This window comes from Mus musculus, chromosome 9 (genome assembly GCF_000001635.26).
Source record: "Mus musculus strain C57BL/6J chromosome 9, GRCm38.p6 C57BL/6J".
NCBI classification, from domain to species: Eukaryota; Metazoa; Chordata; class Mammalia; order Rodentia; family Muridae; genus Mus; species Mus musculus.
This window is the reverse complement of record NC_000075.6, coordinates 100,166,925-100,239,013: the sequence shown is the minus strand read 5'-3', so window position 1 is coordinate 100,239,013 and position 72,089 is coordinate 100,166,925. Positions and strand designations below refer to the sequence as shown.

The 72,089-nt window shown below is 41.9% G+C and overlaps 1 long non-coding RNA gene across 4 annotated transcripts; it reads left to right on the top strand.

Moving 5' to 3' along the window:
- The first annotated feature begins 42,148 nt into the window (after positions 1 to 42,148).
- On the top strand, positions 42,149 to 65,866 carry 4930540E01Rik. Of its 4 annotated transcripts, none has more exons than XR_003948098.1 (4): positions 42,149 to 42,270; positions 42,515 to 42,862; positions 65,351 to 65,414; positions 65,493 to 65,866. It is a non-coding gene; the product is annotated as an RIKEN cDNA 4930540E01 gene (long non-coding RNA). The 4 variants fall into 4 exon arrangements; XR_871063.2 differs by having other exon boundaries at positions 42,481 to 42,561; XR_379747.3 differs by having other exon boundaries at positions 42,481 to 42,862.
- Positions 65,867 to 72,089: the final 6,223 nt, after the last annotated feature.

Genomic DNA, 72,089 nt, shown 5'->3' with positions numbered 1-72,089 from the left:
AGAAAGGAAGAAATGCATCTAAAGATATGTATAGTGGAGATGATAAAATAACTGAAAGTTGATATTTATGTTTTCAACCAGTTGTTCAGTGATTTGTGTTGGGCATACATGGGTAATTGTTTTTGCCTTCAGGAGTTTAGATAGTACAGATAGAAAGAGTGAAGAAAGTGCTTGTCATAACTTGTCTATTCTATGAATTCTTACTCAACTTCAAGTCCATGTAGAATCTCATCTTCAGGAACATATTATTCAAGCTCCTTTATCCCCCATGCTCTCTTATCTGCCAGCCCCCAGCCAGTCTGTGCTCTGCACCTCAGCAGTTTGTGCCAGCGAGCATAAATTCAGTGGTCTTCTTCTGTTAATGACTACAGCAGGTGTCCATGCTGATTGGGTGTGGAGTGAATGGGCTGGCGAATCTGGGAAAAAGTCTCTCTCCTTTCTTTCTTCTCTCTTTTGTACCCCTCCTTTCATTGACAGGCTTGTTAAGTAGCCCAGTAGCTCAGGCTAGCCCCAAACTCTTGCTTCTCCTGACTCAGTCTTCTGAGGGCTGAGAGATTAAAATGTGTGCCATCATACTTGGCTTGAAGTAATGAGTTAGGTTGGTTTGTCTGTCTATCTATCTATCTATCTATCTATCTATCTATCTATCTATCTATCTATCTATCTATCTATCCATCCATTTCTCTCTCTCTCTCTCTCTCTCTCTCTCTCTCTCTCTCTCTCTCTCTCTCTCTCTCCATTTATTTTGGGCCAGGGTCTCATTCTGTAGCCTAGGCTGGTCTATAACACTCTTTGTAGGAAGTCCCCAAGCTCAATCCTATTGCTTTGTTCTCGGGTGCTGAGGTTACAGGTATGTGCCACCTCACCTGGGCTGGGGAAGACATTTGTTTAGATAGTGTTATTTCAGCAAATATGTAGTAACATCAGGGGAAGATTGGGACTAGAGAACATGAACTGCTGACTCTGTGTAAGTGAAGGTACTCTAGGCTCGGAACTGTCTAGATTGGGAGTTCACTACAGGGCTATATCCTCTACTGCTTTGAGGTATTGGATACATCAGTCAACTGATCTGTAAGATGGGAGCAATGCTATCTATCTTTTATTATGAAGATTGAGGGGTGTGCTGAGTACATCCAGAGGACTTCATACACTTCCTGGTACATCATGGCTACCCAGCTAATAGATCTGAATGATGATAATCATCATAAATTATGTCACAACTGAAAATAATTGTGTGAAGTCCTCATTCATCTGCTTTGATGGCTGTCCTTGCTGTGTAGCCCTGGTTGGCCTGGAACTTGCTATGTAGACCAGGCTAGCCTACTGTTCATCCTCCTGTCCCCTTAGTGCTGAGAGCACAGGTGTGTGTGTGTGTGTGTGTGTGTGTGTGCCACCTTTCTGGCCAGCTTCTCTTTCTGAACTCTCCTCATTGCTTTAGACATACTGTATCCAATCCGAGAGATATCGAAGACCAAAGGACTCTTGTCTTAACCATGTTTCTTCTCGGTATTACATAAAACCCAGGTTGCTATGATTTCTGAACCTCAAGATCTGATTCAGGTGACTGACTTGACCTCCTCCTCTCTCTCATACCTGTGTTATGGTGATTTTGGCTTCAAACTGGCTTCCAGGAGAGGTTGTACATGAAACCCACACTGCCCAAAGTTCCTACTCCTTGTTCTAGCCGGACACTGGTGGGTGGCACCTTGGCCCTTGCATGGCTTTGTGTTCGACACATTTGGGGAAGTGGCAGAGCCGGGGTTAGTAAGGTAACCCTGGATTTCCTCTCGCTTGCCAGGGGGTATGTCTGTTTAGAGATTTCGCCCTGGATTTTGGCCTCTGAGAAGACTGTGTTCTGAGTCCTGCAGGGCCCACTGCAGCCTTTCTTTGAGGCATTTCTTTTCTTTGTTTGAATTTCAAGGTTAAACGAGTCAGGATTCAAGGATGACTATGAAAGAGCAACTGGTAAATGTGTTCACAGTGAAAGAAAAAGAAAGCCAAATGAATGTTAAAACCTTTTTTGAAGCAGAGCAGAAACAGAGCTTTTGAGCCTTTATCAAAGAACAATAAAAACATTCTCATGATCTACACGGGCCTTCGTGTCCCCACAGCCCGCTTGGTGCACACATATGCCTGCACCTACACAGACACACGTGCTCAGAGTCACACAGACTTCCCTTTTTCTAAAAGACATGCCCCTTGTACGTTTCTTTCTTTTTTATTTCTGTCTTTTCTTTCTTCTTCTCCCCCCCCCCTTTTTTTAATATTTCAAAGCTGGCAGTTTAGGAAATAGCTGGAACTGCCACATCTCTGTTCTTGCTAAAGAAATCAATGCTAATCCTATTACTGGCAGTTATCATCTATCCCAGAACTCATAGCTGAAAGACACACACACACACACACACACACACACACACACACACACACACACACGGAGATGTCAGAGTAAGAAAAAAAGAGTAGGGAGGAGCAGGTGTCCTTCATTCACTTTCAGATGGTGATTGTCTTTTCTGTGTCTCTCTGTCTCTCTGACTCTGTCTGTCTGTCTGTCTGCCTACCTGCCTGCCTGCCTGTCTCCTGACCATCCTTTTTTCTCATATTAACAGAGATGAAGCTACAGAACACCTGTACTCAGCCAGGGCCCCTGGTCCGATTTGAAAATCTGAAGACGGGCTCTAATTTAGATTTATCTGTCTCCAGCATGAGCTGACAAAGCCCTGATAAATGCATGCTTATCACGGCTTCCAGCTTTGTTACTGACAATGATAACGACAGTCAGGTCCGTGGTCACTGTGGGCTCTGTGGTAGGTGCTCTCTACAAACCATCACACGTAATTCAGCACTGCTTTGAGGCAGGCATGATAAGCAGGCCCATTTTAGGGATTTGGAGACCAAACTATAACGGTATCTTGTTTGTTTCTTTGTCCTTTGTGTTGAGAAAAATTATTTTATTTTATAGCTATGAAAGTTTCCCTGCATATTTGTCTATGTGCCACGTGTATGTAGTGCTGGAGAGGCCAGAAGAGGGCTCAGATCCCTTGGGACTGGAGCTAAAGACAGTTTTAAGGGGCCATGTAGGTGGTGGGAATCAAACCTGGATTCTCTGGAGGAGCAACCAATACTCTTAATTGCCATTATTCCAACCCCAAGCTTTCTAATTAGTGGTGGATTCTGGCTTTGCATCCAGACTCTTGAGTGTACCACGGCTTGCAAATTCTCCTTCTCCTCTCCACTTATAGCCTTTGGCGCAGCATGCCTGGGACATTAAACACTGGGAGCTTCCTGTTTTTGAGAGTTCCAGAAGTGTACCAGAAGGATTTTTATTTTTAGTTTTATTCTCACCCTGCCTCTTAGATCTAGCTGCACCATGAACACAGCACACTTGGAAATCACTACTCAGAGTGAACAAGAGTGAACTCTGTACTGAACCCAGGAGAACTTGCAGGCTATTATTATTATTATTATTATTATTATTTTATTAAATTGTATTTATATAATTAATACATAATTAACTCTCCTCAGACACACCAGAAGTGGGCATTGCAACCCATTATGGATAGTTGTGAGCCACCATGTGGTTGCTGGGAATTGAACTCAGGACCTCTGGAAGAGCAGTCAGTGTTCTTAACTGCAGAGCCATCTCTCCAGGAGGCTCTTTGTTAGTCCATTTGCATCTGGCATCCTTGTGATACTTGCTGCTCAATAGTCATTAATCCCTCCACATATGTGTACTGAGTTATGACATGCATATATGACCACAGCAAAGACAGGGGTACTTTACAACCTGGGGGAGGCCTTCACTTCTACCTCTGCAGGGGAGCGGACGCGTCTCTCGCTTGCTTTCTGGAATGTCTGGTACCAACAGACTTGTTCTGGGCTGAATTCCTATTCCCAAGGGATTGTCCTCCTCTAAGATGAGAGTGGGATGATTATAATTTGCCAGGAATGACATGAAATACTCTACTTAAATGACCCAGCTCAGTCCTCATCTGTCCTATAGCCATTTTGTGTATGTTGATAGTCAGTCCTACAGTGTAGTAGAATCTGAGCCCCAAAGCACAGTTTATTGACCCTGAAGCACGTGTTCCCAAGAATGGCTCAGTTCCAAGGCCAACCTTTAGAAACTGCATTTTGTGTTATTATTCTCAGCTTCTCTTGGAACTGGGATAAAAGTATTAATGTATAACCAGGCCAAACCTAGAGGCTATCAGTTCAGGCGATCTCTTTTCTGCCGTTCGCCTCGGAGAAGAGAGGGTTTTCCTCTTTGCTGTGTGGAACCCAAGTTAAAGAAATAAAGCAAAAGATTTCTTTAAAGAATTCGGAAACTGGAGGAAGAGCTTAATAAGGAGTTCAAAGAGATGGTAGTTTGAGAGAGACATGAATCACAGATGTGGACACATGGTATCAGGTGGCGTATTGAACTTGCTGCAGTAGGTGGGAAGGACAGCAGACTGAGGAAGGCTTAGGGTTGCAGACTTAGAGAGAAGCCTAAAATTTTCTCAATTAAATTGCATACCCTCCTTGGCTATTTTTTTTTAGTGCCCCATAAAATTTAAAATAGCGTATTACTCTAAAGAGTGAGCCATATGGGGTTAGCATTCCTATTTATGTATATGAATGTACTATCCCTAATTTAGATTGTCTACAATATAGTAGGGATTTTCTATTTATGAGGCTTGGACTCTGTTGGTATTACCAAGATATTTCAGTCTTTCAGTGTTCTGTAATGGCTTTGAGGTGAAACTTTAATGATTGATCAAATTTATTTTATATTATAAACATAAGTGCGAGGAGACTAAAGGTTGCCACAAAGGACCTTTCCCTTCAGCATCTTCTGTCCAACTGTTCTGATGTAGAGGGCTCTCACTTTAATGTGACAAAGCAGGACACTAATGTGACTTTGCGCTAAGACTCAGGGCAAGAGAACATGAGGCACAGCGCACGAGGCCAGTCGTTATCGCGTCTCCTCACACAATCTAGAATTCCTACTTTACTCAGTTCCCTTAATTTAAAAAAAAAAAAAACCAAATAAGAAGGAATTTATCATGCCAGTGTCAAATGCATATGATTGCCTCCATGGGGAAGATCTAATTCTCGGGACAGAGAGGTAGGAAATGCTGTTAAGTGTGACAAGCCCAAGGGCCATGCTGATGACTGCGATGCATTTGATTTAATCCTGGATGTTAGGGACTTAGGCAGCTCAGCTTCAGCGCATGGCCCAAGCTCTGCCAACAGCTTATGAATTGCTAACAAAGTCAGCAACATTAACTGATCTCATCTCAGGAAAGAGAACGGGGAGAATCTGAGCTGTTGTGTCTTCAGCGGCCCAGCGGTGGTACCAGTGGTGGCTTGCAGGCTTTCAGCATCGCTGGTCACCAGACATCAGCATGACCACCACAAAACTGAAACAGGAAGGTCTGGCACTAGTTTCTTCCTCTCCTTTTCTTTAACAATAAAAATGCAACATCTGGCTGACTATGCAGTCTTCACTGGCTTGCCTTGATTCCCAAAGTCTACTTTTATACCAATATCATAGCAGCATGAGATAGAAAATAACAACTCATCCCATGGACTGTTCCTTTGATGCCTTCCACAGCTCCCCATTACCCACATGGTTAAAGTTAGAGCTTCTTTGAATGGGATAAATGGACTTCTGTGCTCTGGCTCCAGTTTCTTTGTCAATCAACAACAAATGGTTGGCTGAGCTTTCTTGTAAACAATGATTAGGTTTCTTAATACATTCTATGATGGAAGAGGAATATGGTCAACTGTGAGGCCATCCTGGTTTTAGATAGTGTCCTCTCAGAGCCACAACCCCAGAGTGGCAAAGAACAGAAAATAAGAGTTAACAAACTACTGGGAAATCTGTCTCTCTCCCTTTCCTAAAGCTTGGGAGAGTTACAGCTAAAACTAAGCTTACATAAATATTATGGTCAACATTGTATCTATCACTATCACTAACTTCCAGCAAAGGAAGTTCTTTATGTACAAAAGCAAGCATTCCCTAGCCTTTGCTCAATGCTGTCTTAACTCTTGCAGTATGGTGAAAGGTGGAGTATTATTACAATCAATTGAATAGTGTTTGCCTGCTTGATCTTTACCTTAAAGCATAGAAGAACCCAGGAACCATAGGCTTAGTTGGCATCCACCACCATTTGCCAGACATGTGAGTAAAGTCATCTTAAACCACCCAACCAGAGTAAATTTCCTCATGATACCAACCACCTGAGGCTTTCAGATGAGGCCAGAGTAACTGGCCAGCTGAGCCAAAACCATGACCATGGAAGTATGAGCAAACTGGTATTGCATTACCTTTGTCTTTGTGGCAAAAACCCCTGAGAGCAACTTGAAGGAATATTTGCTTATTATTGGCTCACAGTTTCAGAGGGCTCAGTCTATGTTTGTCCCAATGTTCTTAGGCAAGATATCACAGCGGCAGGAGTCAGTGGCCAAGATGCAAAGGCAGAAACTGTCTTCTATTCTTTTAGACACCTGCCCCTACGTCCTCCAGCTACAGTCTACACCAAAAGTTTCTAGGACCTCTCAGAACAGTAAAGTAGCCACCAATAAGATGGGTACTGTTTGCACAATATGTACTCACTGATAAGTGGATAATAGCCCAGAAACTTAGGATACCCAAGATATAAGATACAACTTGCCAAACGCATGAAATTCAAGAAGAACAAAGACCAAAGTGTGGACACTTTACCCTTTCTTAGAAATGGGAACAAAACACCCATAGAAGGAGTTACAGAGACAAAATTTGGAGCTGTGATGAAAGGATGGACCATCTAGTGACTGCCATATGCAGGGATCCATCCCATAATCAGCTTCCAAATGCTGACACCATTGCATACACTAGCAAGATTTCGCTGAAAGGACCCAGTTATAGCTCTCTCTTGTGAGACTATGCCGAGGCCTAGCAAACACAGAAGTGGATGATCACAGTCAGCTATTGGATGGGTCACACGCCCCCTAATGGAGGAGCTAGAGAAATTACCCAAGGAGCTATAGGGAACTGCAACCCTATAGGTGGAACAACAATATGACCTAACCAGTACCCGGGAGCTCTTGTCTTTAGCTGCATATGTATCAGAAGATGGCTTAGTCGGCCATCACTGCAAAGAGAGGCCCATTGGACTTGCAAACTTTATATGCCCCAGTACAGGGAAACGCCAGGGCCAAAAAGGGGGAGTGGGTGGGTAGGGGATTTGGGGGGTGGGTATGGGGGACCTTTGGGATAGCATTGAAAATGTAAATGAGGAAAATACCTAATTAAAAAAAAAGATGGGTACTGTTTCTTGGGTTCCCTCTCAGAAGAAAACGAATTGACGTGTGGCTCTCAAAGTTAGCGAATCACATATTCTCAAGGTGTGGTGTAGCCATTTCTTGCTGGTGTGACATGACCATCACTGTGTAGAACAGCGCACTTGTGTTTGTCTCAGGATAGCTCAGCCTGCAGTCATGGCAGTGAAATAAACCGAGCAACATATGTAGCTGGTGGTTAGATCACTGGCAATAAGGCTGTTAACATTCCCTCATGGGAGGAGGGGAGGTGGTATGGAGTCTATCATCTGGGACTCTAGTCTTTTCTGCCCCAGATGCAATTGTTCTTGCAGGCTATAGAAAGTGGGATGGATACTCACTGTGGGGTGAGACCACTGATGTAGCTTTTTGTGATTCGACTATGTTGGGAGCAGGATTTTCTGATGGTGTAGCTGTCTGTTAGTCATCCACGCTTTAGATAACCCCAAGAAACTCACAGCTTCACCAAGCTGGGCTTGGAGAATCAACTCTTGGGTAAGTTAGTGTTCTCTCTGTCTAGGTTGAATGGGTATTTCTTCTTCATGTCCAGCCAGAAAAATTTACACGACACACAGTTCTTCAAAATTCCTCAAGATCCCTACTCATCTTCCTAAGCTTTTCTGAAAAACTAGAGAAGCCCTGGAAATTCAGTCATGATGCTTTTGTATCTACCGTTCCTCACGAAGCAAAGACCCACTCAATTATGATATTTGCCAGAAGATTGTGGTTATAATTACTGTGTTCATATATGGAGAGAGAAAAATAAATATAGTCTGTGGCCTGGCTTGGAATTCTGATAAGTCCTTCCAATGCAAAATTCTTAAACTTTAAAAATTAAGTGTAACAAATAGCCTTCCCAAATGAACACTTGAGACTGAAATAGGTAAAAGAAAAAATTGCACAGGCCAGAAATTAAAGGGACAATAGAAACCAGGGACGAGTTGGACTCCATATGAGAGCAACTATTTAAGTCTTTCCAATGTGGTAAGTCAATACCAGCCAAAGAGACAGCAGAGAGGTGGGGCCTCCAGAGTCCTGCCTGCCTGATAAAGATGAGAGAAAGACACCTTTCCATATTAAAGGAGAATGGCGGGAAATGAGTTAATTTGGATAACCGGGGGGTTCATCTCCCTTAACTTTCATAACTAGCAGCAGAATCTGGGCACGCAGGGAGGAGGAGCATCCCTGTAGGCCCATCTCTCGGGAGGTGGAGATGGGATGGTCAGGAGCTCAGACTTCACTTGGTTACAGAGTGAGCTTGAGGCTTGTCTTATCTCAGTTCCATACGACCCTTGACTCAAAACGACAGCAACAGAACCCAACAGAACAAACCAACCGACCTATTAGCAAGCCAGTACTTATTTTATGCCATCAAATCATGGGACGAGTTTGGGGTTCAAATTAATGTCTGTGAAACTCCAAGGTAGTAGTGGTTTTGGATCTGTGCATTGCCCTTCCAAGATTGTAAGGATGTGTATATATATATATATATATATATATATATATATATATATATTATGAAAACATGATGTACATATACCGACCAATCACAAATACTTTTACCTATCCCTGAAGCTTTGAAATATATCATTTAGATTAACTGTTTATTTTCTGAAGTCTCAACTTGCAATGTGATCTGAGGATCGCTCTCTTCCTCCCTGGGGCTTCATCTCTTTATCTAGCAAGGGAAGTGATTTTTAGCTGTAGCTTTTCATGGTCCTATTATTCTACGAAGTTATTAGTTCATGAATAAATGATGTAGTACTCTAAGGTCCAGGGAATAGAAAATTAAGATTTTATCTTGGTCACTGTTTCTGATTAGCCAAACCATTAGTGCTGGCTCTTTTTTTTTTTCCTAGCCTGAGGCTCCACCAACCTGAACTAGTTGGTGGAAAGGGGCTCTTCTGCTTGAAGTCGCTCTGTGTCTCTCTGTACAGATCCATTTGAGATATTCCCTGCAGATGGCTATGCAGGCTTCCTGGGCTTTGGGGACCAGAAACACCTGAGAAACCACATCCCTGCCCAGCTTTCTCCAAATGAGCTCCATATGGTTGTTAGCAGAAACATTCAGTCAGCAAAGTTGCCTCTTCTAGTTGTTGATGGCAGAGGCTAGGATGGTGTTGTAGGAGGGATTTTGTTCTTCATAAAGAGCTGGAAAGAACCAGAAAGTTTTAAACTGTGGATAACATTGTAGGTAGTGTCCTATAGCTCTGAGGGTTTGTTTGTTTGTTTGTAATTTTTGGGGGGGCACAATCCCTACCTCACATGTCTTCCTCTACAGAGCAAGAGGAAGGCTACAGTCCCAAGATAATCAACACACTAAGTCCACTTGATTCAGTAATTGGAGGGGATAAAAATGAGATCTGAGCCCAGTAAATGGGTGCATTCCACTTCCTTGGCCAGAGTTTTGGCTTAAGGTTAGACAAATGATCCGACCACAGTCTTAAATTAATGAATATGAGGTATGTTATTACATAATGAGACAACTGAGGACATAAGGGGCAAGACTACCCTTCTGCTGCCAATGAACTTAAAGGCACAGATAAAAGAGCGGTGGCCATTTTGTAGCAGTGGGAAAGGACCTAGTTTTGATCTGTGTCAGTAGAGAGCTGACCCAACAATACCCCTTGAGCTCCCATCACACGTAGGGATTCAGTTAGTGAGTGAACTCACCACTGTTTTAAGCACATGTTTTCTAGATGCCTTGGGTTTTCTTTGCGATCTAGGTAGTCGTGAGTAGTAAAGTAAGCTTCATTCTCTGATGAGTGCACTTCCAAATCCCCACCCACACCCTCATTCCTGTGCTGGGGGTTTTGTGTACTATGAGTGACCCTCAGGCCTAGAGCATCTTCAGGGACTGATTTTTGGCTGCAAGTTTCTGCACCTTCCGGGCCATCAAAGGAATCCAAGAAGAAAGGACTTCTCACAATGGGAGAAAATGGTCTCTCTCCAAGTGGTTAACCAACACCCTCTTCTTACTGAGCCTAAATTCATAGTAGGGCAAGCTGATTGGGGTCTATGACCAGAAGATTCTGTAGTATCCAGGGAACCACAAAGGAAATACAGAAATGCAGGAAAGCTGGAACCCATCTTGAAAATGGGTTGTAGCCCTCACATGTGCCGTCTACTCTCCTGCATCATTTAGCTTTATTAATACCAGGCAAATGAGGCTCTGAGACAACAGAGCGCAGACCAATGACAACATGCTGGGGTTTCATGTTCCTGGATTTCTACTAGCACCACATTTAGGAGTAGGATTCGAGGGAATTAGACTCTGCTGACCATGGCTTCACAAGTTCTGACGATCAGTGTAACAGAAACAATACTTCCAAGAAATGAAAGCCCCCTCCCAAAATTAGTCTCATGCTCCTCCGTGTTTATATAGCATGGGATGCCAGCACGCCAGGCTTTGGAATGGGACATGGTTGAAGTTCTCGTCACCTTGTATGGAAGAGATGCTCTGGGGGTGATTTTCTAACTCCAAGTCTTAGCTCTGTTTATCAATCACACAGCTCTTCTTATCACAAGAATTCAAAGGAAATTTAAGAAAACCCCCAATACTGGGATCCACAATATAGCCATTTATTATGCTTTTATTATATATTTGACACCTAACCAGGAAAATGATGCGCACTCCATTATGACTATTTTGTGCATAGTTCAAATGTTTCTGTGTTTTGCTCTGGACTGCCTCACTTCGCCAGCCCTGTCTTTGAGGTGCTACGTATCGCCTCAGAATCAGGGAAAGTGCCTTCAAAATGTTGACATGCGAGAGGTCAGAGATAACAAGAGAGGAATTTCAAAGATAAGCCTGTCTGTCCCTTCCCTCTGCCAGACTGTTTCCTCGGGCACAGAATAATTTATACCTCTTGTTCAGCTAAAGTATGTGGCATCGCTGAGACACTGTAAATGCAGCGCCGATTTTATTACAACCTAATTGTAGACCGACAAGGGATAAATCTTGAAGATACATATAGCAGGAAATGGCCAGGCATGCCTCACTTCCACCAGAAGCTTGCATAGAGATGCGCTATGCTGCAGGAGGCAGCAGCTGGAGTGGAATGTAATTCCTACAGCTTCATTTGTGGGTAGTACTGAGGACTTCTAGGATAACCGCAAATTAATCAGTCTCCCATCCACTTACTGAAGAGCAAGGGCAACTTGAAATAATTGTAAGGGGACAAAGCCAACCTTGGTTTGCATTTAAAATCCTATTTAAACATTCTGTGGTGTGTCTCTGGCTTCTTGGCCAGCTCTTCCATCATCTTGATCTTTGAATCTACCTACCTACCTACCTACCTACCTACCTACCTACCTACCTACCTACCTACCGATTAACCTATCAATCTATCTTCCTCCCTCATTATCTACCTAAATGTTGATCTTTCATCTATATATCTAAACCAAGTAAGTTTAATATTGTGAAAGAACTAATGGAGTTAGAAATAAAACATATCATATAACTTCAGCTTAAAATCAAGAGACTGTGGTTCATTAAATATCATATAAAGAAGCAAATCAAAACGAGACCAAAAAAAAAAAAAAAAGATTCCAGCTCTTTAAATGGTTTACTTTTAAATAGCTCTAAATTTCAAACCTGAAACAGGAAATTATGATTGTCACCCAACATTTATTGAGTACTATAGTAGTTATGTTGAACTTCAAATAATTGAATTGCACATTTAAAAAATAATCTGTCTTTTATGACAGAAATCAGGCAGTTCCTGGCATAATTTGACAGCAATGTACTACCTCTGCCTTTCCCTGTCAGCATGGCAGGAGGCAACACAATTAACATCTCACAGTGATTGGTTTTGACTGGTGAGATGTTCTGTCTTAGGAAAAATGAATATTTATTCATATGCTAAGCTTCATTATATAGGAACTATAATTTGCACTACAAGTAACTATATATTATTAGAGCCAGTGAAGACGCCCTTTGAGGACTGGACTCGGATTTAAGAAGTTCCGCTCTTCCAGTTCCTCGTTCTTGGTCGGTCTTTAGAACTGCCTTAATTTGCTCCTCCTTGGGACACGCCCCTACTCCAGCTAATGGTGTCTGATGCAGCAGGCCCCCTCATCCTGTGTTTGCTCTAAGGCCAGCTGTGCTCACGGCTGAGCATTCAACCCAGGAACGCTTGTGTCCTGGCACTGAGATGTTCTCTGTGAGTGTGACATCCTCCTATATCCCAGCCCTGGCTGGGCAGGCATGTCTCCCCTCTTTTCAATTGCTTTAAGGGAACGTAAATATTAAGACCTCTTGGCCTAGTTGGTTCCAAATCACCGGGAGCGTGGGTCCTGTCTCATTCCTGTCTCATTCCAGATAGCAAAGCAAAATTAGATATAAAAGCAACATTTTATAGATATACTAATATTTTAACCTTTCAACATGAATCCACATATATTATTAGATTTTCACTAATTTACTTTTATATTTTCCTTTAATAAATTGTCTTTTCCTCTATGTCATGATCCGAAGAGATGAATTCTTAATTATACTACAATTTGGCTGTATTTTCTAGGCCAATAACACATCTCTGTACATGACTAGAATTACAAAAAATATCTCTACATAGACTTTACTATATGTCTGCTTATAGGGTAAATAGTAGGAAAAATTTTCACTTTGTGTAGAAATATATTATACCAGGAACACACTTCCATTGTGTGTTCATTGTGGTTTGTTAAAAAGCATTCATTTCAAATAAATTTTAAATAGTTTTTCATCTTAAAGCGATCCCTGCCCCTTTTCACTATCTAGCTCATTCTAAAAATTACCAGTTTCAATGGGTAATGCATGTATATGTTGGACACACTCCCACACCCCATTTACCTATGTCCTCACTTCACACTAGACAGGGCACTTTTCTTAGTTTCTTTCACAAGTTTTTTTTTTTTTTTTTTTTTTTTTTTTTTAAGACAGGGTTTCTCTGTATAGCCCTGTCTGTCCTGGAACTCACTCTGTAGACCAGGCTGGCCTTGAACTCAGAAATCCGCCTGCCTCTGCCTCCCAAGTGCTGGGATTAAAGGCATGCGCCACCACTGCCTGGTTCTTTCACAGGTTTTATAAGAAAAAGATAATATATAGCCTCAGCTCTCCAATGTTCTAAAAAAAAATTGTTTGGTGGTGCACACCTTTAATCTCAGCACTTGGGAGGAAGAGGCAGGTGGATCTCTGTGAGTTCAAGGCTAGCTGGACTACAGAGCAAGTTCCATGACAACCAGGGCTGATATACAAAGAAACCCTGTCTCGAAAAACCAAAACCAAACCATCCCCTAGCCACTGTGTGTGTGTGTGTGTGTGTGTGTATGTGTGTGCATGTGTATATCTATGTTGTGTGTGTGCATGTGTATATGTATGTGTGTGCATGTGTATGTATGCATGTATGTGTGTGTGCATGTGTGTTTGGTGTATGTATGGGTGTACACATGTTCACATGGGTGTGTGGGTATGCTTGTTGGTGCACGCACATGTGGAGACTTGATGTTGACACCAGAATGTCTTCCTTAATCTGTCTTGCAACCTAGTTTTGAGACAGGGTCTCTCTAAAGCTCAGTGGTTGGGTAGACTGGCTTCCTGTGAACCTAAGGAGATTCCCATCTCTGTCTCTCAGTTGTGAAGCTACAGATCTGTGGCTGTTTTACATAGGCCCTGGGGATCTGAAATCAACTCCCCAAGCTTGTTGCAGCAAGCACTTTATCCACTGAGCCATCTCGTCAACCCTATTCAGTGATCTGTTAAACAACAACCTTTTAAATTCCTTACATAATGTACGTACGATATGTTGTTACTATAAAAGATTCTTCATGGTACAATCTGGTAAATATTGTTATGATGAACAAATATTTCCACAGGGCAAGGGAAGACTCCAGATGTACAACTGGTGGGTGGAGGAATTGCTGCGTGTGTGAACTAGACAGCCATTGCTCCAACGTATACTTTCATGGATCCATATACAAGTGTGCTCAGACTTTCACAGTAGATTATAGTACAAACCTTTCAGATTTTGCTGACATGATAATTAAAGATGGTGTCTCTGTGTACTTTTCCTGTGCGTATTATTGTTATGAGGAACGCTTTTCTCATGCGACGGAGTCATTTGAATTATTTTTTTGAGAATTTATATTTTGAGCTCTCATATTTTTCTCGTATCTATCTTCATGGCCTTTTATCACTGATTTTTAGGAGTTATTTTTGTATTAATATTTGAGTGTTTTGTGTATTGTAAATATCTTATAACATTTTTCTAATTTGTCCTTAAATTTTGCAAATTAATTGTCACACCAACGTAATAAATTCTGTATATCTAACATCTTTTAATTTTTATTGTTATCCTTATATTATTGATACATTTGGAATTTATCTGGACATATAATGTAAAATTTAATTTTTCTTTAGGGAGCTACCCAATTTGCCAAATAACAGTTATTTATGAGTGTATCTTTTGCCAGGGAGGAATCACACCTACCATGCATTAAATTTCTGTGTGCATTTGTGTCTTATTGAAGTCACCATTATGTTCTGTTGTTTGATATAACAACACTACACACTTTTAATTATTGAGTTATTACATATTTTGGCATTTCTTAAGGGCAGCCCACCTGCCAATGATATTTTTATTTAGAATTTTCCTGTCAATATTTTCTTATTTTTGGGGGTATAAATTGTAGGATCAACTAGCCTCATTTTAAAAAGCTGTCTTTTTTATTGGATGTCTTTATAACTGTAAATGCAATTAACGAGAATATCTCCATGATGCCAAAAATTCTAATCCAAGAGTATATTTGTCTTTATTTGTTCAAGTTTTTTTTTCTTACATTATGGCGTTTGTAGGGTTTCTGTATATAGATCTTACATGCTTCCATTTTATTTTTACTGCAAGATTTTAATGTTTTTATTGCTACTATGAAGATGCCTTTTGTTATTCTTTGTTATTGCAGTATCCTGTGAATGCTATTGACTACTGCCGATGTCTATCAATACCATTTCACTGTCTTAAAGAATTCCACTGTTACTTCCTGTTGTTTTTTAATCCAAACACAAAGAGTCAAAAATATCAATGTGTGTAACTTCTCCCTCCAAAGTTTTATAATTCTTTCCTACAGTATTGCATTGGTCACCAATGCAACATTAATTGCACAACTGTGGCCCTGGTGTCATGGTAACTAATGGCCAAACAGAGATATTGTTGCTTTGTTTTTTAATATAAAAGGGTTTCAGTACAGTGGCCCTCAACTTTAGCTGCACTTACCTAGAAGCTTAAAGAAGTCCTCTTGTCTGGGCATTGCCCTGTACTGATAATTAGGAGACCTGGTAGCAGGACCCAGGAATCAGCATAGTTAAAAGCTTGGGTGTGATTTTCTACACAGCTAAGGCTATAGGCTTCAGCATTTCTCTTGACTGGTGCTTGTTTTTAAGATGAGAAGAAAAATAATTTATTAGATGAAATTTTTATATTTTATCATTTTTAATACAATAGTTTTTAAATTTTATTGATGTGATTGTATGCTTTTCTTCAGAGAACTCTTAAGATACTGAGTTGCAGTAAAGCAATTACCTCTACTAATGTAATGAAGAATACTAATGGGCTTCATAATATTAAGTTATATCTACATTTTGCAAATAAAACTCACTTGGTTTTTAATATCCCATTTATTGTTTGTGCTGTTGATTTTTTTTGATATTCATAAATGAACATCTGTTTTATATGTGGGAAGCTATTTAGAAGTTTGGTTTCGATGCTGCGTTGAGAGTGCAAATACACCCTGGGCCTTTTGAAGTTGATTTCTTTCTTACAGTTTGGCTGGATCCCCTTGCAAAGCTCATGTCCCACTGCTGTCTTGTGAGTGAAGGCTGAGAGTTGGCGTTCGTGCACCTCAACATCTTTTTCTTCTTTCTCAGTAGAGACCACTTAGTTCAGAGTCCTCTTCCTTAGTGGGCACATTTTGGTGAGTCATATTTTCTCAAAAGTCAGCTACGCAATCCAGGTTCTGTTTCTAATTGATCTGCAGAGATCAATATTTTAAAGCTGAAAGATTCCTTTGCTCTTCCTTTTTGGCTGCTTGTTTCTACTTTGTGATTTCTTATCTTTTCATTTTGGTTAAATCAGCGAGCAATTCATCCAATTTTAAAACCATTTTCTTTTAAAATTAAACTTTCATATTTGCTAGCATTACTTTTTGCTTATTGCTTTTAAACTTACCAATTTCTCTTATCATGAATTGCTTTTTATTTGGATTATTTTTTTATTTTTTCCCTAACAACTTGAGACAGATCTTAATTTAAGATTTTTATTTAATGTTGTTGTGTGTGCAATTGAACATTTTTCTTTTTTTAACAACTGTTTTATTTATTTACATTCCACCTGTTTTGCTATTCAGACCATTTTCTTCTCATTTGTGTTTACTATACTTTCCTCCAGTTAGGTTTTGTCCTGCGACGCCACTTGAAGACCTTTCTTTTGACTAAGCTCATTTGCGTGGATCTGCATGGTTGACACTTTGGTTATTATTTTTGTCATCTTATTTATGTTCTTTACATCAACAGCCTTGGTTGTTCACTACATGTTCTGTTTGCTTCTCCCTCTCTGCTTAGTTTTTCTAGTCTTTAGAAAAGATGCGATTATATTCTAATGGTTCTCTTTACAATTGTATTTTTATTATAATATTCTTAGTTTCATAATTCAGAACAGATGGTATTATCTGTAGGATGTGCTGGGTTAATGGATGAGACATCTGTTGACGGCTGGCCAGGGGGAGGGTGGAGCTTCTCCTAGAATCTCAAGGCCCTATCAAAGGCTAAGGCTGTCACTATCTCAGCACACTGGGAGACTACCTGTTGGTAAACTTTACTCTTCCTTAACAATGGACGGATATTATTGGCTTGCTTTTCTTCTTATGCTATGCTCTTTGTCTAGTTTTCTTATGCTTTCCTCTGTATATTCCTCTGGGATTATATTTCTATGACTGACTTGCCAACTTTAAATAATATATGTTGATTCCAGATGTTATAGAACCAGCCATCAAGATAGGCACAACTACCTTTTCTTTCCTGTTCCCTCCCACTTGGTCAGTATGGCTAACTACATCTCTTCTGCTTTATTGGAGGGAGATGTTTTGTGACTTTCTAGTTTATGTATTTGTTATAGCCTTTGTTTTGGATTTGTTACTTATATGTCCAGTGTGGCTTTCTTGTCTGATAATGCTATCATTTTACCCTTAAATTTTAGAAATTCTTCATCACTATGCAGTTTTGGATTTTGTTTGTTGAACTAGGGTCTTAGTCAAGCCAGCTTGCCTAATAAGCTTTTGGAAATCCTCCTGCCTCAGCCTCCCAAGTATTCAGCTTGGTTTTAGATTGTTGTTTTCTACATCATTTATGGCTTTGCTACTCCAAAGCACTATTAACATCTGGTATCACCTGGGAACTTGTTAGGAATGCTACATCCCAGGTCTGTCCTAGACTTAGCTGAACCTGTGTTTTAAAAAAGCCCTGAACTGAGTTGTACCGATGAGGGAACATTACCTTTCAGTGCTCTCTGCATGCTCTAATCCTTGGGGCCTGTATTAGTTAGGGTTTTACTGCTGTGAACAGACACCATGACCAAGACAAGTCTTATAAAAAAACAACATTTAATTGGGGCTGGCTTACAGATTCAGTGGTTCAGTCCATTACCATCAAGGTGGGAGCACGGCAGCATCCAGGCAGGCATGGTGCAGGAGGAGCTGAGAGTTCTATGTCTTCATCCAAAGGCTGCTAGTGGAAGACTGACTTCCAGGCAACTAGGGTGAGGATCTTATGCCCACACTCACAGTGACACACCTACTCCAACCAGGTCACACCTATTCCAACAAGGCCACACCTCCAAATGATGCCACTCCCTGATCCAAGAATATACAAACTATCACAGAGCCCATGATGGCTTTGCCTTTTTCTTCTTCCTTTGGACCTCTCCTAGCCTACTCATCCCATGCTCCCTTTGTCTCCTCTGTCTGCTTCTTTTTGCATCATTGGAAAAGCTGTTTAGAACTCATGGTGAAACTTTCATCCTGGGGTGCATCAAAGATGGCTGAAAGCTCTTTGCTTCTCCTCTCAGTGAAAGCCAGGGTTTAGGGTTCTTTCTTTGCCTTGAGTCTGTGTGGCAGCGTTGGAGAATGAATTGTGCCTGGGAGAAATGAAACCAGCACCCAGGTCTAAGAAACCAGCTCCCCCCGGTTCTGCTGGAACCTTGAATTGCCTATGGTGCAGGGAGGCTGACCATCCCAATACCACCATGCAGGACAAGCTCCACAGAGAGGCCCCGGGAGTACACAGCATGAGAGGTAGCTTAGCCAAACCCAGGCTTCTCCATGTCACTCACAGGATGGCAAGTACTGGAGTGAGGCTTTGGGTCAATTGACCACAAATCTAACAGATGAAAGCTGGCAGGGGATCCTAACTGGAGCCGTGTGAGGAGAATCACCCAGCTTGCTTCTGTCTCATTTCTTGGCCTGTAACAACATGAGACACAATTGGGGTATTTTTAAGGTTATAGCAATGGATAAATGGAATATTCAGTTTTACTCTGCTCCAGGTAATATATAAAGTCTTTATATATTACTAAGTCTTGCTTATTTTCCATATTTCTTATTTTAATCTCTTTATTATAATGTCATAAAAGTTTCCCACTTTATTGAACAACACTGGTAGAATTGTGTTTTCCTGGACCACTGTCCCAAGAGTAAAGAAACAGAGAGGAATAGTGGAGTTCTGTGTGTTTTGATATGGCTATATAAGGAGTTGAAGGTAGGCGGATGATTTAAGTTGGTAAACCTATCACAGCCCTGTTGGGTTTGGCCACCAAATGGTAGTCTTCAAAACTTTCTCAGGAAGATGTGTTCAGTTGGTGAACAGAAACCAAGGAACCAAAGTAAACAAAGGTATACAGACAACAGTGAGTGCTCCTGCTAGAGAAAAGTGGGTGAGTGCTCCTGCTAGAGAACAGTAAGTGAGTGCTCCTGCTAGAGAACAGTGAGTGAGTGCTCCTGCTAGAGAACAGTGAGTGAGTGCTCCTGCTACAGAACAGTGAGTGAGTGCTCCTGCTAGAGAACAGTGAGTGAGTGCTCCTGCTAGAGAACAGTGGGTGAGTGCTCCTGCTACAGAACAGTGAGAGAGTGAGTGATCCTTCTAGAGAACAGTGAGTGAGTCCTCCTGCTAGAGAACAGTGAGTGAGTGCTCCTGCTAGAGAACAGTGAGTGAGTGCTCCTGCTAGAGAACAGTGAGTGAGTGCTCCTGCTACAGAACAGTGAGTGAGTGCTCCTGCTAGAGAACAGTGAGTGAGTGCTCCTGCTAGAGAACAGTGGGTGAGTGCTCCTGCTACAGAACAGTGAGTAAGTGAGTGATCCTTCTAGAGAACAGTGAGTGAGTCCTCCTGCTAGAGAACAGTGAGTGAGTGCTCCTGCTAGAGAACAGTGAGTGAGTGCTCCTGCTAGAGAACAGTGGGTGAGTGCTCCTGCTAGAGAACAGTGGGTGAGTGCTCCTGCTAGAGAACAGTGAGTGAGTGCTCCTGCTAGAGAACAGTGGGTGAGTGCTCCTGCTAGAGAACAGTGAGTGAGTGCTCCTGCTAGAGAACAGTGAGTGAGTGCTCCTGCTAGAGAACAGTGAGTGAGTGCTCCTGCTAGAGAACAGTGAGTGAGTGCTCCTGCTACAGAACAGTGAGTGAGTGCTCCTGCTAGAGAACAGTGAGTGAGTGCTCCTGCTAGAGAACAGTGAGTGAGTGCTCCTGCTACAGAACAGTGAGTGAGTGAGTGATCCTTCTAGAGAACAGTGAGTGAGTCCTCCTGCTAGAGAACAGTGAGTGAGTGCTCCTGCTAGAGAACAGTGAGTGAGTGCTCCTGCTAGAGAACAGTGAGTGAGTGCTCCTGCTACAGAACAGTGAGTGAGTGCTCCTGCTAGAGAACAGTGAGTGAGTGCTCCTGCTTGGAGGATGTCCAGCAAGGAAGACAGAGCTTCCAATAACTCAGCTTCCCCTTCCCTCATCCCGACAGCACTTGCTGTTCTTCTTCCTCTGTGGTCTTCATCTTCCTTCCTCTGGAATAGTTTCAGAGTTTGTTGTGTTTTGTTTTCCTACTAAATTTTCTATGCAGTATAATTCCTGGACAGGGGTCGTTTATTTGCTTATTTTTAAAGATCATTCTTATTTTTCCAATTTTTCCTTTGTCTCCCTCTCTCCCTTTCTCTTCTCTTTTTTCTCCTCCCCTCATTAATTATTTTTTTGTTTTAAATATATATTGTTGTCTTTAAGTGTCAATTTTCGTAGATTTAATATTTATTATTTTCCATCAGCACCTGCCTTGGCCTTTATATTTGCTAGGGACTTGTTTGCTCTTGGGCTGTGTGGCTATCCTTTGTAGCTTACCTGCAGCCTTTTCTTTTTTACTACTACAAGACATTTTTTTCTCTCTCTCCTCTCATTCTCTCTCTGGATTCTGGTTTTTCTGTTTGGTGGCATGGTCCACTTGCCCCACAACAACTCCCTTTTGTTTTTATAAAGGAGAGGTGTCATTGAAGTAACTGTCTCCTACGTTGGGAACAGTTTGGTATAGAACAAAGCCCTTATTAGTGTGATTTTTGCAATGCTACTCAACTGCTGTTTTAGAAATTGGATGAGCCAGGATGCCAGGAGAAGCAGGGATCTAATGGCTAGTATGGGGCCAAGCAGGGGAAGAATCCAAGCTACCAAGGGGTTTGAGTACCATGGGGTAGAGTGTTGGGATCACAGCATGTCCAGAGATCTCACCGGAGATCTTTGAGCATTTGTATGTCTTGTTCTACCAGCATGGATTTATTGACATAGAAACAACATTCTCCCCAGCCCCAGCAAAACACAAGTCCCTCACAGGCAGTAAGTTCAAGGCCCTCCAGTTTTGGAGAACAACTCCTGCTAAGGCAGTTATCTGGCATTGAAGGGACTCAAGGCTGTCTGCAGTGAAAGCCATTGCCTGGTCAAGTTTGTCTTGGAAGTCACTGAACAGATGGTGTGTTCGGATGAGAGCTGCTCCAGCAGTTCCTGCCATGCCCAATGAGACAGTGAGACCCGGTCTAATGAGCAGAGGATGAAGATCTCTTTCTCCTTTCAGTTTCCTCCCAGCTATAAGGTGAGTTCTTCAGGTTTGTGGAGATAAATCTGGGGAAAAATCATTACAGGGGTGTAGAAGCCTTGAAAATTGGTGTTAATGCAGGAACCGGTAGTGCCTTTGCACCCGAGAAGAGAAGGGGGTTAGCACATATTGGTTTGGTGATGGTAATATAATGGGAACACGTAGAATAGCGTCTTGAGGAGGGTCCTACAAGGCAAAGGGGAGGAGTAGATTGAAAAAAAAAGGAATGTCTTGTGATTTTCCTGTGGGTAAGGGTCCATGGGGTTCATGAAGAGGATCATGGGGTTCATGTTTATGGGAGCAGATGCTAATGGTGGTCAGGAAAAAGAAGCAGAGAAAGAGCATTGGGGTGGTATGGTTAGGGGAAGAAGGTCAACCTCATATCGGATGTCTTGTGGCCAGGAAAGTGTGACTTGGAACCTCTTCTGAGATTGATTTTCCTGCTGAAGGATATTAACACGGGTGCAGACTAATTTGGAGGCAGGGACAAGCTGGAAGGAGCCATGTAGGTAGGCTGCTGGGTATTTGGCATAGCCATTAGGGTAGAGCTTACCCATGACTCCCACGTGCCAACATTCATCCCAGGGATTGCTGAAGGAAAGCTGGAAATGAGTTTTAAGGTTGGTGAGCATGGTGCTGCCACAGCTGGTAGCTTCAACTCTGCAACGCCAATATCTGCAACCTCTGTTTATGGAGGCCTCCTAGAGGCAATTACCTGTGTTTCAGTAAGCAAAGCAGAGGAAAGGGCTGTGGGTGGTGGAGATGGAATTGAGGTGTAGAGGGATCTCAATCTGGTCTGATATCCTTCAAGTGGGCAATCCCGGGTTCCTCTGATTTTGTTATGTCTGTTATAGACCTCCCTAGCAAAGAATCTCTAGTGGTAAGTGTTGGGAAAGCTAGAGAGAAGCTGGAAAGTGACAGAGTTAGTATGAATGACAAAACAGCCGTAAGAATAGAAGAGAAGGGAGCTTGTGGAAGGCATATGGCCTTGGCAGCAGTTACCAGGTTACGGGTGCCCTCCTAGGAGATCTAGTTGTTCCTTTGGTGTTGTGTCTCCTCTACCTCCTCTACTGCCTCTGCCTCCTCTGTCCTTGATCTGTCAGTGAGAGGCCCGTCATCTTTTTGGTTGGTAGGGTAGTCAGGACATTTCTGGCTGAAACCCAGATAGGCCTAGGTTGGTCCTGTGGGAAAACACAAGCAAAACCCCTTGGGTTGTAAGAAGGGGGTTTGGTCCCATCCAAATCCCATCCAAGGGATCTTGCATTGTAGGGCATGTGGGACCTTGTTGCCAGACAGGCATAAGAGTGCTAAGGTTGAATGAGCTCAAACCCTGGGAATTTCAAAATTGAGAACGACAGAAGTGGAGCCATTCCCTATCTGCCTCTACTTGCTCTGGAACACGAAACCACTCTATCTCACTAAGGACCATGGACACTGGGTCATGCAAAAACACATGGAGTTCTCCACGCTAATGAGGTATCTAGATTACCCTCCCCTGCACTCCCCACACTCCCCTTCCCTGTGGTCAGCCAATGAGCTTCTCTTCCTGAGTATTCCTTTCCACAAAAGGTATTTAATCCCTGGTTCACCCTGAATAAAGTATATACATTCACATCCACCACCAAATAAACCAGAGTGAACAAGAGAGGGTCATCTCTCCATTAAGGATTGCTATAGGGGAGGCCTACATCTTAAAATCAATACCTAAAGCTCCAGAGAAAGGCCTTCTCTCCTCCAGGCCCTCTCAGCACTCACTCTGAATCAGCCATGCCTGGTGCATGGATGCCCTGAGGAGAAGAGTGGACTGGGAGTGCTTGTTGCTGACTCCCAGTGGTATGTCAGCTGTTCCTGGGTACACAGAGGAGGCGGGAAACCACAGCATTCATCCCAGACTCCACTGTTTCCCCTTCTGGTCTGTTGAAGGAGAGCATGGATTGCCCATTTTGGACCTCGTTTTGCCTCCCCTGAACAGTGTGCCAATGGTGTCCAGGCACCACCAGCAGAAGCAGGACACAGTATGATATGTGATAGCTTTGGCTGTCTTGGAACTCACTTTGTAGACTAGGCTGGCTTTAAACTCACAGAGGTCTACTTGCCTCTGCCTCCTGAGTGGTAGGATCAAAGCCATACCCCACTAAGACATTCTTTTAAGCTACAGATTTTCTGTAGTTTCACTGGGGTATGTCTGTGATGAATACATTTTAATTTTCTTTGTTTGAGTCTCACCATGACACCTCAATCTGGAGAAGCTAGTCTTTTATCAATTTTAGAAAAAAAGCTATTAGTTAGTCTTTCTCTACTATTTTATTTCCTCTCATTTATTTTCTTCACTCTCTTTCAGTTTTTGTATAAACTGTGTTTGTAATCTCCATGTTCTTTTGATCAGTCATTAGTATTGTTGTCAATTTATTTAAGTTTGTATTCTTGATCATTTTAAAGATGGCATCTGCTTTTTATTTAATATATTAAATTGAATTAGAGTGCAAAGAAATTTTATATATATATATATATATATATATATAAAATAGTGTTGTGGGGGACTTTTGCTTGTCCTGAGATGGCCAGTAAAGGATAAAAACTGTAGATAAGGAACCACCAAATACCCCACATCCCAAAGAGAAAACCCAGCAATGGGTGCTTGTGAAGGTTAGCCTACTGGGTCTGTAAACACACAAGAGTTTTACTATATAATCAAAGTGTGAAGGGGAAAGAAGCCATGGGGCCATGAGTGTTCAGTGTGGTGATGGATGCTCCTCTGTTCTGCCTGATCAGCAAATAGGAGAAGCATTGATAACTTTGCACCCCATTTTCCAGCTGAGTAGTGGTCATGCTGATGGTCTCTCTACAGTAAAGGGATAATGAAGATAATATGAGGAAGATTCTGGACAGAGCAGGGTGAGTGATCCAGAGAGAAACCAGGAGCCTTGTCTATTCTTTGTTGGATCTAATCCATCTGGGTTAAGCAGATGCTGTGGTAAGTAATCTTGACTGGGCACTTTACCAGATTCCATCAATGATGAATACCCACTGGGAAAGAGATGGCATGAGGCAATAAGGTTGGACCTTTGAGAAAGAAGCTAAAAGTTGTGTAGTCATATCACCACTAGCTTTCCCATAAGGAGTAGATACCTAAAAGAATCTTCTAGAAAACTTTTGAAGGTGTCCAGCTAGGCTTTGCCTTTCCAAACCTTTACAACGTCTTTTGTTTCTTTTATTAGTAGATTTGATATTACTGTGTTAAAATACCTTTTTCTTACTTTTAACAATGAGTAATCATATTTATTGCTTTTTTTTCAAGACTTTACTTATTTTAAAATTCCATTTTGTTTGCTCTAGTCTTCTTAGCCCTGTTCTTCCAAGTTCTTTAGGCTGTATTTTGATCTCCTGCCCTCTGGTGTTTAACTTCATTGTTCATCACAAGTCTGCTCTGGCCTATCCACCATGGGTTGGCACCTGTCCTTCCATCTAGGTAGCCTGTCACCATAATCTTCTGTACCATCTGAATTTGCAAGGCTGAACCCTCCCTTGCAGCTATGACTGCAGAGCTGCACCTTCCCTTGCAGCTATGATTGCAGGGTTGAACCTTCCCTTGTAGCTAAGACTGCAGGGCTGAACCCTCCCTTGCAGCTATGACTGCAGGGTTGAAACTTCTCTTGCAGCTATGACTGCAGGCCTGAACCCTCCTTTGCAACTATGACTGCCATCAGTCCTGATGATGACCAATTCTCACAGGTCCTTCTGCTTCAATGAAGGGGCTTCTGATACTATCAGATAAGAAGAGATCACCTTCTCATGGTTAGTTATACTTTCTGATAATTATGCCATCATCAGCAATATAGAGCCTCTTAACTACCCAGAAGCCTTTAGTTCTTAGGGGCATGTAAAAAATATAACCATTATTTTCAGGACCATCTGGATATCAAAATAGAGTTCTAGTATCTTTAAAGTCTCTGGGCAGTACATGTGAATTTAAAAGTAAATAATGATCATTCTCAAGGGAAATCTCACCAGTGGAAACTGAGTTTTCTAGCTTAAGCTCAAGGGTCTTGTTATTATGCCCGGATTCCATGTGCTTCTTTCCACAGACAGAGTTTGCTAGATAGAAAAGCTGTCCTCCCTATGGCCTGATCAAACCCCAGAGTTCAGATACAGTCACTATAATATTCAACTACTACAACATGATCAGTGGAATCAGTGGTTCGGCCTTTGACTCAGCACATGAGGCCTGGTTTTGGATCCTAACATTGCTACTGTCTTACTATGTAACGATGGACAAGTGGCTTGTACTTGGCGAGCTTCAGTTTCCTCATGTTAACACAATGCAGTAGTTACGGTGAAGGTCAAAGGTGAAAGTTAAGAAACCCTAGACAGCAGGCTTATCGTATTAATCTGAATTTTCTTTACATTTGGCCAAATCCACCCAGGAATGAGCTTGGTTTATATCTTTTTTGCTCTCTCTCTCTCTCTGTCTCTGTCTCTCTCTCTCTCTCTGTCTCTCTCTCTCTCAATTTTATTAATTAGAAATTCATTCAAGTTAAAGTTAAATTGTTTGAGAAAAGGTGTGAAATCTGAACTTCACAGAAATATTGAAAATAGACATGAAACTGGAAGTTTCAAGAATACCATCTAGAGTGCAAACAGCCACTTTCAAGAGCACTAACCCTTTCATAGTTGAGCAGGATGTCTAGGTCTGTTTATTGTTGTGTCCTGGGATGACTCCATTTGAGGACAGCACCAAGAATCAATAATTTCTTTATCACTACAGCCACTGAAGCAGAGTGTGAAGGAGTAAAATTCTAGGTTAGAGATTTGAAGGTTGGGGACGATTAGCTATGGGCATCTGCCTGGGTGGAAGAAGATGAAAAGGTCAGATGGTGGTAGGTACATCAAGTTGTGGGATCCATCCTGCTCATAGATTGTAGCAGCTTTGAACCATGCTTGCTACAGTCTGTGTTGGCCTACAAGGGAAATGCTGGAATTGAGGACCTGGCCTTAACATCAAACTGACCTGGAGTTGATTCTGCTAGATGGTCAATGTCCTGTAAATTGAGTCTATTATTACTTTACTTTTCAATGTTTGCAGATTTTATTTTGGCATTGCCTTGGCTCCCTCCATCCCCCTTTACCCCTCTTTTTACCATATTTTGTATGTAGTAAATACTTTCCTTACATGACCAAGTCTCAAGCCATTCTTCTGTTGGAATGAGACATCATTACAAGCCCAACAATCGGTTTAACGTTGATAATGATAGCAAGAGAAAACTTACTGAGAACTCACCACATGTTTCAGATACTGTTAGTCAGTCATTATTTGTGAATACATTGGATCCTCATAACTTCCTTTTAAAATGGTATAGTTCTTTTATATATTTTATAGACAGAAAACTGCTGCAAAGGAGGGTGACCCCTTTGTTTGGGCACCACAGCTGTGGTGGGTAGTCATCTGTGAGCTTAGCCATGTGCATGCCTGGACACTCAGCATCCCACTGTACAGTTTTCTTCTGGGATTTCTGCAGATGCCAAGGTCTAGAATCTCAGCTCGGGTGGTTCTGAATAAGATGCACGTGTCTTCAGTAAGAACAGGTTTTAAAATGTACAAAATGCTGGAATAATGGGTTCTTTGCCTCCAGACACATCGACCAAACGACCTTTATGATATTACCCCTAGACTTAGGAAAAATATAAATTATGCAGTAGTTTAAAAAGATAGGGTCACTTGTTCCTGTTTGGCTTAGTATGGAGTAAGACATTTTGGGAGCTTTTTTTTTTTTCAAAACAAAGGAAGTTGAGCTGAAGAAGGCCCTTTCATTAAAAACAAAACAAAAACAAAAATCAAAAAAAAAAAAAAACAAAACAAAAAAACAGGAAGAAAGCACCAAATGGGACTTTATAAAATAAGTAAACAAACAAATAAACAAACAAACCCTCAGGAGAGTATCCTTAATAATCTGTATAGTAAAAACAAAATGAGTCAAAATTCAGTTCAAAAGAAGGAAGGTTTGAAAATAAACTAGGAGCTACCCACTGGGTCTGCGATAGAAGTTGTGGATTATATTTTTGGTTTATTCTAAAACTGACTTGTGTGAGCACAGCCTACTTGGGATAAGGGTCTATGTTTTGAAACGTGTCTTTGCCAGCCACACAATAAAATAAAGAGAACAATAAACAAAGGAGAGCTTTTCAAAGGCTGACTTCATTTACATTCTGAGATTACTGGCTGCATCTCCCTGGTGAAATAGCCTTGCTTTACCCGACTGTCCAAAAGCACAATCAGGTGCTATCAGGAGCCTTTGCCCCAGCAAACTGTAGGGAGAATATCTGAATGCTGCCAAGACTATAGGTGCCTGTTTCAAGTTGTCATAGAATATTCTATAACATGTCATAAATAAAGAAGGTGTATTTACAAATCTGACATCAAAAATGTGTTCCTAAAATATCTTATGTGTTCCCCAGCCATGTCAGCACAGAAATAATGTTTGGTATTTGTTTATTTTTACTGGACCACCCCATGAACCTGGGGAAACATGTTAGAAAAAAAATTATAGCTACGCCAACTATTCTGGGAGATACACGAGCCCTCCATGTTTATCAGGTTGAGGGCACTGTATTTTGATGTCAATAAGCAATTTTTCCAGCCCGGTCTCCTGCCCGACCCTTTTAATCCATCAATATATTATTAGAGATAAAGTTGGTGGATGCCTGCTGCAGTTAGAAGATAAATGACATCTCTGAAGTCAGGCATTAAAGACTAGATTAAGGCCTTGTGACACCGTTTTCAGTGCTCATCTGTGCACTTCTGTTCAACCTATCACACTGAGTGACAAGAAAGAAAAATAATGAACTGGGCCAGGGGAAGAAGAAGAAAAAAAAAAGGCAGAAAAAGAGAGAGTTTTTTTCCCCCCTAACACATAAACTACATCAGTTCACACTCGGGATTAGACTGCATTTAAAGAAAGGAAGAAAGAAAAGAGAACGGGGGATTGGGGAAGCCAGGGAAGGGCTGCTCTATAAAGATGAGAATAGGCAGGCATAGGGGACATTAGAGACAAGAATTCCATTTCTGCCTGGCCACTGTTCCTTTGGGTCTTCCCACCTGCCTCTTGGCCTCCTCCATCCTCAAGGCTCCCAGTTGGCTTCCCATTACTCTAGGGACTTGCTTTGTCCCTGAGGTGGGAATGTCGGTATAAATCTTGTTAAGAGGCAGTACTTGGTTCTCAATCTTGGTCAATCATGCCCCTCCATCCTTGGCAAATGATTTCCTTCAAGCTGCCATTCATGGGGTGGTGGGAGACACTAGAGGCTTTTTATGACTCTGCTTCTGGTGGTGATTTGAATATGTCTCCTCAGATGGCTAATACAAATTCTGAACTCTTTCTTTCTTTTCTACTCCTTTCAGTTCTGTGAAAAACAGCAACCACAAATGAACTGTATGGTAGAACTGAGAACATGGAGGGATGTTGTTGAAGGGAGAGGTCAGGAACCTGTAAGTCTGTGGGCAGGGGTCCTGGGGTCTATTGTAAACCCTGCTGTCTCAATGTTCATTCTCAGTCATTCATTTAGAAGTTAAGCTGCCCTCCCATTTCTTACTATGCTTGTAAGAACACAAGCAGCACTTTTCTCATTGACTTCTTTGCTACTAACAGTTCAGCAGTATTCATATCAGCCCCAGTCCAGGAGATATTTCTGTGCATTTTGACATTCGTGGCATTTTTCACAGTGAACATCTTGTAGACGGTCTTCCTTTGACGTCTGATAGCTGGTTGATGATTTCCATATAAAGATCATTGGTCCCAACCTCAATCTGAGCTTTCTCTAGCCTTGGCTGACTGTGTCATAGATGATTCTGCCATGATATATGTCTGTCATCCAGAATCCCACATCTGGCTTCATGTTAAGCTTCTCCTGCTCTGCACATTGTCCTCCCTTCCATTTCAATCTTGCCTTGCATATTCTTTGTTCTTTCCTTCAGCACTACTTTCTTCAGACTCAAACCAAGGTCCCGTTGTCTCAAGATTTAGCTCTTGATATATTTTATTTGCTGCTTTTCAAATCTACCATTTTTCTCATCACCAGATTGATTTCATGATGACATTCTCGGTTTTAAGAATATTTTCTCATCTTCAAAAGTAAATTTGAATTCTTAGATATCAAATATTTTAAGGTCATTAAAACCCCATTGTGGTCCAAATGCCTTTCTAGTCCTCCCTTTTCTCTTCTAGAATCCAGTTGTCAACAAAGCAACTGTCTCTTTTTGGACACTGTTACTGTTTACTTATGTTTGTTCTTTTGCTATCACTGTTCATGTTTTAATAGTTTCTTCCAGGCACCCCCCACTTGTCCAAACAATGGCCTCTGGCTCACCATTTCTCATTGCCAAATATTTCCTCCACTAGACAAATATGATTTTAGCCTCATGTTGGCTATAGACACTTGGCTATAGAACACACTTGGCTATAGATATCAAAACCTAGTTTGGATCAAAAAGTCAACTAATTAGAAGGCTTTGGTACTTGTAGAAAAGACGGGTGTTAAAGGAATCCAAACAGAGGAAGTGGAGGACTATAGTGAAAATGGATTTCCTGGACCTAACAGGGCAGTTGCACATGAGAACTGACAGCAGCTGGAATTGTATGCATAAGACCTAGACAAGTTCAAAGCCGCCCAAAATCTCAGCAGGGATGGGGAGGAGATGAGAGGCCCCCCTTCCCCCGCAGCTGAGGAGCTTTTGGCAATTGGTAATTGCCTGGGGAGGAGAGGAGAGGAGAGGAGAGGAGAGGAGAGGAGAGGAGAGGAGAGGAGAGGAGAGGAGAGGAGAGGAGAGGAGAGGAGAGGGAATTTTCTTCAGGGATATGACAGGGGAGAAGCTATCCGTGCTCCAGTAGACAGAGGGCCATCATTTAGGCATATAATGGCAGCAGGAAGTTGACTCTATGGGTTTAAAAAAACCAACAAAAAGAACACATGGAATTGGGAGGAAATGGTGATGGTAGATGTAAGGGGAGAGTTGGAGGGAAGAGAACAGGGGATAGATTTGATCAAAACATTATATGCATGCATGGATTTATCAACCAAGAAGAAAAAAGAAACTTCTGTGTCAATGGTGGGGTTGTGGGATGGGTGAGAACATTGCTCACGTTCTGGACTCAACATCTTCCTACCATTGATCCAGGGCTCTCTGACCAGTAGAAGAAAAGGCCTGATGAAGATCTTTGATTAAAACAGTAGTTCAGATACCTGCTCCTAGACTAGTGAGTGAAGCTTGTTATGGGGAGAGAAATATTATGATTGGCCCAGCTTCAGTACTTACCTCCGGTTAGGCCAGAGACGTTGTGGCTGATGGCAGAAATGGCCATGTTTTCACTATTCCTGGTTTCAGTGTTTCTCCAATAGGAGGTGAAGTCTTTTTCCTCACCCTTGAATTTGGGTTGGCCGTGGCCTTTATTTTCGGGTAGATGTAGGGCAGCGTACATGGCACCTTTCCAGTTCTCAGCCCCCCACTTAAAAGCTCATCCTGTTCTTCCAGATGATTTTCACCAACATGAAAACAAATTTGGGTTTGTCTGTTCCATACTGAGAGATGCGTGGCCCAGTCTTTCTTGCCCCCACCCCCGACAACCAGCCAAGTGACCAGACAAAAGAAGCAGAGTTGAACAGTGATCCGTCAGTATCATCAGCGTGTCCAGATAGGAACCCAAAGAACTACCTGGGTAAGATCAGGCTGTGATACTGATTCATGATCACAGAAACCATGGATGCTTTACGCCACTGCTCTCTGACTGTTCCATTACACAAAAATCTAAACACAAAGGCAAAATCCATACAACAGCTGCTCCCCTTACAAGCTTAAAACCTAGAGAAGAAAGACGATTTCCCAGAAAGAGGAAGGCTTCTGGGAAAGCTATGGAGGGCAGGAGCACTTCTGGGTGCTTAACCTGATGCTATTGAATTCTTTGTTCTCTACAGCTAGGCAATGCCCCCCCCAACCCCCCCGAGCCGAGCCTGATCTGTGTTATCTTCTCAGTGCTTAGTGGAAGCTCCCAGTGAATGTTAGATGAAGGACTACATGGGATGTTATTCTCGATGATTCTAATTTGTGTATGTATTAGCCTTAAGAATTTTATCACTGACTTACCTACTAAGGATATTCCCTTTTTAAAAAAAATCTTTGCATGTTACATAAAAATGCAAATCTGATGCCACACCTCAGAAAGACTTTTGATAAAATTTCAGGGCTAGGCAGGATTGCCGCACTCAAAGGTGATATTGTAGCTGTGCACACATATCACATTTTTTTTTTTAAATCTGTCTTTTCCAGCAGAGATTCCAGCATGTGGTTGGCTGGATCTGTTGCTTTTGGGCTCAAGGTGAGGCTGGCTGTCCATTATACTGTATCGGAATAAAGCAGCTCATCTCATGGTGGCCAGGAAGCAAAAGAGGAGAAACAGGGTGTGGGGACAAGATATGCTCTTCAAAGGCCCCAAGAGAGCCATTTCCTTCACTTCAGCTTGTCTCCATTAGCATCTTCAGTTAGTCATCAGTAGGTTAATCTGGTGTTGAAGCCAGCACTCTCCTGATCCAGTCACCTCTCAATTGCACTACCAGCTGCGGACTAAGCTTTCAACAGTTGATAGATACTTTTAAATTAATTAATTATTAATTTCTTCATTCTCCATTCCTCTCACTGCCTCTCCTACCGATCAACCCCCTCAATTATTCCACCTTTCTCCTTGCGTTCTCCTCTGAGAGGGTAGAGAACCCCCCCTGGGTATTCCCCTCACCCTGGCACATTAAGTGTCTGTGGGGCTAGGCTCGTTCTTTCCCACTGAGACCAGACAAGGCAGCTTAACCAGAAGAACATATCCACAAACAGCCAACAGCTTTTTTTGGGACAGCCCCCACTCTAGTTGTTTGGGACCTGCATTGAGACTAAGCTGCACATCTACTACCCGTGTGTGGCAGGGGTCCAGCCCATGTATGTTCTAGATTGATGGTTCAGTCTCTGAGACCCCCCAAGGATCCAGGTTAGCTGACTCTGTCTTCCTGTGGAGTTCATGTCTCCTTCAAGGTCTATGTTCCTTCCCCCAACTCTTCCATAAGAGTCCTCAAGCTCCATCCACTGTTTGGCTGTGGGTCTGCATCCTCTGAGTTAGCTGTTAGGTGAAGCTTCTCAGAGGACAGCCATGCTCGACTCCTGTCTGCAATCATAACAGAGTATCATTAATAGTGTCAGGGATTGGTGCTTCACTGTGGGATGGGTCTCAAGTCAGGCTGGTTATTGGTTGGCCATTCCCTCAGTCTCTGCTCCATCCCTGCATTTCTTGTAGACATGGTAAATTTTGGGTCGGAAGATGCGGTGGGGAGTTAGGGGGCATCTTAAGGACATGACAGAGACATGGGATAGAGGAGTTTCTCGAGAATCAATGGGGGTGACCATAGCTGTGACTCACAGAATTGGGGATATGGAACCTGTAGCCAGGCAGAAAAACAGTGGCGTTCTAAGAAGACCAACATCTGATATTTTGGGGGACATTTTATATCCAAACTATAGGAGGTATCCTTAAGGGTGAGCATCCTATATAGTCCCAGATATCCATATTGCTATGGTTGCTTCATTATCAGGAGAAATCATTGCACTTTGGAAGCATTATTGCCCTACATGGACCATAGGTTTTTCATCTTCTGGAAATGGTCCTGTGTCAAGAGCACTTGTTCTCTTACCCTGGCCTGTAGCGGTGTCCCCGAGACTACACAAAGGCCTCTAAATGTGTGATGTGCTTTCTATATTCCTGGTAAAAACATCAACTTTTCCATGGAAGAGAGGAGTGGAAAGAGGCAATGAGAATGAAGCTTTGGGTGAGTCTCGAGCTGCACATGCAGTCCTGTCTCCATGTTAGCACTACAGACCATTGTCTCTCTAAAACATACCCAGAACAACTTACTGAGCTAAGAACTGTGGCACACACCCTAAGTTCCAGCACCCGAGAGCCTGGAAGTAGGAGAACCACCATATTTCAAGGCTGGCCCAACTACTGAGTTTGAAACCATCCTGGGCTTCAAAGTCTTTGTGTCAAGAAAGAAAACAGAGGCTGGAGAGATGGCTCAGACGTTAAGAGCACTGACTGCTCTTCCAGAGATCCTGAGTTCAATTCCCAGCAACCACATGGTGGCTCACAATTATCTGTAATGGGATCTGATGCCCTCTCCTGGTGTGTGTGAAGACAACTACAGTGTATTCATATGCATAAAATAAATAAATAAATAAATCTTTTTTAAAAAGAAGGAAAACACAAAAACAATACCAAGAAAAGCAAAAACTAACCTCAAACCACACCTACATCAAAACTAAAGCAAAAAAATAAACAAAAAACCAACCAAACAAACAAAAAACAAAAAACCCACCACCACCACCACCACCAAAACCAAAAATCCCCCGACCACAACAATAATAATATATTGAGTATTGAAGAGCTTAAGATGGACAGTGTAGGTCTTGATTCTCCATCCTGGTGGGTGGGACAAGGATAAAGAATGAAACTGTTTAGCTGTGAGTGTGTTGCACAAATCTCAGATCTGTAGACTGTTTTTGACAGCCCATGGTTACCATAGCCCCCTGAGAGTGTGACAAACATGGATGCCATTGTCCCAGCCAAGCACACATAACTTGATGTAAGAACTAAGAGTAAGTTAGCCTTCTGTGTCTCACTGATGAAATGGGAGAAAGAAGCTTGAACCCTTTAAGCATCTAAGTGGCTCACATCAGAATGATCAGAGCTGGACACCATTGTACAACCCCGCACCCATGACTGTGCTATTCAGGTGTCTTCAGTCCTTCCTGACAGTCTTACCTGATCTGTTCCCACCCCTGATGCTTCCGTGGCTTTCCTGTCCTGAGAGGGGTGCACTCTAGAGCCAGGGTTGGGGTAGACCCGTGCTGATTTGGAAATGGCTCCAAGTTACTTTGTAGACAGAGGCAATCTTAGGAATTTGGGGCCAAAGTTAGAGGCAGCCTGGGTGAGTCAAAACGGGCAGGGGAGCCGGACGTGATGGCGCACGCCTTTAATCCCAGCACTTGGGAGGCAGAGGCAGGCGGATTTCTGAGTTCGAGGCCAGCCTGGTCTACAGAGTAAGTTCCAGGACAGCCAGGGCCACAGAGAAACCAAACCAAACCAAAAAACCGAGCAGGGGAGACCCCTGCAGGAAAGAGGAGTCAGTGTTGCTGATCCTTCCACAGGCAAGACCTCTCTAGAGGCAGGGCATTTTACCCTTCAGCTCTGCCAGTTCCCAGGTGAATCAGGGAAACGTCTTCTATGTAAAGGGCGCGATATCAACGGCTTTGCAAGTTTGTTGTGACGAATAGAGAAAGTTCCGGTGCAAAGCTCTTATAATGTGAACAACACGTTATCAAGAAGTACCATCTTTCTTTGCTTTGCTCTTTTTGTTCCCCGAAACAGAACCCAATTCAACCAGTGCACATTTATTGAGTCTCCACTGGAACAATACTCTCTGGAACTGGGAGTGTACGGAATCACTTCCCCTACTGCTAAAGCAGAATGAAAGGAGCTCAGAGCCTTTGTTCTTAGAACCCAGGCTTTGTAAAATCAGAAGCGGGACTGGGTCTCTGCAGGAAGACATAGCTAGAGGAGCCATGGGGGACCAAGGGGGACAGTCAAGCACCTAGCACTATCAGACAGTTCTCTGCTTTCCAGTATGGGGCTCCAGTAACCAACTGACCAATCTGTAGTTGTCTGGTTTTTTGTTTTGTTTTGTTTTGTTTTTGGTGTTTTGTTTTGTTTTAATCTGCATGACTAAGAGCTCAGTCATTGCTGACCTTGTGTGCAGGGATCCCAGGCAATTTGCACCAAGATTCACCAACCCATCACTAAGAAAGTCTGAAACATACGGTTTTCTTAGCTTTCTGGGTGCTGATATGCCCGTGTATGTCCTCCTTGCATTTTCAGTTTCCCTCTGGGCTGGACCTCTCTGGGCTGGCTGTGGTGAGACACATCAAACATCCCTTCAGCCTCCCTGGCTGACAGCCTTCTCCTCCCTGTGCCTTCATCATCTCTGTCTCCTTTTGAAGATTCTTTTTTCAACTCTCTCTTTTTCAAAAGATTACTTTGTCACAATTATTTTTTTAAAAAAGGTTTTGCGCCTGTAGGAAATATTAATAGACTATTATGAGGTCCTACAACTAATTTTTCCACACATATCATCTGTCTTTGCATGGTTATTAAACTTCAACAATATTTCATGCAATGCTTCCCTGCTAAATTAATTTGGACCCTTCTTTTCTAGCTTCTTCTTTTCTGTCCACAAGCTTTAAAATTAAATTGAATCTTCATAATTATAGCTTTTTGTTGTTCTTCTGCATATCTTTCTTCTTTTTTTCAATTTCTCTATCAAAGGAGCAATAAAGACATAAAGAAGCAACATTAGAATCCTGAAATGCCCAAATGGTCTGGAATTGGGTGGGTTTGAAGTTGAGAATCTTTGAGGGAGGAGGGGGGAGGGTGAAGACATTCAGACCTGGAATTTATATAAATTGGCCCCGATTTATCCCAGGACAGCAAAAACAAATGAGAATTGTTCTCACAATTGGGAGAGTTTCATTGTTGCTTTTATTTGTTTCAAGTGACTATCTCAGTTTTTTTAAAAGTAAATACCCTGTCTTTCTCTATACACCTGTAAGCATGTGTGCATATATGCTCATGCCTGTGCATGAGTGTACACACACACACACACACACACACACACACACACACACACACACACACACATACACATACACACAAACACACACACACTTCCACTTGTGGCCAATGTGCAGGAATGGCCACTGCTCTACATACCTTGAACCTGATGGGGGTTTGGGGATGAAGGTTTTGTGCTAGCTGTTGACATGGTTGGGCACCAAACAAAGGGATCCTAGGGATTAGAACCAGTGAGGCAGCTGCACTGGAAGGCTCTGAGAGTCAAAGGCAAAAGCAAGTTAAAGTCTCTTAGGGACCCTGAGGGCTCAAATACAAACCTGAAGCCCTTCAGACCTCTTGTTCCCTCTTTGATTTTGCTTCTGACCCTAGCCTCATCGTTTTCCTAGTTCTGCCACAAGAGAGAGAACATGGCCACACTGATGGTCCATCTATCTTCTATGACTGACCCAGCTCCCTGGTGCCCAGTATTACCACAGTGAGAGCTTCACAGGGACTGAAGAAATGGCTCAGTGATAAAGAACACTGGCTGCTCTTGCAGAAGACCTGGGGCCCCTTTCCAGCACCTACATGGTGACTTACAACCATCTGTAACTCCAGTCCCAGGGAACCCAATATCTGTCTTCTGGCCTCATGTGTGTGGGGCATAGACCTACAAGTAAGCAAAACACTTATGCACATTAAATGTGTAAATGAATAAATAATAATGAATAAACAATTCATCCATAAATGAATGGGTGAATGCATATTTCCAGCTATTTGGTAAAAAAAAAAAATTAAGATAAATAAATAGAAGGTTAGTGCCCACAACTAGCCTTTCCTCAATTCCAAGATAGGCAGAGCCCATCATTTTCCCAAGTCCATCCTATCAGTGTATGCCTGGAGTTTCGAAAGATTCAGGACAGGGCTTCGTGTTCCTTTCTCTTGCCATTTTCCCAGCCCAAACACTGCATTCCTCAGTTAAGTTTTGCAAGGGAGCTGGGTATCAGCAGAACTAGTGCTGGCATAGCTATCAATCAAGGTGCTTTGCACACAACAAACAGTGTACAATAAACAGATGTGCTTTCCCAATACATCTGTTCTACCTCAATAAAGCTGTTTTCAAAAAAGCCGTATGTCTCCTATTGTCACTGCTCCCCTGGGGTTGCCTGTAGCAAGGACAGAAAGGCAGGGCAGGGACTCAGTGTTCCCTGCCATGTCAAAATATAGCCAGCCTCTTCATTCCATGAAAGAAAGGCCACACATTCAAACGGAGTCTGGTGTTAGAGTTGGATAGAGACAAGATACACACATACACACACACACACACACACACACACACACACACACACACACACACATATGCAGAAACAGGTTTGGATCTCAGACCATTGTCTTGTTCACATTTCACTGTGACAGACTGAGTTTTATCCATGTGATGAATCAAGATAACATAGAGAAATAATTCTCCATGAATGGACACACCCATTCTCCATACCAGGATGAAAGGAAACCCTTTGAAACCATGAGACAAAGCCTCCAGTTGTTTCCTGGGGAGCTATCGCAGTGTCACAATGACTCAAAAACAACAAACACAGGGTAGTTGAAGATAAAGAATGTTTAAAAGTCCTCATACGGCAGCCACTAGCTCCCACTCTGTCTACCGCACTGGTTCTCCTGACTTGCACTGCCTCTCCTCTTCCCTTTCCCCTTTTCTGCTACTCTCCATCAGACCCGAGCTAAAAGTCTGTGAGGCTCAACTTCAGTTATGGGACGAGCCAATACTTGTAAAGTCCTCCCTCACTGTGTACCACTCTACGCTCCTGCAGACATAGAAAAGAATCTGCTACTCAGTGAGACAGGCAGATGGCATTTTTATCCTCATTCTATACACTGGATAACTGAGACCCAAGGATGTGACTTGATGAGGCTTTGCAAACACACAACGAGGCTTGCTACTCATTTTCAACTAAATCTAAACATTAGCTTATAACCTGGTTGCAGTCTCTGGTCCTCCCTCCCACCGCCGGTAACATTCACCTCCCGTCCTAGCAAGCAAGCTGAGTTATTTCACAGCCCCTTGCTTCCTACCTCTGCCTTGGCTTCTTTTTCTTCCACCTAGAATGTCTCCTCCTTTCCACCCCCAGATCTGCTTACACTTGATAGCCACTGAAGCGCCACGCGTCCTCTGTAAAGACTGCCTTGACTCCTGAGTTATGAAGAGGCTTTTCTTCCTTTGAATTTCCCTGCTATCCTAAAATTCACCATGTTTCTTGGCACCCGGAGCAGACCTGTTTTATTCCCATCGGCTCTATAAGCTTCAGGAAGTCCTGCCTTTCCTGTCGCAGCCTCCGCGGCTACCTGAACCAGCTCCTACCACCTCCCTGGTGACATTCTCATATAGTCAGCCCATGACACACTGGCACTTAGGGCTGACAAGCAGGGAGACTGGATGGCCTAGGTCACTGTTAGGTACTTATGACTATCCTGGTAACAGCCCATTCTCTAGACCCAGTGTGGCCTTGTGTTTATAAGAGCATCAGACATCCTGAGTTAGAGAGCCATCTTCTTGCTGACTTGTGATCCTAAGTCCCTGGGGACTTTCTTCTGCAGAGTGGTCAGCCCTCACTCATTGTTATTGTTGAGGCTGAAAGAGTATTAGGATTATTAGGACTGAATGATTGATCATGTAAAGACACGCTTGAATTTCAATAATAGTGCTCTCCAACTGAAAGCCCATATGGTGGGTGGGGTACCCACCGGTCCAGCTCTTACCCACTCTTACCAAGTGTTAAGTGCTTTTGTTCATAAATCCGTTCCGTAACAGTTGTGCTTAGTAATGTCACCATGCAACTGAATTAAGTGTTACATAAACCGATGATAAGTGTGAAAAGAGGAATTGTAGCTTCTTTGAACATGAAATCGAATGCTTTAGATGTGCTAAAGGTGAGGCCCTATTGAAGTGGATGTTAGGACAAGCATTCAAAGAGACTGGAGTAAAATCATAAACATCTAGAACATTTCTGCAAGTAGATTACTTTAAAAGTCACTGTAAGTAACCCAGACAAGGGCCAAGGCCTGCTAGGGCCTGGTGGATGACAGCCAGAGGCTCACCCACACCAGGCAGGCTCTCTAAAATGAGCAAGTATGTGGTAGAGAGATGAGACAGAAAGAGAAAGTCTGCGCGTTATGAAAGAGGGAGAACTGGAGATGCACTCGTGGTGAGGAACGGCCTGATGTGAATAGCCTGAGATGCCACCTAAGACCATGGTGAGGTCTTGGCCTGTGCAGCCACTGAAGGCCATTTCATTTCTGGGTCTGTGGCTCTGCAGCAAGTAGGGGTTTATTTGTGTCCATGGCCCATGTTACCACCAAAGGCCATGCGGATGTTTGTGGTCTGGGCTGTCACCTGAGGCCGTGTTGATGTTTGAAGGCTGCACCAAGCTGGCTGTGTCCCATGCCCAGGCAGTGCGAGAGAGCTGGCTCTTGGGGCATGGGTGTGGGTCACTAACTCAGCTACCCCTCAAGCCCAGATCCAGGATTTTGAGTTGGCTCACCCCAACATCTACCCCATCTATGAACTGCTGCTGGAGCATGTGAAAATATCTCCATGTCACAGGGCAGCAACAAGATATGAGAGGAACCCTGGTGAGGAGTCAGTATTGATGGTGTAGCAGAAGCCAGAGGCCTTGGACCAGACCAATGACTCACTGTAATGAACATCTGTAAGGAAAGCTGTTTGGGCCAACAGGCACACACTACGTTACTGTATGACACACCACAGCTTTGCATGATGATTTATAAATACTTATTTATTTATTTATTTATTTATTGTTGTTTTGTTTTGTAGGGGAGGTTGCGAGGGCAGAGGGCAGATATGGAGGGACTGGGAGATGAGTGGGATTGGGGTGGATGTTATGTTTGACCAAGAACCAACAAAAACTTTTTAAAAAGCATTGTACACACACACACACACACAAAAAGACGAAAGTGGATGTTTTGTTCATATGTGAGTGAAACTTTAGATCTGCGCATTTCATTTGGAACACCATTAAAGTTAGGAAACGAACGAGAGGCCATCAGGAAGGGTCAGGTAGAATACAGTGATATAAAGGGGGGACAGGAATGATGGAACAGGAAGGGCTGAATGGAATAGGGCATGGGAGATCAGGGGAAGGGACAGACTACAGAGAGGAATCATTAGATCTCATGAAAAGCCACGTGGAGATCCACCATCGTAGAACCTTCCTAAAACACATCCATATATAGAAAGAATTTAAATGGAGCTATCCTATAATGGTGGCAAAAATACCCCAAGTAGATACCACATGCTAGCAAATAACAACCCCAGTATGACTAAAGGGTTGCATCTTTTTGAGTGGTTGGCCAGTAGGTCTTCTTCTTCTTTTCCAGTCTATGACATTGCTCCTGGTTACCTTCTGTGCTGCTTGATTTCTTTTAAACGTGACACAAACCTAGACATATTTGGGAAGAGAATCTCCAACTGAGAAAACACCTCCATCCAGATGGCCTACAGCCAAGTCTGTAGAGCATTTTCTTGATTAGTGATTGACATGTATGGGATGAGCCCACGGCAGAGGGCGCCACTCCCAGGCAGACGGTCTTGCAGTGTATAAGAAGGCAGGCTGAGAAACCCACGAGGGGAAAAATCCACTGAGCAGCATCATTCCATGACCTCTGCTTCAAGTCCTGCCTTAACTTCCTTCAGTTAGGACTGACCTCAGAGTTGTTAAGTTGAAATAAACCCTTTCCTCCACAATTTGCTTTTGGTCATGGTGTTACATCACAGCAATAGAAACTCTAACTAAGACACACTCCAGAAATTGATGGTAAGACTCTCTCCTATGGTACCATGCACTTGAGTCATAGAACATGGAGAAATCATGGTGGCACAGACCTAGAAATGCCATCTGTACAGATTGGCTTTGACAGTGCTGGGAGGTGCCACGCAGGCTGCTGGAGGAGAACAGTAATCATCACTCTGACCTGGGTTTGAGCCTTGTGAGCTACAACTATACAATAATTGTGGCAAGGTGTGCCCATTGGTACAATATTGGCATGAATACGATGGATGCTATCAACTACTTTCTCCTTGGATCTAAGCCATCTTCACGAGATATAACCAATTCTTGGTACTGTTATTGGGTCAAGAACCTGTGGCTAGGTGTTATTACTATTACGTCCTTATTACTATTATTCTGCTAAATAAACATATTACTAAAAGGACTCATAATGACCTGTCTCTATACCCATAGATAGTATGTAAAAAACAAATCCAGTTTCCCCCTTCTGATCACTTATTTCTCAACAGCAATGACTCTGAGACTAATTATTGATTATTAAGTGCCTTGGCCATAAGCTTTGGCTCATTCCCTGACTAGCTCATAACTTACTTAACCCGTTCAAACTATGCTACGTCTTCCAAATGGTTAGTTACCTCTCCTCAGTTTCATGCCTCAAGTCCGGGGTGATTCTCCTCTTTATTCTAATTTCAGCTCAGCTACCTACTGATTTACATTCATCTCCTCCACGTTCCCTCCCAACATCTCCCTCAGACACAAACTGGAACCTCTCCCAGCCTTTGTCTGTGCATCTTCTTTTATTCCCTCACTATTTCCCAGAATCCTCTCTCTTCCTGCCAGTGTCCCACCTCCTATTTCCCTGCCTCAGCTCATTGGCCATCGGCTTTTTTATTGACAGGTGTTGTTTATGAGCGATTTGCTGGACATAGTGTGTCTCTCCACCCTCATTAGAGAAGCTTCATGCAGCATATGGCACAACCAGTCAAGGTACAGAGAATAAGAGACTGTGGAATGCTCCTGCATAAATGGGACTTTTGCTTCCGTTCCCAACTCTCCTTCCAGAGCTCAAGGATCATTGTGAAAGAAGGGGTGGGTGGCTACAAGGACATTCCCACCCCCACCCCGAAACAAATGGGTGGGTGCACATACAAAGTCACAGCAATTGTGACATGCACAAGACCGGTACAAGCTCAAGCCAGGCAAAAATCTCAACATGGAGAGGAGGAAGGTAGGCCCAAAATCCCACCCCTAGAGGAGGAGCTACTGGCATTGATAGCTGGGCGGAGAGCCAGTTTTCATTATGGATAAGAGCCCTGGTAAGTAACCACACTGTAGGGCAGGCTCCACATTTAAGAGTATTTGGGTAGCACAAATTGGATTTTATGGGTTAATAAAAGAAGGACTGTGAAGTTGGGTGGGAAGGAAGATGGGAGTGGCTCTGAGAGGAGTTTGGGGAAGGGGGACATGATCAAAATGCATTGTATGACGTTCTCAAAGAATCAAATTAATACTTGAAAATGTCACAGTTCTTATGGGCTTCTCGGTAACCGCTGTCTCCAGTCTGCAGAACGCTGGTGTTAGAAACGCGTCGACAACTACCGCACATCGTGAGTGAACAAAGCGGGGGGCCTAGAGGAGGTGCAGAAAGAACCACTGGCCCCTTCTTTTCTCTTGGCCTCCCCTCTCCGCGTCCAAACCCCTTCCCGAGAATCCCTCACACACTGAGAGCTGCTCGGTGGCTGCAGGAGTTACCCTGTACAGACAGACATTAGGGTTGGATGCTCAGGCTTCAGAAAGCAGCTCCTCCTTCCGTGATAGCTGTGTTGAAACGGCTCAACTTCCTCGCTCTGCCACTGACGTATTGCTGCCAGGTTGCGGAGTTTCCCAGCATTCTCTGTTGCTCTTAAGGTAAAGCTTGATAAAGTTTGCTACCGCAGCCTATGTCAGCCGCCTGCCTTCTGTGCCTCAGTCATTTCCCATGGGCGCCACTCCTCTTCTACCAGGGTGATCCTCTGGCAGAATGGGTATGATGATATCACAAGTTTGTTTGGGCGACTCTAACCAAATACCCGAGTTTAGTCAATTTAGGAAGGGGATGTCTTTCCTAAGAATCCTGGAGATTGGGAAGTCCATGATGAATGGGGCAGCAGGTTGGACATCTGGCCTCAGTCTCTGCTTCTAGGATGTCACCTTGAAACGGGTGTCCTCATACTGCGGAAGGTAGAAGGGTAAACAACCTAAGCCGGTTCTCTCAGGTCTTCTCACAGGAGATTAATCTACCCCAAAGGGCAGTGCCATCATTAATCATTCCTCTGAAGATCTGATTTCTTAACACTAGAATAGTGGAGATTAAGCTTTCGTATAAATTTTGGAGAGAAATATTTGTATAGCAGATACAGACCCAAGCCCTGGGCCTGGGGGTAACACTTTTCACATAGGCTGTGTAAGAAAAAAAAAGTACAAATGTGATACAAGCAATGAGTGTAAATATACTCAATCCAAGTTAAAAATACCTCATTTAATTGAGGTTAAAACAAAATATTTAGATTTTGAAGTCATCATCATGTCACCATTTTAACTATTACCAGACCAGTTACTATTTACCAGAATAGATATTTTAAAATTTTTATATATAGATTTTTTTTATACTTTGCGGGGACAGAATTTGAGCTATGAGGATCAAGCTTCAGGTGCAGGGCCAAGTCAGTGAGAGACTTTTTTCCTCCTTCTCTCTGCCTGAAGAGGGGGCTGTTCTCTTGAGGGTCCTCACAGGTCCACTTCAGCATGAGCATGGCTAAGAGGCAGTACAGTTGTAGGATTTGGCTAAGGTTCCCAGACTCCTGATGATAGACCACATATCTATAGGCCCAGAACCCTCTCTGCGCTTTAATAACCTCTTCTAATGAAATCTCCCAAGCTTCTGCTTTTAATAAGAATGTCTGAAAGCCTCTCACTTACTGCTTCCAGCTCACCCCTACCTTATACTGAGCAGAGCTTAGACTGTATTCCAGGACCAGCACAAGGCCCCAGGCGTCTTGCCAGACCTGATGAGGTCTGTAGATTCATTCGAGCAACAGCAGCTGCCTGGGAAGTTATCCAACACTCCATCAAACCTCAACAACTGTCCTGGGATGGCTGGGTTGGCTGGACCTGTCTGTTGCAGCCAAGAGAAGCTTCCTCCACCTCCCACTTGTGGTTAATCCCTCAGAGCTGTAGTTCAGTCCAGTGATGAGCAGGCAACATCCGGGCTGGGCACGGCAAGGTGAGCAAACACAGCCTGCTGCCCTGCCAATCGCCAGTCCCGTTATTCTTTCTTCCCCCCTTGGGCAAATTTGGTTTCCCGGAATTAATTATTCAACAGGAGATGACAGCCGGTGTGTAACAGTGCTGCTGGAGGAGAGAATAAAGAGGCACATTGGACACAGCAGCTGCGCCTCCCAGACCCTGAAATTTAAGATCTTTATAAATGATCTGTTAAAACTATAGTGACGATAAGCTTATGAATCATGATCTATATTAATCAGGGCTGCTGATATGGAAAGATTAATTGAAACGTGCAGTTCTACACAAATGATAAAGTGGTAACAATTTAATATCAGACAAGAAGAGTGAAGAAATTACACTCCAAGCTTCATGCATCATTACTATGGATATTAATATTTTACCCAGCGCAACAGCATCGGGAATCATAATGAAAATCCATAAGTGGTGCACAGACATGATTAAATACAACAGTCTTTAGGAGCTGTTTGGTGACGGCAGTTGGGCCATATTTCACTCTGAGGCTGGTGATTCCAATGATAGAGTCTAGACGAGGGTGATTAAAAATGGTTCCTCCTAAAGCCTGTTAACCTTTTACTACTAAAATGAATTTCTTTGATTTTTAAATTATGTTGTTCTCTTTGCTCTTTTCAAAACTGAACTTGATCTCAAGCCTTGACAAGATGCCAGGTCCTGGCTACAGTGGCAGCCATGATGAGATTCCTCACAATCTTTTGCCTCAGGGGTGTGGCATCAGCTTGGGTGTGCAGAACTGTGTGTCATTGAACTGGGGATGGGTAGAATAAGTAAGTCAGGGGCTCAGGGAAGTTCCCAATGGACCAGAAGTTGATACCATTGACTTCCTCAGCCAACCTTATCAGGATGGAGATGGAAATAACTATTCTGAGATACTGGTCTCATGGCCTGGTTAATTTATTTAGCAAGCAAACAAATATATACCCGTACACAAGAAATGCAAACATATTCTCCAGTGAGAGTATGTTCCAGGATGAAGAGATGAGAACTCTAATCAATGTAATGACTTCGAAAATGAAGGCAGAGAGAGCTGGGAAGGGCATCTTTGCCAGGCTTTTTCGTTGAGCCTGTGACCACTTTTATTATTGTTAAAACAAGGTCAGTGTGTATTTGCTGTAATGAGATTCATCGTCATATCTGGGGTAATAAGATGTTCAGTCTATTCCTTTGGGGACATTGTATCTCTCTGACATGTTCTAGCTCCTTAGGTCTCTATAGCTGTGATTCTCAAATTTTAATATGTACCAATATAGACCAGGGTCGGGGGAGAAGTGCTGGGATGGTTTGTTTCTGTCAACTTGACATATGCCTTTGTATCTCTGGGAAGAGGCAATCCCAACTGAGGGATTGCTCCCACAGATTGGCCTGTGGGGCATTGTTTTGATTGTTGGTTGATGTGGGTGGGCACAGTCCTGTGTAGGTGGTGCCAGCCCTGGGCAGGTGGGCCTGGGCTGTATAAGAGCAAGTCATGGAGGAAAAAGTCAGTAAGCAACATTTCCTCCCTGGCCTCTGCTTCAGTGTCTGCCTCTGGGCTCTTGCACTGAGTTCTCTCCAGCCACCATCTGTCCCCGGACTCTTCATCATCTCTTCCATCCAGTGTGGGACACATGAGTGTCTTAGATACTCTTGGCAGTTTGTGCTCTGAGGTAGGATTTCATTCATGTGGAACAATACTTTCACTTTCCTACCCACTTCCTTGGGTAACAAGTCTATGCAGTTTGTTTTCTCAAAGCTGAAAACACTCATGTCAAATATTTTGTCCAGTTTAAGATGCCTGATGGTAGAAGGTTAAATGTTGTCACAAATAATACCTACGGGGCTACAGAGGTAGTTCAGCAGTTAAGAGCACTTGAGCTCCTACAGAGGACCAGAGTTTAGTTCCCAGCACCTAGGTCACGCAGCTCACGGCTGCCTGTAGCTCCTCTAGCTCTTCTAGCTTCCTGCCACCTTCTTTTGGTCTCCTGGATATCTCAACCTGGAGAGCATCTCTCTCTCTCTCTCTCTCTCTCTCTCTCTCTCTCTCTCTCTCTCTGTGTGTGTGTGTGTGTGTGTGTGTACATGGTTATGTATGTGTGCACATGTATGTCCTTGGTTTGTGTGTATGTGTGCATGTATGTATGTGCTTGTGTTTGTGTGTATGAATACTTGTGTGTGTGCATGGGTGTGTCCTTGCTATGTGTGTGGGCATGCTTGTGGTGTGTGTGTGTGTGTGTGTGTCAAGGTTGATGTTAGAAATCTTCTTCAGTTAACCTTTCCACCTTATTCTTTGAATCAGGGTCTCTGTCTCTGTCAAACCTAGAGTGTGCTGATGGGATAGTGGTAGCCAGCTTGCTCAGGGAGCCTCTGCTTTGCTTTGGATGTTGGAAATTCAGACAACCACACCTAGGCAGCATTTCTGGTTATCTGAACTCCGGTTCTTCTGCTTGTGCAACAAGCAATTTAAACTACTGAGTTATTCCTTAATCCCAGCATTTACTCTGTCTTCTGCATAAAGCACTTTCTCACTTACATTGCAGGGTGCAGGCCACCTCATCCTGACTCCTTCATTAAAGCCAACCAATATCACAACTTACTCTGTAAGACTGTTCTATCTCACCAACGGCATCACTTCCTGAAATTATCTGTATATTTTCTTATATGTTTATTGTTTACCTCCCACTAAAATGAAAGTCCCGTGGGACATAATCCATGTTTGACTTGGTAACTATGTTTGTTGGGGTCAGAGCAGTGTAATTTTGATGGCTAGCTGTGATTGTCAGGTTGACAGGAGCTAGAGCCATACAGTAGCTAGTTCTCTTTGGGCATGCCTGTAGGGGATTATCATGATTATGCTAACTAAGCATGAAACTGCAGGTGAAATGTGGTGAGCACTAGCAAGCACTCATCCTGATTATGAATGAAATCGCCCACTTCTGGCCACTGTGACTTCCCCACCATGACAGAAGTAACCTGGCACTGAAAGCCAATCAGGAAAAGAAACTGGGGTAGCATCGAGTGGCAGATGAATAAATATGGGGCAGTACACGAGAATGAAGACAAATTCAGAAAGTATGTTCTCATGGTGTCTGATGAGGATACATCTTAAGGAGAACAAAGTCTTGATATAGTGGGAATGACTCTGTCTTACTATTTCTGGATTCTGGTTTGCTCAGACATTTGGAGTCAGAACTTAAGACAACCTTGTAGCAAGATGGGTAGGAGCACAGGTTTAAGACTTAGACTACTTGAATATGGTTCTCAACGCTTTAAGTATATATGACTGCTATGAATCTTAGATTCATCTTCTGAGAAAGTAATTGTCTTAGGGTTTTCATTGCTGTGAAGAGACACCATGACCAAGGCAACTCTTATAAGGGACTAAATTTAATTGGGGCTGGTTTACAGGTTCAGAGGTTCAGTCCATTATCATCAAGGTGAGAACATGGCAGCATCCAGGCATGCATAGCACAGGAAGAGCTAAAAATTCTGCATCTTGATCAGGAAACACCTAGGAGAATTCTTTCTCCTATGTAGAATAAAGCCCAGTGACACACTTGCTCCAACAAGGCCACAGCTCCTAATAGTGCTACTCTCTGGGCCAAGCATACTCAAACTACCACAGTAATATATTGATTTGTTTTTAATGTGTGTGTGTGTGTGTGTGTGTGTGTGTGTGTGTGCATGCACAAGCGTGCACATGAATGTGATGCAGCTTAACCCAGAAGCTATCTCCAACTGGTAGCCTCTTACAGAGGAAAACAAATGAAATAAAGAACCAGACAGGTTTTAAAATAACTGGAATCAAGAGATTTGTTTACTCGAATCAAGGAGATAATAAACAAGGTGTTTTCTTCTAAGAGAGTTGAAGATTATTATAATGAACAGTAGCAAACAAAATTTATAGAATTTTGAAAAAGAAAGAGCCAAAGAAGTCACCCATCAGGGCTTAACATCATCAATAGTTTATGTATCTGACAGATTCAGTGGATTGGAGGAAAGGTGAGAAAACAACAGAGGAAAAGAGGAAAAAATAAGAATGCAGCAGAGATTACAAGAGAAGCAGGAAACACAGTGTAGGCTTTAAGGAGAGGGTCAAGAGAGCGGTAGGGGAGAAGCAGAGGGGACAGGATACTAACTGTGAATCACACTGATTGCAGTTTTAAGATGGCTGCATGGCCCCCATCCTTAACCCAGAAGCTATCACTGCTTACAGGGGGAAACAAAACTCACTTTTCTACAATGGAGTCTCACTGAGTATACATACCACACAGCAGTAGACGGCCATCACAAAACAAAATCAATGGTAATTTTGGAGCTCTTGGCATTCCTCCTGCTCTTCCTCTTCTTCCCCTTTCTCCTTCCCCTCCCCTCCCCCCTCCTCCTTCTTTAATATTACATGTCCTTTGCTTATGATTTCTGGTTTTGTGTTTTTATGGGATTTCTGTGTGTCTCTGCATCTATATGCTCGTATGCTTTTCTTTGGTTCTTTTTTTTTCCTGTTTGTTGTGTCCTGTTCTGTTTGATATTGTCATTGTTGTTTTTGTTGTTTCTAGATGCCTGTTTTCTAATGAGAGAGAGAGAGGGAGAGTGGGGGGAGTAGTTGGGTAAATGGGGAATCTGAGATGAGATTGGGGAGGAGAAACTATAATCAGAATATATTCCATGGAAACAACTATTTCCAACAACAACAACAGCAACAACAACAACAACAACAAGAACAACAAAAAGTCTCATAGACCCCAAGCTGAGTACAGGAAAATCCAGACTGTAGAAAATCTGCTTAAAACCCAAAATAAAAATACACAGACTACCATAGGAAATGATGAAAATTAGGTCAACACCTAACCACTTAATAGAAGTATGTTTCATATTCTAGTATATGGGGAACAATGAATGCTAACCTAGAATTTTATATCTACCAAAAACATCTTTCAAGAGTGACAAGAAAATAGTGACTTGTTTGAAGGAAAAAGAATCAAGTCTGTGGCTGCCTGGCCCTGATCTTGTCTGATCTAGTCAAAAGAAAAAAAATCTGAGAATTTGTTATGGGAAACTCAGCTGTAAAATTGGAAATAACATTGTCTTAGAGAGAGGCATGGAGATAAAGGAATAATGGAGCACACTAAAAATGATGTAGGTCAATAGAAATTAACACTGACTATTTAATAATTACACCTTGTTATTATATTTAAAATATAGAGGTGATTAGAATGCATAGCAGCAATGGTATGTAATAAGTCAGAAGGGTATGTAAATGGGACTAGAGAATTTTAATGACCTTGTATTGCCTAAGTAGATAGCATAATGCCTATTAATATTAGACACTTCAGACCTAAGGATGCATCAGGTGATTTCTAGTGTTACCATTATCATAATAAAGCCGTGTATAATTTCCAACATAATACTGGGAAATGGAATCATAAAATAAAACAGAAGCTATTTTTTAAAGGCGGAAATGGATAGAAAAATGAACAGGTATGAGAAGTTTAACCCGAACATATTAGTAATGACATTAAAACCAATTAGCTAAAATTTTTAATTAAAAGTTATTCAAACAATAAAAAGTGAGAGTTATCTATATTCTGTTTATAAAGGATATGTGTAGGACACAGGAATTTTAAAAAGTTGAAAGTAAAAGGAAAAATCACTAGCCAAAAGAAAGCTGATGTGATTATATTAGCATTGGAAAGAGTGGATGGACCTTAAGTCAAATCACCAATGGAGCTGAAGAACACTGTAGAATAATAAAATGATTAGCTTGAAATCAAACATATATTCTACTTTTGTATGTATTTAATAATATAGAACAAAGGTATAATATAAAAATTTATGGAACTACAATGAGATGAGAGTTCATGATCACAATGGGTGATATTTGAATAATTCATTCCTAAAAACAGACAAAATTTGAATAAAGTTTTAGGAAATAGGAACATGCATAGGCATCCTAGCCACCTTCTTTCGGACTGGATATGCTTTTAAAGGATCTAAAGGAATATTTGTAAAACTTGACCATACTTTGGACTACAAAGCAAAACTTAATAAATTTCAAAGCACTGACTAAATCAGTCTAATGATAACAAAGAAATTAAGCTCAAAATTAATTTAAAAACTATGCCTATAAAACCCATGATGGTCTCAAGGATAATTCACTTTTACTTTGTAGAGTTAAGTAATATATTTCTAAATAATTCATAGATAAAATAAAATTATAGTGGAAACTGCATGTTCTCATTAAAAAATAAGAAAGCTCTCAAATCAATGATTGAACTTTACTCTGAGGAAATGAAAGAATAAGTCGAGGAACAGAAAATAAAGTCAGTGAGCCCAAAAGTTGGTATGTCAGAAGTGGGGATGTGGTTCAGTTGGTAGAATGCTCACTTAGCCTGCATGGAGGCCTGGGTTCAAACCCTAGCACCATATAAACCAGGTGTGGCAGCTCATACCTGTAGTCCTGGCCCTGATGAGGTGAAGACAGGAGAATCAGATGCTTAGAGTCGTCTTCAGATACATAGGAAGTTTGAAGACGGCTTGGGAAGGCTTGTACTTATAGAAATCCTTTTAATTCACAAACGTTAGGCTAACCAAGAGTAGGGAAGACTCAAATCGCTAAAATCAGGAACAAGTTATTATGAACTACATGTCAATAAAAGGAGCTATAGTGGACTGCTGTGAACTTAAATTTATATAATGTTACGAGATAGATTTCTAGGTGACATAGATGACTGAAATGGACATAAGAAGAAGTAGAAATCCTCTCAAAAGACTAAATGAAATTACAGTTCCAGTAAATAACAAAAGAACATAATAGGAGTAATTTAACATAAAAAGTGTTTGACTCTGAAAACAATACAATCACTATTAAAAGCTAGTTAAATAGGACTATGTAAAAGCATCTCATGTTTATGGTCTGGAAGATGCTGAACACTAATACTCATCAATACTCATATATAGAAGAAGCAGAGAAAACTCAGTGCAAAGAAAGAGAACAGAAATCCCATCTAACTTCCTTGTGGAAATACATGAACTTATTTTAAAGCTTATATGGAAATTTAAGGGTTTCAAACTAACCAAAAACTATTGACAATGTATAAACTTCAGGAAAACCATACTCTCATGTTTCAAGTCATACTAATAACACAGTAACCAAAAAAGGTAAAATTGGCATAAGAAGAGACATATCAACAAATGGAATAAAATTGAGAGGCCAAGAAAAAACATGTCAAATAAATATGGTCGGATGGTTTTCAATATGACTGTTTAGACAATTCTTTGGGGGAAAGAATAAATAAACATTGATTGAATAATTAGATATTAATATGTAAAAGAATGAAGTTGTATCACTTTCTTCATACCAGATACAAATTTTAGGTAAAATAGATAGAAGATTTTAATATAAAAGCCAAAGAAATGATAGAGGTAAAGATTTGTGACTTTGGAATTGATAATACTTTCTTAGTTATGAAAACAGAAACACAAATAACCCAAAAACAGAGACACATTTAACTTCATGAAAATTAAAAATGATTGTGTCACAAAAAGTTTATTAAATAGGGTACTCTAGAGGAACAGAACCTTTAGAGAGTGCTCGTGCTATAAAAAAAAAGTGCTTATTGCGTAGGCTTACATGATAGAAAAACCCAACCATGGCTATCTGAGTAAAGAGATCCCAGCAGCTATAGGAAGTGTTATGCCTTGGCAGTACCAGTTTAGTGCTAGAGATCTAGAAGATTCTTGGAAAACTGCAGGTATTCATCTCACATCAGAAGCTGTCAGCAAAGGATAGAGGTCACAGCAACAGCAACACAAAGGAGGGAGAAGGCAAGAACATTAGACCTACTTCCTTAGGATGAAGCTAAGGTAGGTAGGCAACAGGGCTTTTTCCACAAACTTTTTTATAGTTACGTTGCCACTCAGTCAGAATGCAAGAGATCCTCTGCCCTCAGTTAACCCATCTGAACCACAACCATCAGCATGGTGTAGGATAATCATAAGGGTATAATAGTGACAGGCAAACCTTGGCCATAAACAACTCTAATTGAAAAGACCCATCCACGAAGCTGGAAACCATGTCTGATATTGGAAACCTTGCTAACTACTCACTGCTAGTGAAATTGTGGTTGTCAGAGTATAATCTATAATCGCCACTTTACTAAACTAGCATAGTGTCTAACAATATATAAGTATTTGTCTTTATACATAGGTGTAATCTTCACCAATCAACAGGGAAGTCTCTCTTTGCAGCAGGTAGGTGCTACTACAGAAACCCACAAGCAATCAAATTGCAAAGTTGTGCAGCCCAGTCCAAATAGATACATCTATAAAACACTCCTGCACTTAAAGCGCAGGGAACATTGTGGAGAGGTGGCCAGGAAGATTATAACAGCCGGATGATCAGAGAGCTTATTGTGAGACTGTGTTTCTTAGTAATGTCAGAAACTAAACGTATAAACCTAAAAAGTCTCACCACCATGACAGTTGAAACATGAGCTGAGCAAGGATGACATTAATGAACACACCAAACAGGTCAAAGAAAAGGCCCATGAGGCTTCGGTCCAACACAAAGACCTATAGGCTGTAGGTTATATTTTTTAAAAACCTATTTTAATACATGTACTTAAGTGCCTTAACCTCTCTTCTAGCCCACTACCCACCAGAGGTAGTAGAAAGGGAGAGGTTAATAGGAGGATGCAGACCTGATTAGAAATAATTCTTTGGGGACAAAATCCAATCTGCATTGTCAGGATATCAGCAGTTCAGTTCACATGAATCAGCAGTAGCTGCTTAATCCACTCACAAACACTATTCACAAATCAGCAATGGCAGTTCAATCCAGAAGAAACTGTGAGGCTCTGCCAATTGGCCAACGTCTGCAGACCTGGCAAGAAGTGCCAGAACACCACCAGAAGGTCTTTGGTGTGTTTTAGTCTACAAAGTCACATCAAACTATGATAAGTGGCAAGGTGAACCAATACCACACAACGTCAACGTCAACGTCATCGTCATTGTCGTCGTCATCACCAACAAAGGCTAGTCTCAACAAAGCCCAGTGAAGACAAGCAAAGAGTGGCAAGGTGTGCCAATACCACACAGCATTGTCTACTGTCTGTTGGTTTATATTAATACCCTTTCCAAACATTATGTGTTCTGTCAAAGTCTCTGCTTTAGCAAAATATCACATACCCCTTTCCAGGCAGCTTCCAGAAAAACACCACGTGTCTCTTCTCAGCAAAATATCTTCTCTTATGTCTGCTTCAGCAAAAACATCCTCTCATAAGACAGTTTCCAGAAAAACATCACATGACACAACTGAGTTACCAAAGAAACCAGAAATTTCTGCTTCAATAGGCAACTGAGGAATTTTGGGAAGAAATGAGATGATCTTCCCTGAGGAACAATACACAAATTAGTTGTCCAATGCCAAGTGTTTGGCCATGAATATATACAAGTAGCATTATATGAAGTTAACATATATGTATAGGACTACATATGTGTGTGTGCGCGCGCATGTGTGTATATATATGCATATGTGCATATACTAACAATTAAGAGAAGAGGCCATGAATTTGAAGGAAAGTGGGAAGGGGTAAGTGGGAGGGTTTGGAGGGGTGAAAGGGAAGGGAGAAATGTTGTAATTATGTTATACTCGCAAAAGTAAACAAAAAAGAAGAAAGGACAAATGTACCACTCAGCATTATTTTAGAGGGGCAAGAAAATGCAATAAAGCAAGAAAAGTAGGCATACTTAACTAGAAAGAAAGAGGTAAAATTTAGTATTTGGAGATAGAGTAACTCCTCACCTAAAATCCCAAGAGAAACAACCAAAATTCATAGAACTATTAATACATTTTGGGGAGAAACCTGGTTATAAGAGCAACATGCAAATCCATCAGCCTCATTATAAATTAGCAATAATGACACAGACAAAGCATTTCACAAAGACATTGCATACAGCCCCAACATATGCAGCTGTAGATTTAATGGTAAATACACAGGATTCACATAAAAGAATAAAATTCACTGGACAAAAAAGACACAAAAAGAGCTGATCATGATTTCAGAGTAAAAGACTTGAAGTTTTAAGGATAATTCATCAGAAACTTAATTGGTAACTAAATGTCAATCAAGGATTATTATAAAAAGTATCTAAGGAGAAAATGTACATGAGAAGAAAAGAAATTTGAGAAGAAGAACAATAAAGGGGCATTGGCCTGCCATATGTTGACACATTTCATTATGTCATAACTATTTAAACACTTGTATTGACACTAAAATATACGTTAAATAGAATAATCCAAGGACAAATCGAGGGACGTTGTCGTTAAGTACTTTTTCCACTTCTTCTGCGAGCTTCACACTGAACTTGACTCCTTTGTCAGCAGCATGAAGAAACAGTAATTCAAGTGGAATGACATTGCCACAGTCCCTGATCAGTGCACACAGCTGTCAGGGAATTGGCTCTGTTGTTTGTAGAAGTGCTGCTAGAGAGATCGGATGAGAGAGACTCGAAGTTCAAAGTCCTGACCAAAGCAAATCTTGACCGGGAAGACAGAAAGAATGTCACTGCCTCAGACAATCAAAGCTCAGCAAAGTCCACCCAGGCATGCGTTCTCTGTTTCCTGTTAAACACAGTATCCAGATGTAGAACTCTCAGCTCCTTCTCCAGTGTCGTGTTTATCTGCATGCCACAAGGCTCCCTGCCATGCTGATAATAGACTAAACCTCTGAACCTATAGCTGTCCCTTCAAGTAAAAGTGACCAAAGTTTGTGGAAATTTGTCCTTTATTGGGTTTCAATTCATTTTTGGTGCCTTTCCCATTATAATAGAATTAACAGAAATTCTCATTAGAGTAAGTAAAGGTAGAGACATTTTTCTGGACCTTGTCTACTTGTAGGTTGATTGTCTCAGGAAATTGTACATACACCAACATCACGTGACCTCCCTATTTATCTTTTTGTCAACTACATCTTTGCAAATCATTTAATTGGGAAAACATTTAATCTGGCCTGGCTTATAGGTTCAGAGGTTTAGCCCATTATCAGCATGTGGGGAAGCATGGTGGCCTGCAGGCAGACGTGGTGCTGGAGAAGGAGCCGATTCAGAGGCAGCAGGAAGGGTTTTACACTGGTCCTGGCTTGAGCTTCTGAAACTTCAAATTCTACCCCTAATGACACACTTCCTCCAACAAGGCCACATCTACCAGGACTAGCAGGAATTATCCTTTCAAGTAATGCCACTCCCTATGGGGCTTTGGGGCCATTTTCATTCCAACAACCACAAGTACCATGCAAAGTGATTAACACCAGCTTTGTCCAAATACAACACACAAACAAAACAAAGTAAAATCTCCCCAATCCATTCTTTTATAAAACTGAATTTTATTTATTGTTATCTGTATGTGTGTGTCCACTTATCTGTACATCACTTGCATGTGGATGTCCACGGAAGTCAAAAGATAGCATCAGAGTCCCTGAATCTAGAGTTACAGGTAGTTCTGAGCTGCCATGTGGGTGTTCAGAACTGGACCTGGGTCCTTTGCAATATAGTCAATGGTTTTAACCACTGGGTGATCCTTTGGCCCTTGTTCCCCTTTTTCCAAAGGCTTTCATTCAAATGCAGTAATATATTCTTCATCACATGCTAGTACAGTTATTTTAATACAGATTCCTTCTATATTAAGATAAATTAGCATATGATCAAACATTTAAAAATACCATTAAAAGAATACACTTTTACTAGTTGGGTGAACTGATCATTCATATTGTGGAGTTATATTAGTCTTTCACACTATGTTCAAAATTAAGCCTAGACAGATTAAAGAAATGTATGTAAAAACAAGAGTTTAAAAAGCAGAGGAAACGTTTTTATTATATTCGAATGATATATTATAGGGTTTCACTGTAGAAAATAGAGTCCACATTGGCTGTTTCAAGTAGAAAATATTTGTGTGCTTTTCTCTATGCTGTGGTAAAACACAGAACCTCATGCCTACCAAGTAAGTGCTATGAGATACATTTCAGGATCCTGAAAAGAATTTATCTTCGAGAGCTGTTTGTCCCTAGGTCTGTAGAACGGATGGCAGTGCAGGACGGAACATTGAGAAGCATGCCTCTCAGAAAACAGAACCTGCCAATGACTGACTATCTTAGCTGAGACCTCAAGGTGGGAAGCTGCCTCTCCTGATGCTGTGGGCAGATGAATGCCTACCCTTGCCCACTGACAGCTATGAACACCATGACTGCACAGCCTGGCTTCCAAATCTTTCCGTAGAATCCACAGAACCTGTCTTAGTCGGGGCTTCTATTCCTGCACAAAACGCCATGACCATGACTAAGAAACAAGTTGGGGAGGAAACTTTTTTCTTTTTTCAGCTTATACTTCCACATTGCTGTTCATCACCAAAGGAAGTCAGGACTAGAACTCCAGCAGGAAAGGAAGCAGAGGCTGATGCAGAGACCGTGGAGGAATGTTACTTACTGGCTTGCTTTCCTTAGCTTACTCAGCTTCCTTTCTTATAGAACACAGGACTACCAGCCTAGGGATGGCACCACCCACCCACAATAAGTCCTCCCATCCTTGATCACTAATCTGGGGCTACAGGCACATGTGACTACACATAGTTTTTAGTTGAGTGTGAGGGACCTGAACTCAGGTTTTTGTGCTTACAAAGCAAACACTCACATCCACAGAACTATCCCTGTCTTATAGTTTGGTCACTTTTTTTTTTCCATTTAAAAAATCCATTCTTTGACAACCTCATATATGTGTATAATAAACACATTCTGGTCACACCCATCACCCTACCATGCCTCATAGTTCTTTTAGCCCATCAACTGTCCTTCATCTACGCAAGTTCCCCTCCCTTTATTGTGTCTTTTTGTTTTGATTTTGCTTTGTAAGCCACTGAGTTTAAATAGAACTACCTACTTGGGCATGAATGTGGAGCGTTGTGCTGGGCTATAGGCAAGTTCCCTACACCACTGAAAACAATTCCCCCTCTGCAGCAGCCATCAGCTACTAGAAGCTGCCCAGACATCGAGATGGGCCAGGTCCTGAGAGCCCTTCCATTATCCATGACTGGGTGCTATCATCTGTCCTGCGCATGCCGTGTGCAGGAAACCACAATGTTGTAAATTCATAGGCATAATGGCCAGGCCATACCCAGAAAAGAGCATTTTATGGCTCTCCTCCCAACCACATGGCTTTCACATCCTCTCTGTTCCCCTTGTCTGTGATGTTGCTTGTGCTACTCAGAGCTGAGCATGCAACACATAATTTATTCTTAGTACTGCTGTCTGCCATGAATCTCTGTGTTAACTACTGTTCATTGAAAAAAACAAAACCAACCAAACAAACAAGCAAACAAACAGAAAAGGATGGGCATCAGAAAGCTAGAGACCCAAGAGAAGCAGCAGTTTCAGTTTCAAAAGCCTGAAAACGATGTACTTTCAGAAGATGTAGCTTTAAACCTAACTATTCATTAAAAATCTGTACACACACACACACACACACACACACCACAACCACCACCACAAAAACAAAATAAAACTAAAAAATAAAGTCTCAGCATGAAGTCAGTAAGAGAGTAAAAATCTATTTTATTTAGCCTCTGAATTCAACCAGTTGATTAAATCTAATTTATAAGGAACCCAAGCTCTTCTGCTCCAAATACTCATCCCATTTATAAATACCCTCACAGACAGGAAGTAATATTTGGCTTAACATTGGGATGTCAAATTGGCATACAAAATTAACCGTCACATATAGTGTGAAACAGTCTATTAAGAAAGAATGAAGTAGATTTGCATATTTGGTAACAGAAAGATTCCCCAAGCTATATTGTTACATTTTTTTTAAATCACAGAATTGCATATATGCATTTATAGATTTATTTGTATATTTATATTTCTATAATTTCAAAGTCAAGGAAAAGTTCTATAGACTTCTTACTTTGGACCCTAACTTTCAACAGTATATATTAATTTCTCTGTACCTTGGTGATCTTGAACTCTGGGAAGCAAGAACCAAGAATTAACCAGTGTGAATGAAATTCTCCACTTCCTACCCCTCCAATCTTCTTTCTTGTATGCATGTTATTCCTCTATAGCTAAGGAAGGTCATGTGACTAATGAAGCTGCAGTTTTATACAGGCTTAGCTTAGCATTAGTTTGGAGCTAAGATGAAAGGATGGACCATCCAGAGACTACCCCACCTGGGGATCCATCCCATAATCAGCCACCAAACGCAGACACTATTGCACATGCCAGCAAGATTTTGCTGAAAGGACCCTGATATAGCTGTCCTCTGTGAGGCTATGCCAGTGCCTAGCAAACACAAAGTGGATGCTCACAGTCAGCTATTGGATGGAACACAGGGTCCCCAATGGAGGAGCTAGAGAAAGTACCCAAGGAGCTGAAGGGGTCTGCAACCCTATAGGTGGAACAACAATATGAACTAACCAGTACCCTCAGAGTTCGTGTCTCTAGCTGCATATGTAGCAGAAGATGGCCTAGTCAGCCATCATTGGGAAGAGAGGCCTCTTGGTCTTGCAAACTTTATATGCCCCAGTACAGGGGAACACCGGGGCCAAGAAGTGGGAGTGGGTGGGTAGGGGAGCAGGGCAGGGGGAGGGTATAGGGGACATTTAGGATAGTATTTGAAATGTAAATGAAGAAAATATCTAATAAAAATTTGAAAAAAAAAGAAAGAAGCTGGAGGACCTCAGGGGCATGATTGAGTATGTTATCTGCTTTTGTAAATGCCCATATAAAATCCAGTACTGTGTATAGTGAAAATCTGTCAATAAAATACTCTCTATTTACTCTTGGGGAATAAAAAGGACAGGAATGGAAACTTCTCACTGTCAAACTTGATATATTCATCTTAGAAGTGGACTCTGAATTGCCCTGATTAGAAAGCAATGTCCATTTGTCCACTGTTAGTCCTAATGATTTGTAGGAGTGGCATGTGATAGCATAACTGGTCACTCTATGACAACAATAGTAAAGGTTCAAGACAGGATCATGGAGATGCCCACCAAAGTTCCCATCCCATGTCTTCCTCTAAGGAGGAGAGTGATGGGCGCCAGGAATGGAGGTGATGGGGAAGGAACATTAAATACATTGCTGTTATTTTGTGTTTTAATCAATAAGTTGCATTTGTACATGACTTGTATCTTTTTTCAAAGGAAATAATTTCTCAACTTATGTCAACAAATTCTTACTGGTCTTAGTGATGATGAATTTGCTCAGCATCCTAGGACATTAGTGAGGCATACTTTGGATGTGTCTGCCACAATGTTTCAGAGTGGATTAATTGAAGAGGGACGACCTGCCCCCATGGTGGGCAGCACCATTGCATGGCTCAGGGTATGAGACTGAATACATGTGGAAAAACAAGAAAGCCATCTGAGCACCTCTATTTGTCTCTCCCAGCTTCTTATTCCCCCAGATGTGAAGGGAGAATCTGGCTGCATATTCCTGCTGCAGTGGGGTTCCCTGGCATCATGCCCTCCCCATCATGTTGAACTGAACCTTCAAGCCGTGAAACACAATAATCCTGTTCTTCAATTGCTTCTTGCTGGATACTTAGTCACAACAACGAGTAACAAAGACAGTAGTCCAATGCCATATGCCCATGTCTAAGTCAAGATAAACAATAATTCCCTTAAACAGCTCTGATCAGTTACTTTCCAGGTAAGTGAACAAAGAGTCGATCAGAAAAGGGTAGATCTTAGAGCAACACTGTAATGAAGAAGAGTCAGGCAATATTGTGCAGAAGATAGATCCAGAGACAAGACTGAGCTAACCAGCTGTATCGGGCAGCCAGCTCACATCTTCAACAAAATCCATTTAGTGTTTCTCATTATCTATCTGTCTGTCTATCTATCTGTCTGTCTATCTATCTATCTATCTCAGGGATGAACTCTTGGTATTAGAAAAATAATTATGGGGCTCCTCCCTGGGAAGACTGATTGCCTTTCGCTTAACAGTCATTACTTGCCTGTAGCTCTTCATCTAGGGATGGAGTCTTCTGAGATTTCCACTGGTGTTGTCATTGTTCAGGTCTTGTTTAGGCTACCATGTTTTTGAGATTTTATGAATGCGGCCTCTTTGTTCTGCATAGAAGACACAATCTTGCAACAGACATCTGGTCCTCTGCTTTTTACAATCATTCTGCTTCCTCATCTGCATTGTTACCTAAGCCTTATGAGTAGAGGCTGAGTTATAAATGTAGCCAGTGGGGCTGGGCATCGCATAGTTTATTGTTGTGTTTGACCAGTTTTAGTTTTTGTTAATGGTGTCTATCTAGTGCCAAAAGAAGCTTCATTGATGACAAGGTGAGAGCCTGTATTTGGAATGCAGTGGGAAATTAATCTGATTCAGGAAAAGTGACAATAGTAGGTTGTTGTGGTTTGAATACATATGGCCCCCATAGACTCATGTGTTTGAATGGCCATTGGGAGTGGTACTGTTTAGAGGTATGGCCTTGTTGGAGTAGGTGAAGTCTTGATGGAGGAATTGTTTCTCTTTGGGGGTGGAGGTTGAAGGTCTTATATTCTCAAGCTACATGTGGTGTAGCATAGCTGCTTATGGATCAAGATGTAGAACTCTCAGCTCCTTCTCCAGCACCCCGTCTGCCTGTAAGCTGCATGCTCTCTGCCATGATGATAATGGTCTAGACCTCTGAAATTGTACATCAGCATCAATTAAATAAAAGAAAGGGATTATAGAATCTCTTTCTGTATCTAAAGAAAGATGCTGAGGCCAAGTGTGTGTAAGGGGTGGGTGTAGGGTCCCTGCATGGAAGTCTAGAAAGACCATTGTGTGAATTTGAAGGAGAAGCCTGTATTACCTTCGATATCCCAAAATGTTAGAGATGTCAGCTGTGGGATACCTTCCAAGGAAAGCAGGGAGTGGAACCTGCCCAAGAGAAAGACATGCATTGCAGTCAATAAAACTAAGAGGAGTTCAGGGTCTGAAGAACATTTTGACATTGACATTGACATGGAGATGCAGAGTTTGTAGCTTTCCCAGCTGGCTTTTGGTCTCGCTTTGGTTCAGTATTTCTTCACTATGCTTCCGTTTGGAAGAGTAATGTGTATCCTGTGCCATGTGTTAGAAGTACGTGATCTGATTTTTTTTTTATTTTATTTTACAGGGAATTATAGTTAAGAGACTGCATGAATCTCAGAAGAGACTTTGAAATTTTAAACATTGTTCAGACAGTGATAGACTATAGGTACTTTCAAGTTGGACTAAATGCAGTTTGCATTGTGTTATGGCTACAAGCCTAGGGAGTTCATGGAGTAGAATGTAGTGTTTTAAAAAGTATGGCCCACAGAGACTCATGTGTTTGCATGCTTTGCCCATAGGGAATGGCACTTTTAGGTGGTATGACCTTGTTGGAGTAGGTGTGGTCTTGCTGGAAGAAGTGTGACACTGTTGGGGTGGACTTGGAGATCTTATATGTTCAAGTTGTAGCATAGCTTGTAGATGAAGATGTAGGACTTTCATCTCTAGCTTCTTCTCTAGCATCATGTCTGCCTACAAGCTGCCATGCTCTCTGACATGATGATAATGGACTAAAGCTCTGGAACTGTAAGCTGGCGCCAATTAAATGTTTTTCTTTATAAGAGTTGCTGTGATCATGGTGTCTCTTCACAGCAATGAAAGCCTAACCAATATAGTTGTCCTCTAGGTACCATGACATCACTATCTATGGGCAGTTGGCTAGCTTTATGGAGGATGAGGATGAGGAGGGGATAAAGGTAAATACTGAGGCAGAGTGACAGCAGATAAAGAACACCAAGAATGTGTGTGTGTGTGTGTGTGTGTGTGTGTGTGTGTGTGTGTACGCACTTTAAATTTTTAATGAAGTTACACCACTTGGGAATGATAATGCTCCCTCAAGAGCCATAGACTGCCTAACAAAACTCCCAGTACTGGGCACCGGAAAGCTCCTTTGGAATAGTTGGTTGAGAGAGTCCAAAGAGTCCCCAAAGAACGTAGGCCATTGCCCTTGGCTGCTTTCCAGTATTGAAAGCTTAAGTCCCCATTGATGAAGACACCACAAGCATCAGACACAGGACTCGGAGGAATCAACCTGGAACTGATGTTGTTTGTGTCTATTAGCAGATCCTCCTGACTCTTCTTTCCTCTTTCTTTCGACTTCTCCTTTCTTTCCTTCCTTTCTTATTGAGCCGAGAGCCCCAATGGGGCGTCAGCAAATCATCTTTCATCATTTTCTCACTGTCTGCTCAGAACATTCCACCAACTCATTTTATCATGAATTTTGGAAGATGCCTCTGGCAGGTTCTGTAACTTTTATAAATAGTCCATCATTTACTGTTCCAAGAACAGCTTGACACTGCAAATTACAATAAGCAGTCTGCTGTCATATAACTCTGTACTCCTTTTGATTCTAAAACTCTATTTCCTTTGATCGGATTCCCTCTAGGTCGGAAGCTTGTATTACAGGTGAAGGTGTCACTAGTCTCATGCCTGTACAGACATATACATTAGTTAAAGAAAAGATTTTTTTTTTTACTATAAAAAGGCATTTTACAACTGTATGAGTTAGCGAAAAGTAGTTTCTTCCAACTCAGTCTCCCTACAAACTGAAAGGAGCCAAGTCTAGCTTGTCCAGCCTGGCTTTGTTTCTTTCTTGGTCTTCTCATCCTGTGTGGCTCCCATGAGTAGACAGTGCGTGTTCATTGCTGGGCTCTTCAGCTTGGCATCGTCTCTGCATACAGCACTTCTGTATGTGGACCTTGTACAGCCCTTGGTAATAACCCTGCTTGAATGAAATCACTTACAAAATCCCTCTTGATCCTCCTGCTGGATTTATTGACCTGCACTGTGGGAATGAGCATGTATCTTTAGACTCTTCACAGAACATTGTCTGGTCCTGATGCCACCGTAGACTGGCCAGGGTACCTAGATCATGCTTTCTGAGCTATTTCTGAGTCATTCTGAACAGCCTGGGGTGAAGAGAAAAGAGAGAGAGAAACATGGTGTGTGGAGAACTTCTTCAGGTTTCTATCTCACAGACTGAAGATGGCAATCCTCCAGGCCAGAAGAATGGAATTCACCAACACTCAGTGTGCCTGGTTTCCTTTGGAATTTGAACATCCTAGATAACATCCTGATCTCAATATAAAACTAGATACACTGAATCTAATAGAAGAGAAAGTGGGAAAGAGCCCCAAGCTCATAGACCCAGGGGTAAATTTCCTAACAGAACTCCAATGACTCAGGCGCTAAGATCAAGAATTGATAACCGAAAAGCTTCTGTAAGGCAAAGTCCATAGTCAATAGGACAAATCAGCAACTTACAGATTTGGGGAGAACATATTCACTAATCCCACATCTGATAGAGGGCTAATATCCAAAATATATAAAGAATTCAGGAAGCTAACCTCCCCCCAAAAAACAACAACAAACAAACAAACAAAAAAACCAAACAATCAAATTAAAAAAATGGAGTATAGAACTAAACAGAGCATGATTGGCCAAGAAGCACTTAAAGAAATGTTCAAAGTCCTTAGTCATCAGGGCAATGCAAATTAAAAATGATCCTAAGATTCCACCTTACACTAATCAGAATGGCTAAGATCAAAACCTCAGGTAACAGCACATGTTGGTGAGGATGAGAAAGAACACCACTCCTCCATTGCTGGTGGGGTTGCAAACTGGTACAAACCACTCTTGAACTCAATCTGGAGGGTCCTCAGAAAATTGGAAATAGATCTACCTAAAGACTCAGCTATACCACTCCTGGGCATATACCCAAAAGTTGCTCCACCATGCCACAAGGACACATGCTCCACTATGTTCATAGCGGCCTTATTTGTGATAGCCAGAAGCTAGAAATAACCCAGATGTCCCACAATGGAAGAATGGATACAGAAAATGTGGTTTTACACAATGGAGTACTATTCAGCTATTAAGAACGAGGACTGCATGAGTTTTGCAGGCAAATGGATGGAACTAGAAAATATCAACTCAAGTAAGGGATCTCAGACCCAAAAGGACATGCATGGTATGTACTCACTAATAAGTGAATATTAGCCAAAAAATACAGTTACAATCCACAGAACTCAAGAAGGTTAACAAGCTGAAGAACCCAAGTGAGGATGCTTCAGTCCCACTTGGGAGGGAGAAAAAAGCAGAGGGCAGAGGGAGGGAAGAAAACTGGATTCCAGGGAGCAGGGGAGAGGAGGAATATAACCAGGTATTGGGGGCGGGGGAATCAGGAGTGAAGCCCCAAGGGAAAGCAGCATGAATGAAAATATGCAACCTCGGGGTTGGGAGGGGGGGGGCGCTCTAGAATGTACCAGAGACCTGGGAAGTGAGAGAATCTTAAGACTCAAAGACCTTAGATGAAATGCCCTACAGTGGTGAGAGGGAACTTGAGACTCCACCTCCAGTACAAAGACAGGGCATCAAGTGAGGGATGGGGTTCACATCCCTCAGTCAAAATTTCTGACCCAGAATTGTTCCTGTCTGAAAGAACTGCAGGGACAAAAATGGAGAAGAGCCTGAAGGAAAAGATGTCAGTGACAGGCCCAAATTGGGACCCATCTCAAGAGAAGGCTCCAAGGCCTATTACTCCAAGACACTATTACTGATGCTATGATGTGCTTACAGACAGGAGCCTAGCATGGTTGCCCTCTGAGAGAGTCAACAAGCAGATGACTGAGATAGAAGCAGATACTTACACCCATTCAAAAGTCTGAAATCAGGGACCCCTGTGGTTGAATTAAGGAAAGGCTAGAAGACATTGAGGAGGAGGGCGACCGCATAGGAAGACCTATGGCAAACCTGGACTCCCGAGATCTCTCAAACACTGAGCCACCAACTAGGCAGCATACACTAGCTGGTCCGAGGCCCCCCCCCCCCAACACATATACAGCAGAAAAGCAGAAAACGGCCGGGTCTGATTTGCCATCTTTTAAAAAGCTTTAGCTTTTTTTTTTTCCTGACTTTGGAGAATCTATCCTTACAGAGAAGCCATTATTCAAATGTTTCAAATAAACAATAGACTGTAATACATGTTGCCAATAAGATGTTTGCTAACAGGTTCACTATTTCTAATTTTTGATTTTTGTACCCTCAGGTTGAAGGTAACTCATTTAGATCAAGATTTAAGAAATGCAAGCAACAGATGTTCACATTATCAAGTAGGAGTATCACAATTTACTTATTCAACCCTAGATTTTCTTGTCTCACTTTAAAATGCATTTTTCTTTTTCTTTTAGGTGTTACAATATGTCCAAAGTCTTCTAATTTCGACAACTTTCTTCATTGTCACTATTAATATGCACACGGTGGTCTGCATCTGCTGCGGTAAAGAAGCCTCCCCTTCAGCCCTTGTCAGAGGGATTCCCACTGCCTTCACCTCCTCTGCCTGTGAGGGAACCTCTCTTTCCCTCTCCATAAGAAATCAGAAAAAAGCAACTTATTTCTATGGGACATTTATACATGTGTGCTGAGGAACAAAGGGACTTTACAGCTTGCACTTTACCAGTGTGCCTCTTTTCAAGCTGGAAGCTATACCATTAATTACTTTACTCTCTACACAGTCAATTATGTATCAGATATCCAGCAGTCTTTCTAAATCCATTACTTCCAAAAGACCTTTATGTATACAATTTATATTTATACTTCCTTCTCAAAATGTATTTGGGTGATTAGCAACCTAAATCTTGCTGTATGGTGTTTTGACTTGTAAATTCATTAGACCAGAGTGATTTTTATAATAAAAATTTTTGAGTACAATATATTAAAATTATCATATATCTTCCCACTTGTGGAATCCATATGTGACAACTATGATCCTTCTTTGCATCTTCAAGATCTTTGTATTTGTCCCAGGGTCTTAACAAATGCCTAATTGTGTACAGAAAGGCCCATTTACCAAGAGACTGGAAGGTTGCTCAGATCATTGGCAGTTAATTAAAACAAGGGATTATAAAATTGGTGTGCATAAATGTTAATTTTTTTTATAATTTCAAACACACATAGTCATGTTCTCCTGTGAGGGTTTTGATGTAGGACCCACCTAACCCTTCCTCTAAGTCTGTGTTACTGAGTGGAGGTCTGACTGGTCTTTGCATATGCCATTCCCATAATGCAGCAGCTACAATTTTCCAGTTTCATGTTCATTAAAGGAAGCTGGACCTTAAAGACTGTTAGGAAGCAACATGAGACCAGAATTCTTCTAAGCTGACACACAATGTCCCAGCTTCTGTGGCTCCCTCCTAATTTAATATGTTTTAAAATGTTTCTCAGAACAGTCCAACCTCATTCCCACAGCACCGTCATCCTTAGCCCTCAGGCTTTGCTTTTCACAGGGCTTGGTTTGGCTTGTAGGCGTGCTCCGTTCCATTAACTAGTATCCCTAGCATGGACATGTGACATGACCCTTGGAACTTGAGAGGTTCTGGTATATTTAATAAAGGAAATACAAGAGAGAGAGGGAGAGAGAGAGGGAGAGACAGAGAGACAGAGACAGAGAGACAGAGACACAGACAGAGAGAGACAGAGAGACAGAGAGACAGAGACAGAGAGACAGAGTCACACACACACACACACACAGAGAAAGAAAGAGAGAGAGAGAGAGGGTGAGAGAGAGAGATTTTCTAGCACAGTATTTTCTGTTGTGTGCCAGGCCTGAAGAGAGAAATATTAGTCAGAAGTATACGATGAACCGTTTGAGGCAAGAGGTCTGACCTGAATTGAAGATTGAGTGACCCAGTTGGAGTCTGCCTTTAGAACCTGGAGAAAATTTCACTAGAATTCAAAAGATGTGGAAAGAATTTTCCGCAGAACTTTCCTTACAGAATGCAGACCTCCTGTAGCTATTCTTTGTGTTCCTGGGAGAAATGAAGCAGAGGCATGTGGATGCCATCTGACCCCAGTCTTGGAAGCCAACCTTGTTCCCATTCTTCACATTAGCATCATATCCATGATCCCGAAGGCTTGGTATTTTAAATACAACACAGCTTGAACATTCTCCAGCCCCACACTTATCTTTGCTCCCTCTGCCACCTGGCCAACTAAGTATATGGTAGGTCCTTATTGACTGACCAGGAGGCAGAGACTGACCTTTGCCTGGCCTCGGGTTTGTATATTGTTGGGAAGAAAAAGAGAAATATGGCTATGTTATCATGGAAAGCAATGAACAGCCCAAAAGGGGAAACCACAAAGACCCCAAAGGGTTCGGAATGGGGAAAACCTTAAAACCAAATCACCCAGAGAAAGCTCATGTTTTTCTTCTCACATTTTATGCATCTAGCAAAAAGGCTATCAAATTTTGCAAGTTTTACTTAATATTCCTGAAAATCAGATCAGTGGAAGTGTTTTGAAATAGTAATTAAGAATTAGGACATTGAAACCTGACAGATAGCATTCCAGCTCTAGGTATGAAACGTCCTGGTATTGTAACCTTGGTGAATAAATCCAAGTTAGAGTTTCTCTGTTTCTAAATTGGCTATGGCAGTGACTGCCTCACAGCCTTGTCTAAATGAGTGCTTGGTAACACACACACACACACACACACACACACACACACACACACACACACACACACACACACTGATACACTGATGCATTTTCTACCCTGTATAACTAGATATACTCAGTTAACTGCATATGGTCAGGAAATTCCCTATGAGAAGAAATTGCCAACAGGCTTCTAAAAGGTGACACATAGACCTGAACAAATCTGGGGGTTTAATTTTAAATAGTTTCTTACACCAGTGATAACTCCCTGAAAACATCTGTTAACTGGCCTTTTCACACTCTCTAAGCAACTGACAGTTGATCTTCACAGTGACCTACCTCCCAAATTGTCAACAAGTTAATCCTGTGCATTTGGCCCTAGTGGGAAGTGAGTGACATTGTATTCTACCATCTCTTTTCTACGTTGACAACCCAAGTAAAGTATTTTGGGTAATCTTCCATAAAACTCAATACCTTAATTAAACAGAACAACCCACGCCAAGACCAAATCAGCAATTCTGTATAGAGGCCAATTGCCTGGGGATCTCGATAGAATGGCCATCAGGGAAAAGTAATTGTTTGGAGCACCGGTGACATACTTTTGACTTACTGGAAATCAGGTCCATTTGACTTAATTTGAAGACATTTCTAAACCACTCATCACAAGGCATCTCGGTTTTCAAAGACTTTACAGTGTCATAGGGAAGACAGACAGACAGACACATCAAGAGCTCCCATAAAGTATTATCAGTGCTGGGATCAGAACAACTCAGATGTTAGAAATGTTCTTTGCAATAAGAATCAGCCAAGCTTTCAGTCTTTAAAGTGATTGTAGAAAGAATACTCATATTTAAGTTTAAACCTGTTTCATTTTGAAGTTGTGATTAATTTAGGGCCATTAGTTTATGTACGTGCTAGATAGGTAGACCACAGCAGAGACAGGGCATTTGTACAACTCATGCAGAATTCCCTGCATAAAATCCCCTGGAAGTACCATCAGGTGAATCACAGACATCTGTCTTTCCAAACTGGGACAATGGTGGGCACCTGATGTCCCCATGTTACCACCCCAGAATGATTCCGTGTGTTCTAGGTCATTGACTATTGTCATTGATCATTGTCTTGGATTCAGTTTGTGATATGCCTGAGGATGGTGACCCCTTCCTATTTCTCTGTAGATCCATGGTGACCGATAAGCACACAATAAAAACTTGTTGAAAAAAGTCTGAGTAAGTGTTGTAGGTAACATGCATAATCTAGGGATTATAATCAACTTCAACCTAAATCCCAGTCAGTTCCTAACCAAGGCTAATTAGTGGCCATGTCAGACATTGCAGTATAAGGATGTATGAAGCCTGGTTTAGCACAACAACAAATGACATTACCTGATAAAGTAATGAACATATTGTGTTTTAGACCTGTTTAAGTGTCAAACTAGGAATTTAATTTTCTGTTTCTCTTTCTATCAATAATAGGACAAGTAGAAGTGTTTGGAGAGTCCAATTTCATGGTATAGAATTCAGAGCCATGCAAAGTTCAAGCAGCTTTGTTTACCAAAAGGCCTATAATTGAGGGACAATCTCTCCTGCAATTAAACAGCTAGCTACAGTCCTGCAGTTCTTGAATTTATTCTGTTTTTAATTGTTGCAGACATTTGTTCGGCATCTGCTTTTATAGCCATTTAACTGAAGAGACGTTGCTGTGATAAAATGTGAAAATTTGTGTTGAGTGGTATTGTTAGCTTTTACCAAAGTGTGTGCGTATCTTGTACAATGCAATCAATGCCTTCTAGAGCAACTGGTTTTCAAAATATGCAACATGCTACAGTTCACAAAGACATTTTCTGTAGAAATATATGAACAGGTGAACAGGTGGATGAACAAAAAGAGACATATTCTCTAGAGCCCCATGGCATTTTTATTATACCACGTACATATTGTCAAATGCTTTACCAAATGAATAGAAAATTAAATAGTGATTTGTGACACAGAACAACAAAACCAGGTTCTGTTTTCTTCCCCTCAGCTCTCTTATTGTAACCTGTTTTGTTTGTTTGTTTGTTTGTTTGTTTTTTCTCATCCCTGACCAACACGAGTTTGGTGCAGTCACAGACATATTTGAAAATTAGCCACTATGTAGATGGTAAATATTGCTTTCTATTTGGGAAATGTAGGTGAAGCTGTATTAGACATAAAAAAACAAAAACAAAAGACCCAAACAATTGTGAGTGATGTATCTTGGATTATTTTTAGATATCAAAACGGATGTACGTACATGTATGCACTCATAATTTTTCACTTTCCAGGGGATGTTGAAAATCCTTTCCAGAAGTCTTCCATTCCGAAATGCTCTCAGTTTCACCATCTCTTCTTGGAATTTATTATTTCCACAGCCTCTTGTCACTTTAAGAGAGCACACATGTCAGCCAGCAGTGAACTCAATTGGTCCACTTCCCATAAAACTCAATGGAAGCGTGGCTAGGAAGACTCTAAACATTCAGGTGTTTGAAAAAAATATTCAAGTGGCTATTTTTTCATCCATGAGAAGTTGACGAGTTAGAACAGAGCCTGTTGGGATGCAGGTGGGAAAGACCTGTTTCTAAACCAAAGTGTTCACTATGGTGACGGTGGCTGTCCTTCCACACTGATGCCAGCCATCCCATCACATGCCGTGACAAGGTGCGAGTTTCACTGGTCATTCCCACCCCAGGAAATCTGGGTGGGAAGTAAGTATGCTTGTGGGAGCCTGGTCCACTTTCTATTTGTACTGTATTGTCCTTCCTACAGGTCCTAGGAAGGGGGCTGGGATCCTTTCTAAATTGGTTTTCAAAGTGTGCTGAAGCGTTAGATATGTAACCCTGAGCATTTCCCCGCAAGAACAATGAAAGAAGTTTTTGTTTTCCCCGAAGGGCGGTGACAACATTAACAAGAAAAGAGGAAGGCAAGTCTGACTACACTGGACTATTTCCTTTATCTTTAAAGTGTTTTCCTAGGTCCCTGATGATATTTTAACTATGGCCTCTGTAAAACCCTTTTGTGGTTTCTGTTAGTTTGTGCTGCTGCCTTTGGCTTTGCACCTGGTATTTGGGCTCCTGTTGGAATCACTAGATCAAAAGTCTAGTGCGACCGGCTGCATGTAGTTAATTCTCTCCTCCTACCAAGAGTTTACCACTTGTCTTTAGTGGTGTGTGTCTTATGTGAATGTGTGCAAGTGACACACACTCATGGAAGGAAGGGACAGGGGCATCCCTCAGCATCACCCTCCCTGTTAGGATTAGCAGAGCCCTGGAATTGTGGGTAGAAGATCTATTTCTTTTGCAAAAGGTGAGAAAAATGGGAGGGTGTCGTGGAGAGGGATAAAAGGAAAATAAAGTGTGTGTGTGTGTGTGTGTGCATGTGTGCGTGTGCGTGTGCGTGTGCGTGTGCGTGTGCGTGTGCGTGTGTGTGTGTGTGTGTGTGTGTGTGTGTTTTGGACCAAAGGAGGGAGAAAGAAGAGAGGGGGACTATGAGTGAATGTGGAGGGAGGCGGGGAAATGAAAGGATATTATATATTTTTTTGTATCTGTCATTTCCCTGCTATCTCCCATATGACTTCTTAATCCATCAGAATGCTGGGAAGATAATGTTTTGGGCGAAATAACATGAGAGAGAGGATAGACTCCCAAGGACCAATATCTTTATTGCTCGGAGGATAAACGGATTATGTCAGCCATTTTCTGTTGCTGACAGCTTTTCTTATTAACCGATTTTATTTTTTAATCTTCCAGGGAAGAAATATGGTTTTATGTCACAATAAAACGCCGGTCACATCTAATTCTGCCCTCAAACAAACAGATTTCTGAAAGCCTTGCAGAGAAATTTGAAATAACTTTAAAGAGGGGGTTTTTGGATAAAGTCTTTATCCAGGGGCTTGTTCAACTGCAGTGTAAAAGGTTTACAGAGAGAGGAGAGGAGAGAATCAGTAGGAGGGAGGGAGGGAGAGAGAGAGAAAGAGAGAGAGAGAGATAAGGGCAGAGGGAGAGAAGGAGAAAGGAAGACACACACAGCCGCTTTACTTGGTGATCCTTCTTCAAACACAGGCGTGTCAGGAAAATGCAGGTTGTGTGAAAGATGGCTGGGGCGGTGAGTAGAGGGAGCTGACTTCCTCTGGGGTTGTGGATGAGGGTGCTGCCTGCTCCTACCTCCAAAGCCTTCACTTTCCCCTAGGTTTTCTGTAGGCACTACTAGTTAGTGGCATTTCTTGCAAGAATGGTAAACAAACGTGGGAGGCATTTGAAGCTCAAAGGAGCTGCTAGCACTCCCCACCATGATTCCTTTGCTGGGGAAACTTCAACCTGTTTGAGGATTTAGGTC